Here is a 72,089-nt window from a genome sequence, read left to right as displayed (position 1 = left end):
TTCAAGACGACTTTCTTAGAGGCACCGCCTTCTCCATTCACGACATCTATTGGAACTCTTCCTTAAGTTGTCGAATGATTGTGTATGCATCGACATCATTAATCCCTTCGAGAGAGAAGAATTTTATGGATGTTCACAAAAGAATTTATGGATAATCATATCCTAAGTCGTTTGAAGTGGTAGTGAACATCGGGAATGAGATATTCTCGGACGTTTTCTTTATTTCGAATTCGAGAACGTTTCTCGGATTCCTTTCCAATCATGAAAATTTTCGTTTAATTCCTTCTGAAGGAATGAGCGAAGGTTGGAAAACTATTTTCTGATAGTCATATTTACAATACATTTAAAAGAAAAATAAAACAAAATCCTAAAACTTATTATCATTGCGAAACGTATTTTTGCCACATTATTCAATGAAAACCGTCCCCGTTTGAATAATATGGTTCCAAGATCCCATTCCTATGGAGTTAAGCGTACTTAGGCACTGCCCTTAACTCCACCCTCCTGGGTGAGTAACTCTTTACTGATCATACTCCTATGACTCTTGGTTGATGAGTAACACTTATGTGCTAAATTCATCATTTTGCCTCGAAATCCAAAACCCTTTTGCCGACTCGTTGAGAATAACCATTTAGACGCATAGACCTCTTCATAGATTCTGCTACCTTAAGCCGGATTGACCCAGTAGACTTCAAGTCTGATCTTGACTCTTCAGACGTTAGTCAAGGTCTGGAAATTTTTATGCATCATCAGCGTCCTCTTGAAGGAATGGATAATTTCTTGACTGACTAGAATATTATCTGTGATTTGCCTTCCAAGCACGTAAGCCGCCTGGAAGGGAGAGATGAGATCTGGAAGAATGACTTTGAGACGGTTAACCATGATTTTGGTAATAATTTTATAGGTTATATTTAGCAGGCTTATAGGTCTGAAGTCAGCCGGGGTTTGAGGGGTTTTTGTTTTAGGCAGAAGACAAATGTGGGTATGGTTAGACTGAGGAGGGAGGGAGGCTGAGCTAAAGAACTGTTTGACCATATCAATGATGTCGTCCTTTACCGTCTCCCAATTGGATTGGTAGAACGACGGATAACCATCCGGCCGAGGAGCTGCCTTAGGCTTAAGCGAGAAAATGGCTTTTTTGATCTCTTCAACCTCCGGGATATGGTGAGAGTCTCATTCCGAGAGGAACTAATCTGGTTAGAAAAACAATCCATAAGATTCTCCGAAAAAGTAGATTCAACTGTCGTCGAGATGTTCATTAAATGATTCGAGAAGATGGATGATATCTCAGCATCATCATTGGTCCAAGTGTTGTCATCTTTTTTGGTGGAGTGAATTTGATTTTTGCGACTGTGAGAGATAGCTCTGGCATGGAAGTACTTGGTGTTTCTATCCCCCAGATTGATATTGGCAATTCTGGATTTTTCTTTCCATAGACTCTCTTGTTGTAAAAGGAGAATTTCTATTTGGGTGAAGGTCGCTTGGGGATTTTTCTTTCCATAGACTCTCTTGTTGTAAAAGGAGAATTTCTATTTAGGTGAAGGTCGCTTGGAAGATATATGGGTCTCGGATATTCTGGATTGTGCTGGTAAGATTTTTAATGTTGGTGTCTAGATTGCCGAAGACCTCTTTGTTCTATTTCGAAAGGCGAATGGCCAGAGAATTGAGTTTAGACTGGATTTGATTAGGGAGAGAATTCCAATTCGTTTTAATGAATTAAGAACAGTAAGGATGCGACATCCACGTACGAATGAATTTGAAAGGTTTCCGGTTTAAAGAAGAGTTCCTTTTGGTCGTCAGTAAGATTGGGTTGTGATCAGATCCGAGAGTAGGAAGATGAGTGAGTTTCGAATAGGGGAAGATGGAGAGCCAAGTATAGTTGGTCAGAGCTCTATCAAGGCTCTCCTGAATAAGGTTGCCCTTAAATTATTTGTTGGACCAAGTGAAAGGGTAGCCAGAATAACCTGTCTTTGAGGCCCATTCCATTGATGGCCTGCTTGCATTTGTTCATGTATGGGCCTTGAGTTTCTGTTCCTCCTAATTTCTCTAAAGGGTGCAAAACGCAGTTAAGATCCCCAATAACCACCCAAGGGTTTTGATCGTTCGGGGTGTTATCATTCAAAATCTCCCAAGGTCTCATTTTGTTCTTACTATATGGGCACCCGTAAAAACCCGTGAGATAGAATTGATGATTATTATCCAGATGAGTGCCCTTAAAATGGATTATGTTTTGGTCTGAATGTAAAATGTCCACTTTGTAGTTATATGACCAGTAAAGAGCCAGCCCTCCGGCTTTATTAATCGGTTTAACCTCATAGTGATTGTAAATGGTCCCTAAATTAAGAATCTTGTTTAAGTTTGTGTTTATGCACTTCGTCTCAGACAAGAAAACAAACTCGGGGTTGTGCTCTTTAATCAGTCGCATTAAGTTCTTCTTGTTAGTGAAATTACCACAACCCCTAACATTCCAGGCCAGCAGTGTCAAGTCAGAAGGACTGGGGGTGTCTGTAGACTGATGAGAGTCCATAGCGCCTCCCAAGCAAAATGGGCTAAAACAAAAGCCCAAATACCAAAAGGTCACAAGAAAGCGGAAAGAAGGGACTTTACAAATTGATAAAGCCAGCACAACCAAATAAAGCTCTACAGGCACTCCTCCAGAACCTGATCTAACAGCGGAAGGAAAAACAACCCAACTAGTTCAGAAAGCACTAAAGGCATGCTCCCAGAGACTGACAAAACAACAGATGAAAGAAAACAGAGCATGATAACAAAACTAAAGAGACTGAACAAAGAATAAGAAAATAGAAAGAGACAAATAAGTAGCTACATCAAGTCACAAGATAAACATAACTTAAAGAAATCTAACAGAACAAAGCACTGAAAAACTACAAAATCTAAAAGAAAACACACAGAATAAGCTAAGCTGGAGCAGATTCTATTCAATAGGACTATACCCTCAGGGTTCAGTATCAACACACACCAGTACTAGAGCACTAAAACAAGTCCTGCTTGAGCCCACACATCTGCCAGGACTGCAACCAGCTACCAATCCACTTAGCCAAGTACAAACCTAAAAACAGACCAACAAAAAGAAACGGCACACTAGATAAACTATACCAACTAGACAGAAAGACAAGGAGTAGACTATTCTAGCTGGGCAGCATCTCCCTCAATCCCCCACATTTTTTATGATACTCAGACTTTGAGACAGCAGGTAAGAGTCATTAAGTAGCTGGCTGGTCTCATGATTGTCAATGAGCATAGCATTGGGCTCATTATCTTCTTCCCTGGTTCAGAAAAGCTGATAGAGAGAACTCTGGAGCTAACACTTCCCCTGTTACTAGTAGGATTAAAAAGGGGATGAGGTGGAGCTAGGAGAAAGGGAAGATCATGCACATCATCAGTAGGGTTAATAAGGACATTCTCCATAGGAACAGTACCTTCCTCAGATCCTTCGTCCGAAAAGTAATTGAATATAGGGCACTGGTTCAAAGGATGATCAACAATCCGACAAATCTGACAAATAGCACCTGGGAACTTGGAATAGCTAATCTTCATCTCATATTCCCCCTCTGGAAATATAGTATTAATCACTGCTAGCAGAGGGGATCTCACGTCATAGAGAAATTACACTTTGACGTTAGGATTGGTAACTAAACCAAAATTCTTAGGTCGAATCTGAATACTTTTGCCCATACATTCAAAGATTGATTCGAAATCCTTCTTATTTTGGATCGCCTGAGGAACTTTATCAACTGTGCACCACATTGGTTCGAAGAAAAGATCCTCAGTGTTGTCTGTGACGGGAAACTCCACTTCTTTTAAGACTAGCATCATACCCCTCATTATCCAGGGCCTACCAAAGTTCAAAGCATTAAGAATGAACAGGCTTTTTGGCTTGATAATGAAGGTGTTCATAGGGTTAGGCAAGGAATAATAATCACAGTCACGAAAGAAACGTGATTGGGGGGTATAAAAGTCTCTTGATGAAAGATAGACCAACATCATATGGACAACACCAACGCGCTATGAAACCAGTGTTAATCTGTTGAAGGTTTTGGTTGGAGGAAGGCTTAGTGAATTTGAGTGTGAGTTTACCGTGAATGGTGATGGTGAAGTAGGATGCCATTGTTACTCTCAAGTGGAAAAAGGAGAGAGTGTTAAGAAGAGCCGAGAGCAACAATGGTATAAATAGAGGGGAACCCATGACGAAGAAGACGCAGAGAAACGCCCAAATTAACATCTTATCTTTGCATGCAGGGAGTGTTGGGAATAGCTGCTGCCAGAAATGTCTGCTCACTGATGGAAATGGAGTCCATTCGAATACTAGTGAGAGAAAAAGAGATAGAGAGAGAGAGAGTTAGCCCTAATCCTAGAGAAAGGGATAGATAGAAGAGAGGAAGACTCGGGACCAAACAAACCAGAAACCAGAAAACCAAAAACCACCCCTCGAAACTAGCAACCGTAATACTAAACAACCAAAAAATAAGAGAGAGAAAGGGGAAAAGATGAAGATCTTACCTGTCGACGCTTGATCTTCTCTAGGTGCCTTGTGAGTTGTTGAGATATATGCCTTGAAGAGTCCCCTGACTTGATCTTTGCCCAATCATCTTCGTTCTTGCCTAGGAATCAGTTTGTTTACTGGAGAATAGTGATGATTATTTTTTGTCTTGAATGCTAAGTGGGTAGTAGTTGGGAGAGGATCAAAGCAGTATTGAGATTTGATATTCTGATTTGGTTAATTTTGAGGGATTGAGAATGATTATAGAAGGATTTGTGAGATTTGGTAAATTGGGGATCTAGGTTTAGCGAAGAAAGGAGAGAGTGATTTCCGCCTTGATGACGTCAGGCGAGAGACTCTCTCTCCTAAAAAATCGCTGGTCTTTCACTCAAATTTAGTTTGCCCCAAAATTTATCTTCCCCTTCTCCCTTTCATCTTCAAACCCTAGCCACCCAAAACTAACCCTAAATCCATTTAAACTCAGAGACAATCCAACATAATCTGGTTTTGGCAATTTGGGAACCATAAGAACCAACCACAGTGAGCTACATACATCAGGGAAGTACTCTTATCTTTACTATTAAGTTCTTGTCTTCAATCTACCTAGAGGGAAGTCTTTCTTATTGTAATTTTGCTTCATGTTGATTTTAATTTTTAGATCTAGTCAGTTAGAACCCTAGACATTCTTTACTCATGCCTTTACTAAGCAGATCCAGGTAAACCCACTATACTTATATCACTCATCGGCATAGACCAGAACCACTTCATCTTTCTATCAGACCTAGGATTTATTACCAGTCATACATACCCTTCATGGATATGTTGTTTCATTTTGGTTGATTCATCTTCATAAATCTTTATCTCGCTATCGTCTAACATCCGGATTGACCTGTAATACAACCCTCCTCCATCAAAATCAATTGTTGACCGACGGCAAGCCGGTGGCTGGCCGCTTTGTGATGTGACACGAAAATGTCACATTTGGAGGGTCTAACTTAGACTAATTAGTTATTTTTGAGTATTATAAATAATATTTTATGTGTTTTTCATGTTAGGTACCTATTTTGGAGTTAAGCGTGTAAATCGGAATAAAGGGAACGAATTGTCACTATCATTTCATGTGCCCAAAATGAGAGAAAAAGATTTCAAGCAAATCAAATTATAAGTGGAGGCAATGGCGAGTCCAATGGTGAAGAGGGAAGTCAATTCTGAGTTCGGACGAGGAAGTTGTGAAAGATAGAAGCCAAGGTCTTTTCTTGAAGACACCCCCCTTTGGTTCTAATTGTAGAGGCTAGATTAAGGCACCTCCTTGGTCTTTAATTCAAAGCCCAACATCTAAGCCCAAGTTCAAGAATACCCAAAGAAGAAGGAAGGGGTAGAGAATTTATGAGCACCCACTTTTGGACCCAAGTCAAAGTAGTCTAAAGACTTAGTCAAGTTGACTAAGTCTAGGGTTTGAATCAAGTGAGGTGACTATTCATCTTCTTCTTCAATCATCATTCAAGGAAAAGAGTTAGGGAGAGAAAGAGGCAAGAGGGTTAGGGTTCTTCATCACTAAGTAGAACTTGAGAGAGAGAAAAAAGGAGAGAAAAAGGAGGTGGCCGGCCAAGCTAGGACGGCCAACACTAGGCCGGCCTAGCCTTGGCCGGCAGCAGCTAGGGCTGTACAACAGCAGTTCGAGCTGCTCGGGAAGCCGGCAGCAGCTCTCGGGACGGACAGAGGAGGCTACAACAGCATGGCCGGAACAGCTGATGTCCAGGTAGCAGCATGTCACGGAGTAAAATGCGGCCTATCACTGTCGCCTCTTACCCGTGCGGCACTTATGCTCTAAACCGGCTCTAAGCGTATATTGCCAAGCTCTAGCCGAACACAAGTAAGCCTTTGTCTATAGTTGCCCAAGTTTCACACCTTCCTCGAGCAACCCTGTCAAGTCCCTTGGTGGCGGAATCACACAAGGAACAATATCTCAGAATACCTAAGAGCCTAGAGGAGATTCCTATACTGCTCCACACTCACACTTGGTGGAAAGGAACTCTTATTACTCAAGAACTCTTAAGTACAATCACTTATGTGCGCTCTTTGGCACGCGTCCCAAGTCACTCAAACTCTCAAGCTCACCTTACCCTTGGTTTCTTGATTCCTAACTTGGTTGGTTACAAATGAGGATGCCTCCTCCTTATATAGGACTTGGGACACACTTTACAAGGCAGATAAATACAAAAGGGACATTCTACACTCTTCCACACACTAGCTATGCCTAGATTACTCTAGAACCTTCCGGCTTACTCCAAAGCTTTCTTGGGCCTTCTAGCATGTTCTTGATTCTTCTAGAATGTTCCACCATACTCCAGAGTTCTCCAGAAGATTCCGGAAGTTTCCGGATTGTCCCGTCCTCTAGAATATTCTAGAGTCCTCCACCTAGGAAGGAAAGGGTCACATGGGCACATAGTTTGGGCTGATTCGTGGGCCCAAATTTTACCCCGTGACAAGCAGCTGCTGGTTTCAAGGATGGTAGACGCGACAGCAGCTCCGAGCAAGCATAGGACGCACGGACGGGACCTCCTTGGACGCAGCCGCGGGCACGGGAAGCTCCTTGGATGCGCACAGCTCGGCCAAGCTTCCTTTGGCCCGGATCTATGTTCTCTTGGCCGGATTTTGAATGTTTTTGGCCGGAAACTTGGCCGGATTTTCTGATTTTTCCGGCAACCTTCTTGATCCGAAACCATGGGGCTTTTACTTCTCATGTCCTTGGCTAGCTTCCCATGTGATTTGATTTGATTTTGGGCTACAAATTTCTAGAGAGAGAAAGCTAGGGTTAGCTTTAATGGAGGTTGTGTTCTAAATGGAGAAGATGATGGTGGTCGCTATGGGGAACCCAGAAAATTTCTAAGGGGAGATCGGCTGCAACTAAAAACTCATATTTTCTGACGATCTTAGCCTCGAACCATTATCGGAAAAGGGGGATTCTCTCATCATTTCCTTTCCATTTCTTATTCAATCATCGTGTTTAGCTAACTTTAGTGTGTCGATTATATGAGATGAAATGTGATGAATTCGTGATTATGCTTAATATGATTTGATGTTTTGATTATAAATTGATGTTCATTTATTTCGATTATCGTTTTGATAGTATTTTCATGTGTCTTGTCAAGCACTTCGCATAGTTAAAAGACGAAACGAAGTATTCGATGTCGATTGTAGTTTAAGTCATAATTTCATGTGTCTTGTCATGCACTTCACATAGTTACGCGACTAGACGACACTTTCGATGACTCAAGATTAACCGATTTAGACGTTTGTTTCACTAAGTATGATCTCCGGATATACGTAGTACTTAGAGACATCTACTTTAGGAGTCGAATATCGATTGTACCTCGACACATTAAATCGGACTACACATAGTCGTAGGTTTATCATTATGGATTCCCGGACTTCGACACCTCTCTCACTTATTTGTTGCCCGAATCGAGTCTTATTGTCTCCCGACTCTTGATCCTCCGACACTTCTCTCGAATCTCTCTCGCCCATTTACATTAGATTATCTAGTTAGCTTTACTTGTTTTCTTCTCTTATTACTTATTCATACTAAAACCCTCTATTTATCCTTGTTCTTTTCTTTTTAGTCTAAGTTAGCTTTTAATATCTAGACCGAGGGATAAGACCCTTCGATATCCAAACTACCTTCCTATCCTTGGATCGATCCCGGCTTTGCCGGATTACTACTTGAAACCTCCGCTTGGGTGTGCAACCTTTTCGGGTGCATCACTTTGGCCTCTCAATTAGACCAGTAATAAATAGCATCAATTTCAACTTTCCCTTCGACCCTGGACGACTCTACATTTCGAATATTAATCTCCACCTTTGTCGCGCAGTTTTTGTGCTTATCTTCCAGCTCACCTATTGTTGATTGCATTTGTCTTTTGTTATCAAATAGATTTAGCTCATTATCCAAGTTCCTTAAAATTTTCACTTCCACCCCTTTTCGCAATTCATTTGCGATCGTTTGTCGGATTAGCTGGGTTTTTATACTCAGGCTATGACGGTGATCCCATTTACCAGGTGTCTAACCTGATTCTACTTTGTAGAACTCGAGCGGATATGGTCTCTTTATATGGAGAATACTGGTGGGATAACCCGGAATCATTTTTTGGTTCCATCTTGCAGACATCTTCATTTCTTCGTGAAACTTTGGGTGTATGTTTAATCCATCTTCAATGTTACAGGAAGTTAGGTAAAAGTTTCATCTTGCAATCAACCAGAAAGACCCTCAATATCCAATTGCATATCTTTCTCAAGAAGAGCTGCCAGACTTGCAAGCTACAGAATGAAGAACGCTCTACGAACCGGAGTTATCTTATGCAATTCCTGAGTTCTGTTATATTGTTTTACTGCTTTGCTTATTGTAATTTGGTTTTTTCTACTTTGCTTATTGTAATAGACTCTTTATTTTAATGCATTGCCTTTCCAAAAAAAATTGTTAATTTGTTTTTATAACAAGAAAATAATACGACTTCAGCGATATAAGTCCAAATAATATTTAAAATAAGTCAACAAAAATAAGTCAACAAGCAGCACGAGGAGGAGGAGGGGAAGTAGAAGAACAAGATTGTTGAAACTGTCTTGAATATGAGTCGATATCTAAGCCGGTTTGCGACCTGTTGACTCGTTTATGTTAAGGCGGTTATTGATGTTAGCGGTAGCTATGTATATTTCAGGAATTAGAGACAAGTCGCTCAGGCGGTGAGTCGGTCGGATTAGAGTTTTAGTGGCTACAAAACCAAAAACCCTAGGCATATCTTAATGTCTAATTCTCTCATGAATCCCTTGTGTAACATATTTTCTGATCATAGTGAAAAATCATCACGTCGTTGTTTTCCTTGAGGTAGGTTTCACCAACCAAACAGCATCAATCTCTTATGCTTTGTGTGGTTGTTTGCTTACCTATTTCTTTTCTTGGTTTACTTGTTTTAGTCACAACAAACTGGTATGAGAGCCTATATTCTAAGGTTCGGTGATGGTGAAATATGAGATAAAAAAGTTTGTGGAAGTAATGATTTCAATCTACGAAAGATTATGATGCGAGTTGTGTTAGTTCAACAGGGTTCGCTAAAAGCGTTGGACGGGAAAGGTGCACTCGCTAGATTGTCATTAGATGAAATGAAAGAAGATCTCATGGAAAGAGCTCATAGATAGATTTTGTTGCGTTTGATCGATTAGGTCTTGCGAGAAGTAACAACTCAATTGACGTCAAGGGAATGAGATTTGTATTGATATCAAGGTATAGTATATTTCTAGTAAGGGACTAATGTGGAGGGAAAATGGGATGCTAATAGGCATCATGCTTGCATGAGTGAGGTGGACGATAGAGTTTCTATGCTGCAGGCACCTCACATTTGAGATAAGCTTTCCATGCGCAGCTAACTAATGCCCCCATACCAAGTTTTCTATGGGCAGCCACTTAATGCTCCATAACATTTTGGGAAGTTTTATAAGGCCTCTCCAATTTTGTTAAAAGGCCTCCCATGAAGCATTTTACTTGCTAAATTATCACTGAGGGAAGGCTTTTAACAAAAACGAGGGGGCCCTGTAAAATCTCTCTAACATTTTTCATATTATTGGGCACCTTGTCAAAAGGGAACAAAACTAGAAATTACGAAATCAATTATCACACCATCTCCCTTGCCTGCAATCGTTCCTAATTCATTTTCTCTCACTTCAATTCTCGCTCCTCTTTTTTTGTTTCTCTTACAAATCTGGGGTTCTTATTATACCAATTTTCAGGTTCCAACTAGTTGTTTTCTCTCAGTTTCAGTTTCTTCGCACCGATCTTCTTGTTTTTTTGTTCATTATTACCTAACAACTGATATTTTCTTGTTGATTTTGCAGAACCATGTCCGCCATTGAAGTCCATCAGTTTGCTCAAACCATTACTTGTCATGCTTGGAGTCCTGATCAAACAAGTAAATTTTATTGTTTTTTTTTTCTTTTAGAAACCCTAACTGAATTGTATCAACACTAATCATTTAATCTACTGCACTTGAGAGGAAAATTCTCATTTCTTCCACTTCATTTACAAGTCATAAAAAGTAAAAACTCTGTGTTTTTAGTATTAATTAAAGAAGTAATATTAGAATGCTATCTGGGTTTGAAGAAATTCATAACTTAATTTAGCTTCATAGATCAGATCAATATTTAAGGAGGGGTAGTTGAAATTCTGTATGTTGCCTGCCTTGCTACAAGTTTTTATCTTCCTCTTGCTAGATACTATTGCATTATTTTAATAAAAGTTCTATGTTTCTTCAAATTTTTTTACTGGCTTGCAGCTTGCTCTGAGACTGTTGTTAAGTTGTTGGTGTATTCCGTAGAAGTCTTTGCGTTACTTAACATAAGTCGTAACTCATTTTTGTTGGTCTTCCTGGTTATATATTTCTCTTACCCTCTCTTAGTTAAGTCGATAACACATTTCCTTTTATTCTCTAGTGATTGCACTATGTCCAAACAATACTGAAGTTCATATTTATAAATTCTTGGTAGACAAGTGGGAAAGGATTCACGTGCTTCAAAAGGTATGTGATATAAATGGTTAGACTAATTTACTGTCTTTGAAAATGTTCAATAAATTAAAAACTTGAGATGATTATTTCACGTAAATATGAAAATGAAAGTTAGGTTAAACATTTTTACTACTTTCCCTTCTTGCCCACGCTAATAGTTAACGTCAATGGCCATCTAAATGTTTTTGGCTTGGCCTTTCTAATCCATACATGAGAGACTTGGATGATCTTGACTTGGATCTCCTAACTCCACAGTCCACAATACCGATACCCGATACTCTCCTCTCCCTTGCATACAACGTATATGATTCTCCGTACCCTTTTGGCTGGGTTCACCATCTAGTACCTCAAACCTAGCGTACAGGAACTGTTAGTCTTAATTAATACAAAGTTGTTGTATAAATCTATAAACTCCACTAGTTAGGTAGTTAACTATTAGATTTTCTTTAATTAACTTGCTACATTGTAAGTTTTATGGAGAAAGGATGTCTTAGACTGAGAGTAGGTGTATCTATTATTAATGAATCATAAAGAGTATATATTGTCTAGGAAAAAAGTTGAAAAAGTACTCCAACCAAGGCGTATCGAAAAATTATACCCCTAGCGTACCCGATACTTATATTATATTGTACTGCGTACCGGTCCTTGTACCTCATACGGAAGTGATCCGGGTACCGGGTAACATTGGTCTGCCCAGATATTTTTCATTCAAACCAGGGTTAAAGAAGTTATTGAGGCTCCAGCCTTGAGGTCTGACTTGAGTCCTACCTTGAAGCTATTTAGTATATACCACTTAAACGACGCCATCTCTGAAAGCAAACATGTAATACTAACTAGTATGAAGCCATTTCCGCATGCCAGTATCAATTCTGATTTACTTTACATAACCAGTTTGTGTCACTACTGTTTCTTTATATTTCATTCTGATACAGCATGACCAAATCGTTTCTGGGATAGACTGGAGCATAAGATCAAACAAACTTGTTACGGTGTCACATGACAGGAATTCGTGAGTTTCATCATTTAACTGGATCTTAGAGTATTTCAAGTGGAATATAGATATTCAAATTCATAACTATGGATTTTTCTCTCTTTTATTGTCTATTTTTATCCTAGATATGTTTGGAACCAAGAAGGATCAGAATGGGTACCAACTCTTGTTATTCTTAGGCTAAATCGTGCTGCTCTTTGTGTTCAGTGGAGTCCAAAAGGTATTGTGCTTTCTGGTGTCTTTCCTAGTATCTTATTCAATTGTTTCCTGTGTATGCACTACAATTTCTCGGCTCAAAAATAGATTATTTATCTTTCTTCTTCGTCGCAAGTTGGGATATATCCCTTACAGCTTGCTAGCATATTTCAAAGTGAAAAAGATTACAGTCTTTCCTGGTATCTTATTCAACTGTTTCCTGTGTGTGGACTACAGTTTCTTGGCTCCACAATAGATTCTTTATCTGTCTCCTCTGTTGCAAGTTTAGATATGTCCCTTTGGTAGCTTGAGTTTTTCCATGCTACCATATTTGAAGTGAAAAAGGAAAATAAATTCTTTATTGTAGTTCTGATAAAGAAAAATCCTGTTATGAATAGAAATATCCCCTTACATATTTGTACGATTGATGCTTCATTTTTTGCCTTTTTCCACTTATGGTCCCCAATGTTCGAAAATACGTTTTTAAGCCTCGAGGCGGTGGGCTCCCAAAAAGCGAAGCGGTGCCTTGAAGCGTATGACTCGATGAGTAAAATACGTAGTTTTATATATATATATATATATATATATATATATATATATATATATAAAAATATATAACTTCAAAGAGTGTAAAAACGTAACATAACATAGTTCACTACCAATCTACCATAATATAAAGTCTCAAGGGCTTCACAAACTCATAACACTTAAGCAAACCAAAAAACAAAAATAAAGCCATGTTGTCCAACATCTCAACCAAAAACAAAAAAGAGTTTTTCTCTTCAACAACAATAGAAAGTAGAAACATCAATAAAGATCTAAAAATCAACAATTATAACTTAATGTCCTCCCAAAAACAAATCAAACAACTATAAAGATCGAAAATCAACAATTATAACTTAATGTCTCCCAAAAAACAAATCAAACAACTATTACTCTATTGGAAACAATCAAACAATAACTAACAACAATTAACAACTCTATTATACTTTATTAGTGTCACAATAGTGTATATTATACACTATTGTGACACTAACAGTGTATAATATACACTGTTAATACACAAGTACACTGTTACACACTGTTATGTCACATAACAGTGTATAACTTTGTAATCAACTAATCAAGTATGAAGAAGATGGAGGCTAGAGAGAAAGACAGAAAAAATCAAGAATAAGATGGAGGCTAGAGAGAGAGAGAGAAAACCGAGAGAAAGAGAATGAAGAAGATGTAGACTAGAGAGAGAGAGAGAGAAAAAAAAAAAAACAAGTACAAATCAAGAAGATTGAAAAGAGAGAGGAAATACCTGATGCGGGAGAAGACGATGGAGGCTAGAGAGAGAGAGAAAAAACCGAGAGAAAGAGAATGAAGAAGATGTAGACTAGAGAGAGAGAGAGAAAAAACAAGTACAAATCAAGAAGATTGAAAAGAGAGAGGAAATACCCGATGCGGGAGAAGACGATCGAGGCTAGAGAGAGAAAGACGAGCTGAAAAAAAAAGCCCTAGAAGTCCTCTGTTCTGATTTGAACTTAAAATTCTAAATACACCCCTATTTTTGACTCGTACTCCTTGTACGCCTCAAGGCGCACCGCCCCAAAGCGCACGCATCAGGCTCTAAAGGCGTACGAGTTGAAATTCACTTGCAATGCGTAAGTATTGACTCGGTTAAGGTACGCATCGAAGCGAAGCGCGCCTCAATACGTACGCTTCAACCGCTTTTTAAAACATTGATGGTCCCTGTGTTAGAGAGTCCATTTATGTGCTCCTGTACTTGTGTTCATGTTATAAAGATTTAAGGAGCAGAACAAATTTATACGAAGTAGGAGATGCAAAATCTTTGGAGTACACAACTAGGGGACTGGAAGATTGGCAATTTCTAGTTGTGCAATTGTGTAGGTGCATGTGTGATGATTCGTAGAATGCTCCGTGATGTTTGTTAGTTCGTGGACAGTCCAAGGCTATAATTGTTATATTGTTCTAGTTTCTAATTCTACAACCAAATGCAACTTATTCTCTTTATATTCTGCATTTTCATTTGCTTGTTGCTACGAAATGTACTTTATAAATGGAAATGAAATGATTCGCTAAGTTCTTGTAAGTTATGTATTGTGCTTTTCAGAAAACAAGTTTGCTGTCGGCAGTGGGGCTAAAACTGTCTGTATCTGCTACTATGAGCAAGAGAATAATTGGTTAGTTGAAACTTTCTCCTTCGTCTTTTACGAAGAATTCTCTGCGTAAGGGCGTTTACCATTGACTCCCTCTATGGTTTATTCAGTTTCCATATTTGTTATATCCTATGATAAACTTGGTATGTTCGGCAGAACTGTTTGCAGACATTTGCCACTCTTATTAATGACAGCTTGTTATCTGCTTATCTCTTAGATAAAGAACAGTTGCAATAAGTAACAGCTATACTGGTAAACATCCAAGGATTAGCCAATGAGATTATATAATTAATAAATCATATTCAGATGTCCTAGATGCTTTAGGCTAACACTATACCTTTTTTGCTTGAACTTGGCTATACCAGCTGTAGTTCTTTTGTCTCCTTATCTGCCGCAGATCCTTATTATGTTGTGCTATGTTCCATTACCTAGGTAGACATTAAGTTCTCATTTTTTGCTCATGTATGGAGCTTTGAAAAATATGAGTTTGAAATACATAGATCGACCAATGAACAATGTTTTTCTTCTAGTGTGTAGATTTTAGAAGTTTTTCATCATCCTTATCTTGATAAAACAATAATCCTCTTTCCCTATCTTTTTGGCATTTCACTAATGAGAGTTGGCATAGAACTTTTATCAGTTTGAGTTGTGGCTCATACAACTGTAGATATATGCAAAAGGACCATTGTCTAGTTCCAAAATTTGTTTAGGTCCATATTTAGTTCTTCCGCAATATCATGTACAAATATGCTCTTACGGATACCTAGCTTCATCGCGTCGAAATTTATGTTGGTTAACACAAAATAGGACATGGTATAATATTAAATGATGTGAACTTTCATTGCATTCCCATTCAGAAAGGTACTTTTTTTTGATGACTTATAAACGAATAATTGGATTTTCTTCAGGTGGGTTAGTAAACTTATCAGAAAGAAACACAGTTCCTCTGTAACAAGTGTTGCTTGGCATCCTAATAATGTATGTATGCTATCCTTATCCATTTTCTTCGTTCAGAGGTTGACATGCATAATGAGATAAAATAAAATGGGAACTGGAGAAACGTGAATATATAGGAAGTGATACAGTGTTTGCATTATCATGCTAATCCATAAAGAAAAAGTATATTGAACATATTGGTGAAATAGATAAATTATATAGAGCACTGACAAATACTTTTACAATCTAGAGGTTCCTATAAAGTACAGTCTGTTTCGGAAATTTGTGCTCTTATTTTCCGCTCCGTAAAGATATAAGTTTGTCTGTTTGTTATAAGTTTGGTTGAGTTGTTCTACTGATCTAATGAGAACTTTTCGAGGCTTATTTCTTTCACAGTTTCACTGCCTGTTGCAATTTTTTAATCACAAAATTGATATTTTTCGCTGAAGTCCCTTAGAATATATATATTTCTAATCATAAAATTGAGTTCGCAACACAGCAGTGAGCTTCCATTGATTGGTGCATGGGATCCAATGAATCACCCGTTTTTAGATAAAGATTCACTGCTATTGACGTGTTAGTTCTGAAGTTCGAAGCTTTTCTCTTAATTCTGCATGTTCAGTAATTAAGGGCCAGGATTGATTTGTTGATACTTGCTCTTAATTTACAGATTCTTCTAGCAACAACATCCACTGATGGAAAATGCAGAATATTCTCCACTTTCATCAAAGGTGTTGATTCAAGGTATATTTACGTTTTAAGAGTTCAGAATTTGTTTTCAGCAAACAAGTGAGCTCTGTATTGCCACGTTTTACTGAAAGCATGTCTGATGTTTCGCTAATGACCAGGGATTCAGGAACAAGCCTTCCTCCTGATGCGAAATTTGGAGAGGTTCATTATCTATACTCATTTTCCTTCTTTAGAGCAACTATCAGAGTGCATGTCGGCACCATTTTTTTTCTTGGAACAGGAGAAGAATATTGAACAACCGCAAGGGAAGAAATAAAAGCTATACCTATAAAAAGAGAACGCAAACAAACAAAAAACAAAAGATAAAATAGCAATGTTCTAATAAGGGCTTCACAATTCAACGCAAATCGTGGAGAAAGACTTGTGACTCCCACATCTTTCGTTAGCCAAAAAATATAGCAAGGATGACAAGCCAATTTAATAATGTCAAGATCCCTTGTAGCCATTTGGAATTGGCTATAGTTGTCATATATCAATTCGTAGGGGTTGTTTGGCATTGTTGGAGCTATGTATACAAGTGTAAATTTGTATGTAGTGTGACTTTGTAAGGGTATTTAAGTTTCTACTTATATTCCTTGTAAAAGGCGTAGTATAATTCGTTGTAAGTTTCAGAAGAAAATAATCAATGAAAAAGAAATTCCAGGTAGATCCAACTAAACGAGCTGAAACCAGACAAATTTTCCCAAAAACGAGTGGAATCATGAGAAGGTTGGGTCTTTATCGAGCCCAAAACCAGAAATCTAGAGAGAGAAACAAGATTTACCAATTGTAGATTCACTCCATTTGTAGCTCTGTACCATGTTGTCAGTTAAACGTTTAGAAAAAATTGAGTGACTAGGAAGAGCAGCTGGAATTTCTGTCATTGAATATTTTCTTCTAAGACTTACAATGAACTGAACTAGGTTGTTACAAGGAATATATAAGTATAGACTTAAGTGCATACGAAATACAAATTTACACATACATACATAGTTCCAACAGGCATTAATAGCGGTTAATTCCTTCTGGTTTAATTCTTTTACTTGTAAATTTTTCCTTGTATATCCTTGCACCAGCTTGACAACAGATGATCCTTCCTCCTGGATTGGATTTTTCTTGTCAGTTTACCTATTTTACATTATTATTGATATCAATAGAAGATATTCTGGATGTATTTGTTCCTGAGTCATCAGGAAGTTGGCATTCAGAAGGATGCCAATTGAAGGATATGTTGCCAGATAGTTTACTTAAGCCAGTAAACAAGGCTGTCAAACTGTTGCCACATTATACACCATATCATCTTTGTACTTTGTTTTGTTTTGTAACTCCAAACTCTGAAAAGAATTTTCCTCAAAATATTAGTTTCTTTGTCATTTGCCATGGCTTAAAAATAAAAGAAAGTATTCATAAGCTAGTGAAAACATGGTTTATATGAATCAAGCGACATGTAAGTATGTTATGATTTGTTATCCATGGGGTTGTCCAATGTTTCAGAATCCATTAGAAGGACCTCTTTAATATCAAATCTAATCATATCGGTGAATGGGCCTCTTGTGTTACTCCTTACCTTTTGCCTACGTGCTAACTGCTAAGACTTATATATTTAAGATGAAGCCAAGAACATTTCAACGATCTCATTAAGTGTTACGATAACCTAAGTTGCTCCTTTGTCGTATTTCCGATCGTCTTCAATTTTTTGAGTATATAGGTAGTCCATTTCGCCGCTTTAGTTCAGGCATTCATTAATTATAAGAACAGCACATCACGTGTTATTCAATTCTTCACACAATTCTGACTCCCGGTGCCTTACTGAGTTTTTGTTTTGTTGAATCAGCAAATTGTGCAACTTGATCTCTGTTCTAGCTGGGCATTCGGGGTGAAATGGTCTCCAAGTGGCAATACTTTGGCTTATGTAGGTCAGATATTTCTTACTTTGTAATGAGAAACTTTAAAGGGTAGCATCTTTCCTAAGCTGACCTTGTTGAGCAGGTCAGCTCGGATTGCTGACCTTTTGAAGTTTCTCTCGTGTAGTAAATATTATCAGCTATTGACTTTATACTGTTTTGTTCTCCTATTGGGGCTACACTTTTATGATTTCTTTCTAGGCATACTCTTGCGTCATAAAGTTTATCCTTAGGTCTGTTCTCGGTTCGATCAACGAGTTACTCAGGCCGGTATAATAGAACTATTGGCAGTTTACTATGATTATATTCAAAGCATTAAGGTCTTTAGGCTTTAGGAAGCCTGAACCCAAGGATTAAAAACCCAATTACAACCTAGGATCTCTGATTACTTGACAATGCTTTAGAAAAGAAGCCTGCAATCCCCTCCCAAACTAAAATTCCCTTCTTGGAAGACAAATCCACAAAAACAAAGATAGACACGAAGCCCAACTGGGAGCTCTAGACAGACCACAACCCAACTTGACGGAATGTAATGCCTAAATATCATACAGCTTCTACAGTCTGTCATTCCATGTACAAAGCCACCTAAATGATGTTCTAAAATCATTTTTAATTTTTCTGATACCATATATTTTTGCCACTGCCAGGTCACAATTCTACTATCTACTTTATTGAAGATGTTGGTCCTGCTCCTTCTGCTCAGAGTGTAGCGTTCCGGGATTTACCTCTTCGTGATGTGGGTCAGCATCCTCTTTTGTTAACCTTGGATATCTGAATATTATCATTTTCTGTTTTTGTTTCTTATCCCTTAATGCTTAGGCAATTTTGACCTTTCTCCAGATCTTGTTCGTATCTGAGAGAGCGGTAATAGGTGTTGGGTTTGACTGTAACCCAATGGTGTTTACTGCAGATGACAGTGGGTTATGGTATGAAATGTTTTCCTCTTTGGTTTATTATATGTACTCTTTAGAAAATCTTCAGTTCTTGCTTCTTGGATAGTCCAATGACCGTTTATTCACATTAAGCACACAAGTACAGAAGTATGTAACTTCAGATATTTTTGAAGATAATCTTGTGAGTCGTGAACACTTTTGTGCCATTAACTTGATATCAATATGGATAGTAGGAGTATATAAGGTAGATATGTTAAAATTACTAGCAAGTTGCAAAGCAATGATATTAATGATGTTTTGTTTCCGTAGGAGTTATGTCAAATTGCTTGATGGAAGGAAAACAGCTGCTTCAACCTCAAAATATGGTTCGCAGGTAATTTGGTGTTTTAATAAATGAAATGCTTTGTATGGTTGCTAAAACTGTTCGAAAAGTCACGTGGCTCTTAAAGAGGACCAACTGCATTGCCAAGGCATGAATCCCATTTTCCTCGATAAAAACCAACACATTATACCACCACCAAGTTGGGATTTCGAGTTGGAGATTGTTCTTTCCATGTACACGATTTGTTTGGAGTGGAAAATGTAGGAGCCTACTTTTTTCTGGAATGCTTATATTTAAACATATATAACCAATCATTTCCTAAAATATTTTGTGTATCAGTTTTAGTAGTGTTAGGGTATTTTACAGTATCACATAAAACTTGGCACAATTTTTTCCGGCTTTCCAGTTTTCTGAAGCATTTGGGAAATTCTATGGTCAATCAAAACAAGGAATGAGCAGTGACACAGTTGAACCTTCAAAAGCTCGAGGAGGTGTTCACCAGAATTGTATAAAGTATGTCTTGCTCGTTTCTTTATTATGTTGCCTGTACGTTTCCTTTCATTTTATTCTGTTTTATCATTTTCTGGGACTTTAGAAATTTGTTCCTTCTACACAGTTGTATCATACCACTGAAGAAAACAGAAAGTGGTTCAGTTACACAGTTCACCACGTCAGGTTAGTTAAAACAACAAATATTCATTTTTCCTCGCAAATCACTTTAGGAGCTAACTTATCTTTACCATGTTCTTTGCCATGTAATTCTCAAACAGGATTAGACGGGAAAGTAGTAATTTGGGACATACAAAACCAAGCAGACTTTTCTCTGTAACTTCTATTCTCCTTCTCGACCTTCCCAATGGCAATCGAGAGGTTTCTTTTTCGTCAAGCTCTCTGGCAGATATAAATGATATTCAAAGTTGTTGATTCGACCGAACAAGTTAATTATTCTGATTTTATTTCTAATTTGGATGGGTAATGTCTAAACTTTCTTCAACAATCAAAACTTTCATGGGGGCAAGTTTCACTTATTTGTAAAGAACTATGATCGCTTATTTCATGGGATGAAAATAAGAAACTACTCCAGGATTGCAGTCTTGGCATGGATGAATCTGGATTAACACTAAAATATAAGACTAGTTTTCCAAGTTTTCTTTTATAATTTGAACATTTCCGTGATAGTATAACGTGGAATGAGCAATTACAAATATCGGAATAGAAATTATAAACATTGATATTACACCTCAAACATAAGAGGCCTATGGGTTCTACACTTCTACATAAAACTATGAAGTATACAAGAGCTGCGTAGCATAAAACTTAATTCTTTTATCACCTCATGGTGGTTAATGATAAATGTTGATGGTTCATACACTGAAAATGTGGCCTCGTGTGTAGCGGTCTTCACTATTGTAGGTTTTTGAAGTGGGGAGCGAAGGTTACATCACCACAATCACTGGAAAACGTAGACAGCGCTAATGCACACTAAAAAATTCGAGAGACTCCCTAGTTCTAATCTATGATCTAAACGACTAGGAGGTTGAGTTATCATGCCGGTACTGGTTTACCATCTGAGATATCATTGATCTTTGTCATGTTTACGTAGTAGACTTTGGGATGAGGCTGTCCATAAGCTAGCAAATTTTTCTCTTCTACAAAATGTATCTAGGTTTTGGCGCTGGTCTACCAAATCTCAACCAATTGAGCCAAAATTGCCGCTTTACATTGAACTATTAGGGTTTGAGACTGGTCTTGATTTGGCTGATGAGTTGGGATTAGGGGTTTTTATAATGGAAGGGTGATGATGCATAAAATGTCGAGACGTTGACTGACGTCAAGAAGTCAAGAATATACCAGAAATCCAACGGGTCAACCCGGCTTAAGGCAGCAGAACTGCTGGACCTTGAACGCTCCCCCACCTACGCCCAGAACTGGGAGGTCGGTCAGCATCAACTAAGGGGTTCTAGCCCTGTTTCGTCTATGACATGATCAGATCAGCCCTGGAATCTCTAAAGGAATGAGAGGGGTCCACGTAAGCTAGGTCGATGCCTCATGCCCTAAACTGGGGAGGCAAAAGCGAGCCGCAGGTTTACTTACTCAATCCCGGAATCTCCCTAAAAGATCCAAGCCGGTTAAAGATCTTAAATGTTTAAGCAAAATTGGACTTCAAGAGTCTCAAAGGAGGAAACATCTCCTAGAAGATCTATCACCTCAGCAGGATATCTACGAAGTATCCTTGAACTTAAGAACTTCTATTTATCCTAGATACGAGATAAACTATGAGGGAAGTACTAACCGCGAATGATGGGAAACTTCCCTTAACGGTGGATCACAACCGCCTCATCTACACCGTCTATCATAGCCGGTCCAATTCAGCCTATAAAAGGGCCCCCCCTCGTCTTCCACAAGACAAGTTCACCTCACTGAGTTACCACAACTCGCCCCCAAAAGGTTCAATCAATATTCAATCTTTTACTGCAAGAGCAATTTGACTGTCTTGAGCGTCGGAGCGGTTTTCGAACCCTTTGCAGGTTTTCCCCCCAGGTTTACAAGGAACAGGAGCGGGAGCAAGGAGCATGAGCAAAAGTAGGAGTAGGCGGAAGGAATCTTGATCAACTTAACAGAATATTCAATCATAATGGATGTTGTCATGCAACAAGTCCCTATTTCATGACTGATTAATGGAAAGTCATCTTTCGACATTAACAAAGGGGATTCTCGAGTTCTGATAAACCTATCTCAACGGTGGATGCTGACGTTCTGTTGCGCCTTAGAAACGAGATCAATGCTCTAAGATTGAGAATATATGGGAGATAGCTGGACATCAATTATGCAATCGTATTTACAATACAGAGGCTCACAACTTAGCTATGTTGGTCTTAGCCCAACATAACTGAAGTATTATAATTTAGTCATTGCGTTGTTTAATCTAGTTATAATCGTTCCATATATGTAACGGAACTCGTGTGTATGGTTTTCTTTATGATTTTTAATATATTGCTTTTCTTCAAAAAAAAAAAATAGTCGTTTCAGTTTAATGAAAAATAATTCCTCACTGATAAGTTTTCATCAGTACAATTAGTTGCCTTTTCTGTTTAAAGAAATGTTTATTTGATCTTTTGACCTAAAGGAAATCGTGTTGGGTTATGGTATCTTCTAGTGTTCTAAGAGGAATCTCAGACATCTGATGTCTAACATTAGTATTCCCCAAGATCTCATGCATAAGCTAATAATGTTATAACTAAGTTAAACTAGTTGTATAAATACCTTTATCGCTAGTTTTCCCTCGAACCTTTCTAATTGCTTTTCAGAAGACCAAGAGCTCAAATTGTAGCTCCTCTACTTGGGACACCGAGCAATCACCTTAATCTCCCACCTTGTCGCTAGCTAGAACACCAATGGTGGTTAGATGAAGAACACCTTCTTCTTTGACTAGATAGATAGTTGGGAATTTTCTCTCTTTCTTTCTCTACTTAATGTCGTAGAGGTTGAAAGCTTCTTGAGAATTTTTCACACCTTATTCAAGTCCTAAGATACATCATATAGAAGCCTAGGTTAGAATACAACTCTAACCAAGTTTCTATAAAGTCCACTTGAATAAGATTAAGGAAACCCATGAAAATAGAAACTAGTTTCTATTTTGTTTTTCCTTAAAGATGTGGCAACCCCATGCATGCCTCCTTGGGCAGATCTGGCCGGCCCCTTAAGGGAAGCCAATCAAGCATGGTCGACCCTTCTCTAGGGTCCAAAACATCCCCTTGGAACCTCGACCCAATATCCCTCCATTCGGGCCTTTTGTACTATCTTTGCCTAAACTTCTTTTAGGCCTTTGGACATATCTTATGGGTATCACCCATGTATTTATGTCTCATCCCTCTAGTCATATCTTCCGATCAAGTTGACACTCTTTGTGTAACCCGTTGTAGGATCCGGACAAAGTTAGCCGTGGATCGTTTCGCAATTTGACGATCGTAGTTGGTTTCCAGCTAAACACTACGATCCCTAAATCATCCGGACTTGATTATCTTCTTCATCAATTGTCATATTCGACGAATTGCTTGCATTGCACCCTTGGTCGTGAGTTCCTTCCATCTTCCCTTTATTCCTCTGAATCAATAGAAGTTCCTTATTTGATTCAAACATTCCAATGCCATTCCGGATTGCCTTGAAGTTCCGTACTTCCTCAACCACAATCTGTTTCGGGACATGTCCCTCAATCGTCGGATGATTGTGTGCGCATCCATTTTCCCGAATCTCTTTTGAAGATTAATTAGGTTCCATGGTGGCCAACATAAGTCATGTTACAGAAACCGATTTCATCCGGATACTTTTGCCCTGCTTTTGTTCCTCAACCGTTGAGGTTGCAAATTCACCTCCCAATCGTGGAAGTTATCCATGTTCAATTTGTCATCTTTGAGGCTTGAACACAGGTTGAAAAGACTATCTTTGCCATTGTAAAACTACATGAAACAAAAAAAAGATTGTGCTAAGTGTTACATTCGATGTTTTGCAAAAAGGACTCTACTTTGCCACACTACCCAAGAAAACCGTCCCTGGTTAAATAATGCGATTTAGAGACCACATTTCTCAAGGAATAAGCGGACTAGGGCCTTGCCCTTAATCCCATTGATTTAGGTGAGTGAACTACTTCACAGGTCATACCTTGTGACTCTCGATTGATGGATTACATGTTGTATGTTAAATTCATCCTTTTTCCTCGAGTATCCAAAATTCTTTTACTGATCTCGTTGAGTGGAACCATTTAGACGTGTAGAACTCTGCCATAGGCCTACCCGTATTGCCCCAAGGTGGAGATGGCACCCTGTAAAGGTAGGCCCACAGTCATGAACAAAGGATCAACGAGTCTCTTAATCTGGATAGGCACTTCACTCAAAACTACTTTTAGGGACTTTTACGTTTTGTCTAGCATGCGTTTTAGTGAACTATTTAGCCTAACCATCCACGACATAAAACGTAAATAAGTAATTAATGCGCGCGAGAAAGTAAATCAAGCACATATGAATCCTAGGATGGCCCCTGACCTAGAAGATCTAATCTCCTTTGGGTGCTTCTTATTTCGCCTTTTGGTTCTCCTAGACTGCCATCTTTGAACCTCCATTGATTTCTCCCACTCGAATCAGGATTCCATACTTAAGCTTCTTCAATGAAGTCATAGACCCTAAACTCCAATTATAGGGCTCAAACGATTCGCAGATCGTATAAACTTGAAATTAAAATTATTACAAATTTGCACCCATTCGTGCTTAAAACAGGAATTGAATAAAACAAATTCTATGGCCATACTAGTTCCTGCATTCACATCACATGCAATCATATAATATTCAAGGCTAACAATTATATATGCATGATAATCTGGGAGATTCTTTTGTCGACATCTCTTTGTCACATACAAACCTTAAGTCTCTATTGCAAGAATATGACTAATGGTGCGTCTTGGTTTTGACTTTTATGATTTTCAAAATCAATTTTAAGAGAAAATGATGAACATGAAAGTCTTTCTCTAAACGAAGATGATGACTCATGGTTGCTCGATCTGTTGAAGGAGAATCAGGATTTCACAAGAATATGATTATGGATAAAATGAGAAGAAGGTGTTGACACAAAAGATAACATAACCTCGGCTTTTCGCTTCTCTGAAAGAGGGTCGAAAGTTTCTTCAAAACTAACAATGGGCTCATACGATGAAAGTGGTGTCTCTAGGGTTGGCAAAGTAAGCGACTCAGACACTAATGGTGATGTAGACTCTGATATATTATCTAAGTTCAAGATGGGCCATAGAGTTTCTAAAGGATCTCTTGATAAAGTTGTTGGTAATGCATCTTTAACTAATAACTCCACCAAGTTCAACTCATTAAACACATCTATGTCATCAAGGTGAAGTCTAACACTAAAAATATTCATTTTCACCGTTATATTTCCAAATCACAATCCTAACACACCACTTCTACAGTAGTTGACAACATTTGATGAAGCAAAAAATTGTTGTCTTAGTATCACTGGGATTTGAATGTTACAGTTATGGACCAGTTCCATGTCTAGGATAATGAAGTGAATGGATGTTCCTAGTAATATGCAAGACCTAGTGCAAAAGGTAGTGCAACATCAGGTGTGCCAGCCACCTCCGTTAGGGAGTATGAAGATTAATTTTGACGGTGAATACATAAATGGTAGGGTTATTTCCCAAATGGCCCCCAACTTTGTGACCAGCTTCCTGCCTGGCCCCCTACTTTAGCAATAGTTCCCATATGGCCCCCTTTTTCCGTTATCTTTAACGGTGCGTTACTCTCTCTCTTCCATCTCATTTTCTCTCTCTGCCAAGTCACCTATCACGGCATATCATCATCTTCCCCGGCATAAGTCGTCGGCCGGCCAAATTTCCGGCCGGCGACCTTCAATTTTTTTTTTTTTTATTCTCTCTCTAAATTTTTATTTTTTATTTTATTTCCTCTCACATCTCTCTCTCTCTAAACTCCGGCAAAGGGAAACCCCCTTCGTCGGAGTTTAGAGAGAGAGGGAGAGATGTGAGAGGAAATAAAAAAAAATAATTTTTTTTAGACAGAGATAATAAAAAAAGAAAAAATTGAAGGTCGCCGGCCGAAAATTTGACCGGCCGGTGACTTATGCCTGAGAAGATGATGATGTAACGTGATAGGTGACTTGGCAGAGAGAGAAAATGAGATGGAGGAGAGAGAATAACGGACCGTTAAAGATAACAGAAAAAGGGGGCCATATGTGAATTATTGCTAAAGTAGGGGGCCAGGCAGGAAGCTGGTCACAAAGTTGGGGGCCATTTGGGAAATAACCCTAAATGGTAGCAACTACTGTTGTAGTTTGGGGAAATCATAATAAAGAATTTGTATCGGCAGAAACTAAAAGTGTGCTAGCTTTGTGTGCGGTTGAAGCAGAGGTAAAGGCAGCTAGACCTTGCCATCGAAGTAGTGCAAATAATAAACCCGTTCCCAACTATTATTGAAGGTGATGCTTTGGTGGTGATGAACTCTTGCTCGTCGGTTGGAACGAACCCTCCTTAGAAAATAAGGTCATAGGACTGAGACTCATTTTGAATGTAACTTACTACATTGTATATCGTGTTCACTTTTTGTCCACAAAATCTAAATCGTGCGGCTCATTTACTAGCTAAAGAAGCTATCATGTTAGATATGTTTAACTCATGGGATTCTAGTCGGATCCCAAGTTGAATTGTAAGCAGTTCAACAAAAAAAAAAGTTGAATTGTAAGCCAGTTGATGTAAGATAAAACCAACAATTCTATTGATTTGATTAATGATTAATTGCAAAGGTTATCACCTTATTATTTCAGAAAAATAATCTTTCAAATAGTTGAAGAAATAGGAACATTCTGATGTTGGAGGAGATGACTTATTTGTGGAATTGAAACTCTTACAAGCAATTTTGTCAGAACAAATTACAAAAGCTAATTAAGTATTAACTATACCATTACAGTTGCATCAGTACAAATGAGCTTCTAAAAGTTAAAATTTATAAAATCACACTTAAGATCAAGCATGTTGCAAGCAATACTGACTGGATTGGCTTTGTTTAGCATTAAAAGTAGGTTCTTAGACAAAATTGATTACGAAGACTTAAGCCTTAATTGACGATTTCGCTTCAAAAAATGCGAGGAGAAAATTTTTTGAGTGAAAATTGTCATTTCAAATGCTTTAAATATATGTGTTTATTTGATTGATAAATAATTATTTATCCTTTTATGGTCAAAGTATTTTGAGCTTGTTTGTTATTTTGTTTTTAAAATACATTTTTTTACGATTGATTATACAAGGTGCCCCAACTAAAATTTGGAACCATACTTCCGAGTTCTCGGCCACGACCTGTCTACCACTTCTTCGTTTAGTGATTGAACACCCGCTTCGCAACTTTGAAGTCTCAAGTTCAACCCCGTGAAGTGGAAATTTAGGATTTATTAAATTTAAATATATCTAAAGTAAAAGTAGATTAGATGACTTTTAGGCCGCCATAGGATGGCTAAATCAGGTTGTTATAGTGCTTATTCAATTTATGAATCTTGATATATTTTTATATCCATAAATATATCTAAAAAATTGAAAAAAAATTATAAGCAACACCCAAATTTGTTTAAGGCAATGTATTTTTAACCTATGACTTGGTCAAAACTAGTTGACCAAGTATGGTTAAAGGAAATGTCCAAATTTGAGGGTTTTTATCACATATTTTTTTTTTCTTCTTCCGACAAATTACCGCGGACCTGTTATTCCCGGGCGGCGACTTTAATATTTTTTCTCTTCCATTTTTCTCCTTCTTTCTTCTTTCTTCTTTCTTCTTTCTTCTTACTTCTCATATTCTCATTTCTTTTCTCTAAACATCCCGACGAAGGGGTTCCCTTCGTCGGAGAGCTATACAGAGAGTAGTGAGAGAAGAAACATGATAAAAGGAAGAAAGAGAAAAAAAGAAGGAAGAGAAAAAAAGAAGGAAGAGAAAGAAGAAAAAGAAAAAAGTATTTTTTTAATTTAATTCGCCGCCTAGCAATTTCTGTCAACGACTTAATGGTGTTAATTGTGCCGTTAGGTCAAACATTAGTTAAGGCGTTGCTTCCTTTGCATACATTGTCTTTAGCCATTCTAAGAATTGCCTTTAGTAAGTTTGGTTTTAATAACTTAGGCGGTTATCGTATTTATCTCATCTTCATGTTGGATCGATGCCTTGTAACGACTAATCTAGATCGTTGTCGACTTGTGTAGAAAAAAAAGTTTGGCCATTACTTATAAAACCCCCTAAAAGAACTTTGGAAAATGAAAAGAAAAAAAAAGAAAGTAAAAGAAAGAGGTAGGTAGAAGACCAGTCAACTCCACAAAAATTAGATAATATAAATATTTTGATTACGAGGAAAACGCGTTTTCTAGATATCGAAGTCAAAGTTCTTCCTTCCTTGTTTTTCTTTTTGTCAAAACAAACAATGAACCAACAAACCAAATCGAAAACAACTAGAGAGAGAGAGACAGAATAAAAAGAAGTAGAAGAAAAGATTCAATGAACACCAAAAACTAATAAATAGCAAGAAACAATGAAAGATTTTATCTTTTTGAAGGTTTAATCAAATGGACCAATCTTCAACAACGAAAACTGCTGCTGCTGCTACTACTACTACTACCTCATCCTGTTCAAGTTCATCTTCTCTTTCCACTACTCTTTCTAACTCAATCCAAGCTTTAGGTCGAGGTTTTGATGTTACTTCAGATATACGATTGCTTTATTGTAAAGGAGCACCTGGTTCTCGTCTTATTCAAATCGATGAAATTCATACTAGGGATCTTGTGATTCCTGAAACTGGTATAATTTTGCCCAATGTTTCAGTTGATATTGATTGTTCTAGGGGAAAGAGTTTCAGAGATTCTACCCCTGTTCGTTCTTTTCATGAGGTAATTCATCTTTTTTACTCAATGTGTTTGTATGTGCTTTTTTTTTTCTTTTCTCAGATTTAATCGTTTTCTTGATTAAGAAAGTTTCTTATATAAATGATCAAATTTGATTTGCTTGATTTCATCTGTTTATGGTCATTTGTGGTTATTTGATGCATGTGTGATGATGTACTTGGTAGGCTGACCTAACTAACTTTAATCTTCACAAAAGAATCAGTCCAATAGAGACCATTTATTTTGGTCAAAATCTATCTACTCAACTTTAATGGAACAAATCCTTCATTTTAATGAAATTATAATCTTCTTTAAAATTCGAAGTATTCAGAAATAGATAGTTGATTATTAGTATGGATTTGTTGCCAATAGTAAGTTTAGAACTATTGGTGCAGAGATATGGGTAATTGATATATGTATTGTTTGAACTCAGTTTAGCTTAGAAGCAATTCACTTTTGATTCTGTGATGCTATAATTAGGGGTTGCGGATGTGAGTCGCCAAGTAGTAAATAAAACCTAGAAATTACGGTTTGAAAGAAGTCAAAGGACTAGGTAGTGACTCTAAGCAATCTCTTTTGACTCAGGGATAGCATGTAAAATTCTTGCGTGACAATAGTTAGATTTCAGATAGAGAACAAGTGGAGTTTTTCTGCCGCATCTTGTTTCTGTTAATAGTTTGATGCTCTAGGGTAGAAGGGTCACAAACATACAAGACCTTGTTTCAACCACTACAGGACTTGGTCATTTAGGATATGAAAAACTTTGTAGAGGCCAATCTTTCATAAAATGAAGCTCCTTTGTCTTGGAGTCTTTGCTAGATACATCCAATGGCGCAATCACATAATGCAAGTAGTTTTAGAAATGTCAAAAGTTAGGGATGTGGTAAATGGATAAAGTAGATTCGTGAATGCAATTAGTCGCCGGCCATAATCTAACAATTGAAACATTCATAGACAACTTCTCCTCAAATATTGTATGCAAAATTAAGCAAAAGAGTGCTTAACCGACAGACCTGAAGTTGTTGAGAACGTGAAACGTTTAACAGGCCGGAGTTGGAGTCATTTGTCCAACAAGTTAAGATCTGTAATCAGCATGAGCAGACAACATCTGCTTGAGAGTGGAAGGCAGGGGTGAAGAAGCAGATAAATAAATAGATAATACAAAGCATAGTGCCGGAAATAATAGTTTTCCTGACATTTGCAATGAGAACGATAAATTTGTACAAAAATGGACTCTAATGAAGAGACACCACATCTCTTTTATGCTTTCTTTTAAATGATAATGAATATATGTAACATAGTAAAACTGTGGAACAGATGGTATTGGTAACCTGGGGATACTAATCTGGTCATTTTAAATGATAAATGAATATATGAAGAGCACACTGTTGCCGGATATAGTCAAGCAAGGGTTCACTTATGGTTGAATATTAGTCCTATGCGTATCAATATAATATATTCTTGCTGGATTGGAGTGACATCTCTTACTAGGCTTCTTGTTTCTCTATGTACTGATCTCGATCAAACATAGCAATGGCATCTACGCAATTGCAGCAGTGCTACAACTGAGTAACTGAAAAGTAGTGCTCCCTTTTGGGTTCACTTATGGTTGAATATTAGTCGTACGCATATCAGAATAATATGTTCTTGCTAGAATGGAGTTACATGTCTTTCTATGCTTTCTGTTTTGCTTACTGATCTCGATAAGCATCAATGCCGTGTACGCAGTTGCAGGATTACTACAATAGAGTAACTCAAAAGTAGTACTCCCTTTCGGGCAAGAGCCTTTTATAGATCAAGGAGGATTCAGCCAATTTCGTCTGTTTGCTTGAGCAGTTCTAAGCTTTTTTTCGTTTGAATGTGAAATGCATAACTGGGTACAATTGTGTTTTCTTATTAGTTTTTGCCATTCAAGAGAGGGGAAGCTATCATGATACTAAAGACTATGTCCTGCTCCAGCATTTTATTTGCTAGGCATTTTAAGATTTTGGTTTTTTGTGACTTATAAGCAAGATTTCTAGCTGTTACAGCCAGAAGTTATCATAATATGCACCTTTCACTGATTTAGGAAACTGATAATGATAGAGTTGCAGCACCCACATTATGTGCCATGAGCATTAGGTTGACCAGTTCATATTTTCTTTTTCTTCTTTGTTTTGAAGCAATAATTTGTTTGTCGTTAGTTATATCACTCTTGTGTAAAAGAAAACTAAACGGACCTAGTTACTAAGTTCCATAATAGATAACATGTTCACTGATTTCCTTAATTTTAGAGAAATAGATTATGTCATCAGTCGTGCACTAAGTACTTCATGAGTATAGATAATAGCTAGCACGGGTTGACCGTTGACTTAGCCAACTCTTGTTTCATGTGTGCATTATGTCATTAGACATTTAGACTACTTCGGTTTTAGATTGTAGATATTAGTGACTAATCTTTGAGATGGAACGTTACAGATGGCTGATTTCTTTAATTCGAATTCGGGAATTTCTGGAGACACACCCCTTGGAAGCTTTAATTCTATGTTTAATTTCACCGGTTCCTGGCCAGTTGATGCAGCAGCTACAAAAACCCTTACCATGGATGGATATTTCATCCCTCTATTTAAGGTTAAACTGGCGAAATCTTCTTTAGTTTTGGAAGAAGAAATCAAGTGTGCTATGTCTAACTCTTGGGATCCCCCTTCCTTGGCCAGGTAAAAATGCAAAAACTTCTTTTGATACAGAAAAAATTGCATGTATAGCATGCTCCAGTTTGTAATAGGTCTTTCATCTCTTCCAAAGCAGGAGTCATCTGGTAACTGACTACTGAGGATGTGCGTGGGTAATCTGTTTTAGTACTTAGTTTCCACTGGGGTATGCCATTAAAATGTGAAATTTCACGATTGTTGCTGGTGTTAATTACATTTCCTATTACATATTTTGCACTGTTCCAATTCCGAAGGTTCACCAAGTATTTGCTTTGGTTCCCTTATTAGTCAGCCAGAAACACATGAACTGCATTTCTCTTTTGCATTTACTCGCATTCATTGCATGAAAAGAAGAGCTTAAAATGTGCTAATTTTCTTATAACTGACACACATATACTAATCCTGGAATCCTGCACTTTAGTGTCGCCCTATCACTGGTGGAAACTCTCAACTAACACGTATTTATTGAAGATTTAGCTATAGTCACCATTTGGGGTAGCATTTGCATGGGACCTCTCTTAGGTGTTATAGTAGATTGGCAAGGTGGCCGTATCTCCCATGGATATCTGAACTTGTATCCTTTTTCTTTCTAGGCTTTACAAATGTTACATCATAGTCGGAACTTATAAGTTACAAGTCCTGTCAAAATATGTAATTTAGTCACATTTAGAGGTAGACACCATCAATATCTAGCAATGCAGATATAATTCTGGCCTCATGGAGGTACTGAGGCATTAGCCTCAAAATGCTATATGTTTTGCACACATTGGAATCCCCTCGATCAATTTTATTGCTTTCAATCACTTAAAAATGTCGAGTAATTTTGAACGCCTAGGAAAGTAACCAAAAGCAACAGCCAAATAATCTTAAGTTTTAGGCTATAAGCCCCTCTGCTCTTTCAAATTCTGGACACCGTCACATATCTGACTATGGGCCCATGCTTTTCTCGTTCAGCTTTATCGAAAACTATGGCACTCATATCATTACCTCTGCAACAATTGGTGGTAGAGACGTAGTTTATGTCAAGCAGCATCAATCGTCTCCATTGTCAGCGTCAGACATTGAAAACTACGTGAAAGACATTGGAGATAAAAGATTTTTGGACTTGGAAACCCATTCAACTGGTGATCCTTTCAAATATGATGATAAGGTTGGTCTTATATGCTGTACTCTTTTTTTCAATTACTTTGAGGTATAATTAATTGAATATTTTACTCGCGCTGATAATTTCCCGATATCTTTAAATCTATAGGTTATGGATCCATATCTTTCCAACAAGAAAGAAGTACATCCTCAGCAGTCTAGTGTTCCTTATTTAAGCGGAAAGGAGGTAAGTAGCAGTAGCTTGACCATGCATCTTATCTCAGGACAACAATTATCTTGACTTTATTATTAAACTTGGCTCAAAAAATATGGATTCATTTCAGAGTTCTTTTGGCCCGTCACTTTTTCTCTATCTGCTCATAACTGATACAGTGCTTATTTGTATAATGGTTTTCTGTTTTCCAAGTGTGAAAAAGGTTGTAGGTTGTAAATATACAACTCTTAATGTTGCAGGACGTTACAGTTATTTTTAGAAGAAGAGGAGGGGATGAGCTTGTTCAAAGCCACGCCAACTGGGTAGAAACTGTATATTCAGCGCCTGATGTGATCAACATGACATTTTCGCCTATCGTCTCCTTGCTGAAGGAATCGGCTGGAACTAACCATCTGGCCCGTGCAATTGATTTATATCTAAAATGTAAAATCTATTTTTTGTGTACTTCAGGATAAATCACTAGTATGTCATTGTAGAAAGTAGAAGTCTCCTATGTGTTGATATTAAATTTCAATACTAGAATACATTTTCTCTTGCTCCTCATTCTGCCATTACATGTTCATTGTTATTTGTTCTTTCATCAGACAAACCATCAATAGAGGAGCTACAATATTTCTTGGAATTTCAAATTCCACGGGTCTGGGCCCCAGAGCAAAGTAATCTACCTGGATATCAAAAAAGAGAACCTGTCTGCCAATCTCTTCAATTCAGCTTAATGGGTCCTAAGCTTTATGTTAGCTCAAATCAGGTACTTATCATTTCCCTGTGATTCTTATATAGAGTGTAGGTTTCAGAATTATCATGAATATAACTCTTTCAACATTTAGCAGAAATGGAAACTAGTTTTCTTGCTTCAAAAGTGAATGGCTCTAATTTTCGTTGGAGAATTTTACACTCTTCAAAGAAACACAACACCATTATTTTTTCTCTTACATGGTTCGGAACCTGATTGTTGTTTTACTTGATTTTATTTCTACCACTAGTAATGGAAGGTGGTCATTGTTTTTCTTTTTCAATTTTAATTGATTTGAGTCCGATTCTGGAATATTTGTTTTTCTCTCAGACAAGTTAGTATGACTCGTCTGGATGTCCAATTCAGGCTGATTTCGAGCCAATTGAAGTAGACATAAAATAATTCTGAATCTACTGTTGTGCCCCTGACAAATAACAAGTGAGATGCTGACAATTTAGATCCACCCAAGTCAGTTTCAACATAAAAAACAAAGAAGAACCTAGCTTTTACCTTTCCATTTATAGTCATTAGGCTCTAATAAGTCGAGGTAGTTTGGTTGCAGATAACAGTTGGTCGTAAGCCTGTCACAGGGCTCAGGCTGTGTCTAGAAGGAAGCAAACAAAACCGTCTCGCTATCTATATACAACATCTTGTAGCACTTCCGAAGATCCTTCAACCCCATTGGGACTCGCACGTGGCAATTGGTGCACCCAAATGGCATGGCCCAGAAGAACAAGATAGCCGATGGTTCGAGCCAATCAAATGGAAGAACTTCTCCCACGTAAGCACAGCGCCGATAGAGCACAATGAAACTTACATCGGAGATCTCTCTGGGGTTCATATTGTAACCGGAGCTCAATTAGGCGTTTGGGAATTCGGCGCCAAAAGCGTTTTACATTTGAAACTTCTCTTTTCTAAGGTACCAGGATGTACAATAAGGAGATCTGTGTGGGATCACAACCCCACCAACACATCTCTGCTCAATAGTGGATCTTCTTCATCTTCTTCGAATGAGAAAAACTTGAATGATAAGAAGACTGATAATTCAAATCAAACGGGAAAACTTACAAAGATAATTGATTCGACAGAGATGCTAAAAGGACCACAAGATATCCCAGGGCATTGGTTAGTGACAGGAGCAAAGCTTGGAGTTGAGAAAGGGAGGATTCTGCTTCGTGTGAAATACTCGCTCTTGAACTACTGAATAATAACAGAGAGAGGTGTTGTTCTTTAGTACATTTACAGAGGCATCTTGACTTTAGTGTCAAGATCAATTCTTTTCACAGGTAATAACTGTTGTTTTGTTATGTAAATTCATTTGTCTTCATTTTAGAAGTTAGGTTATTAGGGGAAACCAGGAAAGGTGTAGAGTTCAAATTTTCTTTTTTATCAAGTTATGGTGATCTTGAGCATGCTAATCTGTTATATTTCTTTAGGGTCTGTTTGGTTAGTCTGATGGAGATTTCTAAGGGATAAGAAAATAGAATAAATCAAAATCTGTTGTTTGGTTGGTAGTAGAATATGCACTCCCACCTTCATTCTGCAGTGTTCACCTAAGGAATTCTCTCCCTCTCCCTTCTCGGCTGGGGCACCCAAATGCCCCAGCCCAGCCTGGGAGTGCTCCAACCCGGTAGCCGGGGATGGGGGCACCCAGCCCCCAATATACCCGTTGGGAGTTCCAAACAGCTAGTTGGGAACTCCCAACAGGTAATTTGGGGTCCTGTCCCCCACCCCAAATTACCATCTTTTTGTTTTATTTTATAAATCTCTTTTGATTTATTTATTTTTAAAATGATGATTGTTTTAAATCTTTTCTTTTTCCATTCTTTCTCCATTTTTTTTTTTTATCTTTTCATAATTTTCTATCTGTGGAATAATATCAAATTTTGTATTTGAATCTAATAATTTATAGTCGAAAATTGAAACACAACCCCCACACGCGTACACCATGCACGTACATAATTTAGATTTGGGAGCTCCTGTCTGGAGCACGACGTTGGAATTGAGAAAAATTTCAAGGCTCCCAAAATTGGGAACTCGAGCCCCACGTTGGACTTACCCTTAAGGGCATTTCCAAAGTATAGGGGTTACGGCTCCCAAATTTGAGGAGTCCTTCGGGCTGGGAACCCCGCCCTCTCTCTATTTTTTTTCATAAAATCTTTTCGAAATTCCCTATCTATAGAATAATATCAAATTTAAATTTTATAATTGAAATTAACAATTTATAGCTCAACATTGAAATCAAAAGTCCATACACATACATCACACACACATACATGATTTAGATTTGGGAGCTTCTGTTAGAATTCCGACGTTGGAGTTGAAAAAAATCAGGGGTTCCCAAAATTTAAGGACTCCTAAAATTGGGAGTCTGAGCCCTCACATTGGATTCGCCCCTATTTAGCACAATTCAATGGATAATCAGATACATAAATTAGGGTTGTTAGTTTTAGTGCTGGTCAAAACTTTCTGCTTAGGATGGAAACCTCCATCATCATGATACATAAGAAAATAAATCTGCTCTTTGCATTTTTATCTTCATTAGATATCCTCAATCATCATATTTATGGTTTATTTTGGATTCGTTTATCTTAAAAAAATCGGTTTTTACGACCTCTCCGTAGAGTCGTGGTAGTTCACACATACATTAGGTACCGTGCTATACATACCTTTTTCTTAGAAGAATTTTTATGTTTTCGGATTAAGTAAGAGCATTACGCTTAACCTCGCCAATTCAGGCGACACTAATTTCATCATAGGGATGAGTAAGAGATCAAGATTTCTTTTAGTGTTACTATTGAGTTAGGATATGACTTCAATTTCCCTTTGAACGTTGATTGTGGGATCTTTATTTACTTACATAGGGTTTTACCATGCCTTATTTACTTACAAATTTAGCTCTCTCGTTTACCTTTGTTCTTTACGGATCCACTAGGAGACGTAGGATTTGACATATTTGTGACTTGTGTCTCCATGTCGCCACTTAGTATGTTGGTGAAATTCTCTAGACGTACCTTATCTAATGCCAACAACTGGTTTGGTGAACTGCGACCACTAGCTTTCCCCATAAATAAATATTCTTTGTGAAGTGTGCAACTACTTTTCCTACTTCCTTTCTCTAGAGTAATGAATCATGAAGGCATTTAGGATTACATTGTCGATGCAGACATGCACGTTTGTCTTTGAGGATTTTCGTGATACAGTAACCCTTAACGATTATAACATCTCTGTTGATTCGTATTTGAGATTAAAGACATATTTACACTCTTTCATATGTACAACCAAGCTTTTATAATGGCCGTGACTTCGGGGAGTAAAGAAAAATCTATGGGTATAAAGAATTAGTCAATAAAAATTGATTTAGAGGGCATATTCTTCTTTCAATTCAAAAATTGACTTCACCAAACATTGCCCCCCTGATCTTCATCTTCTCTTTCATTCTCTCTTTTGTGCTCTCTCCCGTTTTCTCTCTCTCACTATCTCTTTCGCTCTCACTGACTTGCCGTTCTCACTCAAGATCTATTTCTTTCTTTCTTTGTAGATCACTCTCATCTTTCTCTTTGTAGACATATCTCTCAGTAGATTAGTTTATCCTTTTCTTTCTCTGTCTCTTACAGTATGTATATATCTCTCTGTGGAGATCACAGAGTTCGTGGCCACGAAACGTTTTGTAGCCACGAAATGGTCAGGGCCACAAAACGTTTTGTGTCGACGAAAATGTCTATGATTGTTATTATGTACCGTATATTTCAAGGAACATTATTTCTGTGTTCGTACTAGACAAAGAGGGATATCATGTAATAATAAAGAACAAATGTTGTTCTTTATACAAAGATGAGATGTTCTATACCAATGCTAGACTACACAATGGTCTTTATGTTATGAACATAGAAGACGAAATCCTGAACATAGACACGAAACGGCTTCGTACTCACGATTCTAACCAAAGCTATCTCTGGCATTGTCGTTTAGGCCACATTAACATGAAACGCATGCAGAAATTTCATGCAAATGGACTTCTGGGATCGTGTGATTTAGAATCATACGATACATGTGAACCATGCTTAGTGGGAAAAATGACACGATCATCCTTCAAGGGAAAAGGTGATCGAGTGAGTGAACCATTAGGGCTGATGATACATACAGATGTATGCGGACCTATGAGTACACTCGCGAGAGATAACTACGGCTACTTCATAACGTTCACCGATAACTTCACTAGATATGGATACGTATATCTTATGAAGCATAAATCGGAATCGTTTGAACTGTTCAAACAATTTCAGAACGAAGTAGAGAATCAACTTGCAAGAAGATAAAAGTCATTCGATCGGATCGAGGTGGCGAATATTTAAGTCAAGAGTTTGAGGATCATCTTAGGAGTTGCAGAATAGTATCCCAACTCACTCCACCAGGAACACCTCAGATGAACGGTGTGCCCGAAAGGAGAAAGCGAACCTTAATGGACATGGTTCGATCGATGATGAACTTAGCCGATCTTCCTAACACTTTCTGCGGTTATGCTCTAGAAACGACTGCTTTTACACTAAATTGAGCTCCGTCAAAAGCTGTAGAAAAGACGCCATATGAGTTATGGACTGGAAAGGTTCCAAAGTTGTCTTTTCTCTAAGTTTAGGGTTGCGATGTTTATGTAAAACGTTTACAAGGAGATAAACTAGCACCAAGATCAGACAAGTGTCTTTTTGTTGGATATCCGAAAGAGACAAAGGGGTATTACTTCTACAATCCATCAGAGAACAAAGTGTTTGTTACTTGATGCACCCGAAAATGTTGCACACCCAAGCGGAGGTATCAAGTAGTAATCCGGCAAAGCCAGGATCGATCCAAGGATAGAAAGGTAGTTCGAATGTCGAAAGGTCTTGTCCGTCGGTTTTAGCATTACTAGCTAACTTAGACAAAAATGGAAAGGACAAAGGTAAATGGGCGGGGGGGGGGGGGGGTTTAAAGATTGGTTTATAAGGAATAAAGAAAACAAATAAAACTAACTAAACAATATATGTAAAACGGGCGAGAGAGATTCGAGAGAAGTGTCGGAGGAACAAGAGTCAGGAGGCAACAAGAGTCGGGAGACAAATAAGTGAGAGAGGTGTCGAACCGAGAATCCGATAATGATAAACCTACGACTACGTGTAGTCCGATCTAATGTTTTAAGGTATAATCGATGTTCGACTCCTAAAGTAGATGTCTCTAAGTACTACGTATATCCGGAGATCATACTTAGTCAAACAAACGTCTAAATCGGTTGATCCCGAGTCAACGAAAGTGTTGTCTAGTCGCCTAACTATGTGAAGTGCATGACAAAACACATGAAATTATGACTTAGACTACGATCGATATCGAATACTTCGTTTCGTCTATTAACTATAAGAAGTGCTTGACAAGACACATGAAAATACGATCAAAACGATAATCGAAATAAATGAACATCAATTTATAATCAAAACATCAAATCATATTAAACATAATCACGAATTCATCACATTTCATCTCATATAATCGACACACTAAAGTTAGCTAAATATGGTGATTGAATAAGAAATGGAAAGAAAATGATTAGAGAATCCCCCTTTTTCGATGTGGCTCGAGGCTAAGATCGTCGGAAAATATGAGTTTTTAGTTGCAGCCGATCTCCCCTTAGCAATTTTTTGGGTTCCCCATAACGACCACCATCATCTTCTCCATTTAGAACTCAACCTCCATTAAAGCTAACCCTAGCTTTCTCTCTCTAGAAATTTCTTGTCCAAAATCAAATCAAACTACATGGGAAGCTAGCCAAGATGATGGGGAGCAAAAGCCCTAAGGTTTCGAACCAAGAAGGTTGCCGGAAAACTCATATAAGTCCGGCCAAAGGATGCTCAAAATCCGGCCAAAACACTTAGATCCAGGCTAAAGGCTTCAGGCCCGAGTTATACCGTGCTGCCATCCGCGTCCCATGAGCAGACCCGTGCCAAGAAGCTTCTGCAGACGCGTCCCTAGTGCCGGATCTGCTCTGTCCCGATCTGTTGCTGCTGCCCGAGCTGATCTGCACGGACTGGAAGCTTCCATAAGCTCGGCCTGCTGTTGTTCCGGCCTGCTGTCCCGTGCTCCTTGAATCTTCCCGAGCTGCTGGCTGCTGCTCCCGAGCTGCTGCTCGTGTTGCAGCCCGAGCAACAGCTAGGCCGACCTAGTGTGCTGGCCGGATCCTCCTTCTTGCTCTCTTTTTTTCTCTCTCTCTCAAGCTTTCAAACTCAAGAACAAACCCTAAAAACCCCTAGCCTCCTTCTCTCTCCCTTCCTTCCCAAGCTAGAAGATGATGAATAGTAAACTCTAACTTGTGTTTACTACTCAAACCTTAGGTCAAGACTTAGTCAATTTCTTTAGACTTTGTTGACTTGGATCCATAAAGAGAGGGTGCTCATATAATTCTTCCTTGTCATTCTTCCTTGGGCTCTTGGGTTTTGATTTAGAAACCAAGAGAGTGCCTCCATCCTTGTCTCTACATCTTCAAATTCTCACAAAGGACTTGAATACCCTCGGACTTCTTTCTTTCATATCTTCCCCGTTCGAACTCCGAATTGAATACCGTTTTCACCGTTGGACTCGTCATTGACTATACTTGTCATTTGATTTTCTTGAAGTCTTTTTCTCTCATTTTCGGCACATGAACTGATAGTGATAATTCGCTCCTTTTATTCCAAAGCACACGCTTAACTCCAAAATAAGTACCTAACATGAAAAACGCATAAAATATTATTGATAACACTCGAGAAGGACTAATTAGTCTAAGTTAGGCTCTTCAAATGTGACATTTTCGTGTCACATCATTGCTCGTGATGGTGTCTTCCTTGAAAAAAAGTTTCTTTCCAAGAAGACAAGTGGGAGAAATATAGAAATCGAAGAAATTCGTTATGAGCAACAAACTGACACTGTTGTACCGGTGTCAGAAGTCGCGATTCCTAACTATTCTGAGCCAATAGAAAAGGAAACGGAGGAAGAGATGGTAGATCTCGGATATCCTCCTGCGCAAAGCGACTTGGATTCGCAAGAGAACCCTCAAGGAGTTGAGAGTGTCTCACCTGTTGTTCAAGCCCCACGTAGGTCTGTAAGGCTAATTGAATTATCTCAACGACAAGATATCTTGTTGATAGAAGATAATGAACCCAACACCTACGAAGAAGCTCTAACGAGCCCAGACTCCGAAAAATGGCTGGAAGCCATGAAATCCGAAATGGAATCCATGTCTGAAAATCAAGTTTGGAACTTGGTTGATTTGCCTGATAGAGTAGAACCCATTGGTTTAAAATGGATTTTCAAGATGAAAACAGACAAGGATGGAAACGTGAGCGTTTTCAATGCTAGACTCGTGGCAAAAGGTTACAAACAAGTCCAAGGAATAGACTATAAAGAAACCTTTTCCCCGGTTGCAATGCTTAAATCCATCAGGATTATTCTAGAAATTGCAGCTCATTATGATTATGAGATATGGCAAATGGATGTCAAAATCGCCTTCCTGAATGGGAATCTGGAAGAGGATGTGTACATGACACAACCTGAAGGTTTTGAGGAATCCAAAAATGTTGGAAAAGTTTGCAAGCTTCAAAGGTTCATCTATGGTTTGAAGCAAGCAAGTAGGAGCTAGACGGGTTGCCGCCGAATTATTTTACTGCTCGAATTCCATATAGGGATTAGTTTTCGGAATGAATTAGAATAGAGATGGTTACCCGAAGTTTGCCATATTCCATTTGAATGGAGACAGTTTGAGTTATAAATTCATTTTATTGGGTTTGTTATACGGTTTGTCATCTTATGAAGACTCTGAAATTTAAAATAAAGTTTATGGGAAGTTGGTTGGTTGGATTGTATATATTTCAGGTGTTCGGTGAAACGTCTCAATGAACTCTATAGTGTCGATAGGTCATACTTAGTATAGTTCATTCATTTTATGCATTCTTTGTAACACCCCTATTTTCTTATTTATATCAAATTAGGTGGAAATAACAAAACTACAGGCCAATTTGGGTTTTGGCCTAATATAAAGAGTAAGTTTGTGTGGGCTTGAGTATCATAAAATAGAAGTGGGTTAGAAGGAAAAATAGAGTTGCTTGAGGTGATTATATAAAAAGGGTGTAGAGCTCTTTTTTGTAGATCTAGAACAAAACTTAGAGAGAGAAAGAGAAATGGTATTCTTTGGAGAAGATTTTGATGAACAAATTGAAGAAATCCATGTATTGTTTATAATATAGTTGGTATATCTTCTTAATCTTCAACAAGCCACTCCTTAGTAAAGGAAGAATGAATAAAGAAGAAAAGAGGTAGAGATGGAGTTCTTTAAAGAGAGAAAGAGGCATGATTGTGGTCTTGATGTCATCTAAGGCAAAAAGGGGTAGATTTAATATCTCCTAATTCTTTTGTAGGCTTTTCAATTTATTACATCATAGGTTTAGTATTGTTAATCACATAAGTTCTATAAAGACTGATTGAATGATTTAGATATTAGTTCTATCTTGAATTCCATAAAACATCTATAGGGGATAATTTTTCGGTGTAGATTAAAATTGAATTTGGTATTGATTGATGATGAATCTCGGTGTGTATCTTATATGGCTGGAACTGCATGTTTGTCTACTTTCTAGTGGTTCAAACGGTGAATTAATTGGAGTTCCGAGTGAGGAATTATAGTAGTTTTCGTACGAGGTGTCAGAACAATGCCTACTGTATTTTGGTCTAGATTAAAATTAAATCTGGTATATATTGATAATGAATCTCGGTGTCTAACATATATGGTTGGAAAGGTCTGTTTGTCTAGTGGTTCAAACGGTGAGTTAATTGGAGTTCCGAGCGAATAGTTATAGTAGTTTTCGTACGAGGTGGCAGAACAGTCGCTACTGTATTTCGGTCTAGATTAAAATTAAATCTGGTATTGATTGATAATGAATCTCGGTGTGTATCTTGTATAGTTGGAAATGTCTATTTTGTCTACTTTCCTCCCTGTTGCAGCAATGACGAAGAAGAAACTCCTTCGTCCTCCATTAAGGGAAAAGATGAAATGGTTCCCTCTGTCATCTTCTTCAGCTCCGATCTGAGTTGAAGGAATATGCTTTACAGAGATAAATAAAGAAAAATGGGGGGAAGAGAGAAGAAGAAGGGAGAGAGAGAAAGAGAAAGAAGGTGAGAGATGAAGGTGGTGGCCGGGATTTGTGATGGGATGAGGTTTGACTTTTGAGGAAGATGAAGGTTAAGGGGCAAGAGACAAATTAGTTAGTTTTTGGATCAAAAAATAAATATGACCCCTAAATCAATCATAGTTGACGGAGTCTTTATTCCCTAAAGATTTTTCTTTATTCCTCAAAGCCGCGGCCTATTTAAATGGCCGTTCAAACATCGTTGACGGTGTAGATTAAAAAGATGAGGTGGGATTTTGAGGGTCTAGATTTGTCATGTTGTTGACATTCTCTCATTGAGTGGGTTAACAAATCTTCATTTTTGTAGGGAGGTAATAGATCTAGTGATTTAGATTTGTAGAAAAATACAACGAACGACCGGATTTGTCTTTCGACTTGTCCCAGTCAGCAAAAACTTTGCGTTTTAATAGATTCTTCCAAGTAAAATGGCATAAATGGTAGGGATGTTTTAGAGGCTCCTCACATTAATGTCAGACCCGCCTGGTGACTCATTTGAGTGTGGTAAATTTATTTTGACCGTTTCGTTCACCCGCGCTCTCTAAATTAGTGAATTTGAGCTGATTTTTTTAAGGAAATTTGGTCAAAATCTACCAATTTTAACTGTATTTAGCAGTGGTGGTGGAGTTCAATCAATTTTGTGAACTAAAATCGGTTCGATCACACTAATTGTTTTTATCGAATCGATTCAAACTTATCGTACAACCTTTTCGACAAAGACTTCACCAAAACAACCAAATTTAAAGTTCACCATAGTTAAGACTCACCGACTTCAACCAAATTCAAATAAAAACTTTCGATTTTTAAAACTAACCAATTTCATCAAAAACTCTAATTTAGAGACGAGTTTAGAGAGACAAACAGAGGCTTTAGAGCTCACCTTAATTTATAAGGCCTAAAAAAATTATTGCCCAGAGAATCGAACTAGGGAAAAATAAAATTTATGCTTTTAAAATTTTGGCGATTCGAAACTTAAGATAATGAAAAATTCCTTTTGGAATCAGTGTACTCAAATCGATTTTAGACCCAAATCCGTTCGAATCCACCGATTTTGAGTCAAACAAGACAACGAGAGCACCTCTTTGACGCTTTTAAACTTTTTCTAAAAATCATGGGGCTTCTAACCGGGAGGCTCCTCCAATAACACATATGTAAGAGGTGCCTTCAAAAACTCCAATAAATGGAAAGCAAATGCTTACAGTGGCATTGGATACCAATTGATGCCCTAACTCTAGATTCTTATATTGGACCAGGTTGGGATGCTTTGAGTTGAAACTCGAAGATACTCATTCCTTATTTTTTGTTGAAAGAAGATACATCATTCTTGATACACCAACTAAATGGTTGTCCAAGTGGTTGATAGTGTTGACAAAATTCCAAAACTATGAAGGTCCCAGTTTCAATTTATCACTAAATGTCTCGTAGACAAAATGTCGTGTAGACATTTCGAGACATTTCGTGGAGGACATTCGTGGACAAAATGTCTCGTAGACATTTCGAGACATTTTAAGACATTTCGAGACATTTGTCTGTAGACAAAATGTCTTTATAGACATTTTAAGACATTTCGAGACATTTGTCTGTAGACAAAAGAATTGACAATGCTTCAAAGATTCCAGTACTAGAGTCAGTTTGTTTTCAGCTTTCGTAGATGGAAAATTTAATAAAATCGAAGAGTTCATCTCACATCTGACAAGGAGAGCTGCAAGCTCTGATTTTCCATGGCCAGAAAGGTGCGACTTCTTGTGTAGGTAATTTTGGGTATGTTTGTCATATCTTGAGTTCTTTTCCTAGTTAAAACTAAAGGGCATGTTATATCATCAGATATCTACTCTAGACCCTCCATTTAGAGGTTTGCATCAAAAGTTCGAAAGTTAGAATTGAGAACTCATTTTCGCCGTGTTTCGTAAGAGAATAACGAACTGGTCGAGAGCTGTGGAATCTTATTCCTAATTCAATTGTGTGGTCTATTTGGAAGTTTAGGAATTCCTGTACCTTTAAGGAGTCTGCTAGGCCCACTAGGATTGAAATCGAAGATGTTCCAAGATTTCTGTTTCATTGGTCTAGGACCCTGCCTTGAGCTAGCAGTTCCATTTTTTTGGATTTCATCCTGAACTGGAAGGAGATTGTGTCGTAACATGTTCCTCACAACCTCTTTCCAATTCCTTTGTATTCTTTTTCTTTCTCACTAAAGATTTATTCGGACGTGTTAAAAAAAAAAAGACTGGTCGAGATGGATAATAATCTACTAAAATCGTGAATTGTTCAATTTTGTAACTCTGAACTGTTAAACAATGTCCAGTATGTTGCATTATAATAACTAGATCCTTATACAAGGATGACTCTAACTAATATATTCTTAGTGCAGACGACAACTTCAATCATTGTGGATGATCCCCTCAACCAAGCACAAGCTTCTCGCATAATGTCTATTTTATTACGGAGGCCCCTATGTCACAAAGCTAATCAGGTATTTGCATTTATATTATTGTTTCACCCAAAAAGCTGGGAGGTCACTTATTGGTTTTTAAAGAGCAATTCTCTCCACCCTAGAGAATGTAATGGACTACAAAACGTTCCTTGGTCGATCAGTTTACGATTCATTTTATAGTTTCACATGAAATTAATTTTGAACTCTCGTATGTAAATGGGTCTGTCGTACGAGTAATTAGATAAAAAGTTAGTTTGATGGCAAGAAATAACAATGCATTTTGGCCATGTAATTGTCTTGATTGTTGATGTGGGAGAAAAAAAGCAGTGATAACGAAATAAGGTCCGTTAATTTTGTCTGAATTGCTTGATTTTCATTAGAATTTTACTTCGTATAACCCTGCATCTCTTTATATGGATGTAAACTGATTCTTTTTATTTGGAGTTGAAATTTAAGGGATCACGATCCGTTTATCCCGGTCCATTTGTTGGTCTCAGACACCGAAAGCTTTATCAGAACTCAAGTGTGAAAGTTCACCTAAGTTGTAGTCTCTGTTGCAGTTATTCATTGGTTTACTGCTTCAACCGGAATTGGAAATTTAGTTTGCATTTGAAAGATTTAGGATAATTTTTTTTAATACAATTTTGGATAATTTTCATGACATCTTTGTAGATTTTCTTCTCGACTTGGCTGCAAATTTTCAAATATCCGGATCTGTGTTTTCAAGTTTCATAGTTGGAATGTCTTATATCGTAATTGATTAGTTACTTTTTATGAGAAATCATCTAACTTTTAACAATGAGAACCTAGATGGTTTTTTGATATTTGCATAGATCGATAAGATTTACAGCTGGGCTCGCATCTTTATCAGTTCAAATGCTTAAATGTGCAGGCCTTTTTTGAAAATGTTTTAATACTTCACGAGTTCTCTTCCTATATAAATTATATTAACATAATAGGATTTACAAATGAGATCGCATCTTAATCAGTTATCTCATGTAGTAAAATAATCTCGATAGTCATTCCGCATTCATAAAATACTCTTGCTGAGAATTTTATAACCATGAGTTATTGCCAAAGACACCCCATCTGGAGATTTATGGAAAGAGGTTGCAAGTTTTCTACTGATAAGTTTCCATACACCTTAATCATTCTAGTTTTATTCACAATAGGAAGAATAAACTGACTCATTCTACTGATACTGTGTATAGTTCAATTATAATTGCTCTTATTGTTGAAGAATGCTCATATTTTTCCTCAACATACCTGGATCTGAACAGTGTTTGTAGAACATTTTATTCACCCACATACTTCAATCGTTTATTATAGTCCCTTCAGACCAACACAAGTTTATCGACAAAATATCTCTACTAATACGGAGACACATAGGATTCGTAGCTTATCCAGGTATTTGCTCTCACGTCTTTCAGAAGTAACCAAGAAATCAAGTATAAACAGAAGTGGGACTTCAGTTTATTGATTTTCAAGGTGCAATTCTCTCCTATGACATAAAATGTAGTGGACTATAAAAGACTCATTAGATAACTTTTATATGATTGGTTTTAATGCTCTTGAGTGTTTTTAGAGTGGGACCAAACCAGTCCCTCGAGGTGTTGGTGGATTCTGCTTGCAGGTACTCAAGCAAAAATCAATATTGATGGCAAGAGATAATCAAAACAAAGGTTAGTTAATTTTTTTCTGGATTGCTTGGTTTATTTCACAATTTTACATCAGTGAGATACCATACCGGTAGCATCACGGTGTAAGTATTATTTGTCTACATGGTAAACCACATTGTTCCATCAATATTTTCGGGAAGGAATATACATTTGTTGGTTATGCCTAAGAAATGGAAGTTTAATGTGGTATACCACATTGTTCAATCAATATTTTCTAGAAGGATTATACATTTGTCGGTTGTGGATGCCTAAGAATTGGATCTTAAATGTGTTACATCACCTTGTTCTGTTAATATTTTCGACAAGGATTACACATTTGCCAGTTGTGATGCCTAAGAAATTGAATTTTATTGTGGTATACCACATAGTTACATTTTGTATTTTTGGGGAGGAATAAAAATTTGTCGGTTTAGATACCTAAAAAATAGTACTTTAATGTGGTATACCACAATATTCCATCATATTTTGGGGAAGGAGTATACATTTGTCGTTCGTGGTTCCTAAGAAATTGAATTTTAATGTGGTATACTACATTGTTCCATCTGTATTTTTTGAAAGGCTTACACATTTGTTGGTACTCAATTTTGATACCTAAAAAATGAACCTGTGGTATACCACATTGTTCCAAAAATATTTTCGTGAAAGCTCATACATTTGTCGGTTGTGATGCCTACAAAATGGAACTATAATGTGGTATCCACATTGTTCCATCAATATTTCCGGGAAGGATTATTCATGTCGGTTGTGATGCCTAAGAAAGTGGAACTTTAAATGTGGTATATATTGTTCCATCGATATTTTCTAGAAAATTATATTTTTGCCGACTGCAAAGCGTAAGAAGTTGAACTTTGATGTGGCATACCCCATTGTTCCAAAAATATTCTCGGGAAGGATTTTACATTTGTCAGTTGTGATGCCTAAGATATGGAACTTTAATGTGGTAGACCACTTTGTTCCATCGATATTCGAGAGAAGGATTATACATTTGCCGGTTGCGATCCTTCCAAAATGGAATTTAATGTGGTATACCATATATTTTCATCAATAATTGAGGGAAGGATTATACATTTGTGGGTTGTGATGCCTAAGAAATGGAACTTTAATGTGGTATACCGCATTGTTCTATCAATCTTTTCAGGAAAGATTATACATTTGTCAGTTGTGATACTTGAAAAGTGGAACGTTAATGTGGTATATGATAAACTTCCATCAATATTTTCAGGAAGGATTATACATTTGTCGGTTGTCATGCTTGAGAAATGGAACTTTAATGTGGTATACTATATATTTAGGTCAATAATCGAGGGAAGGATCATATATTTGTCGGTTGTGATGCCTAAGGAATTGAACTTTAATGTGGTATACCACATTGTTCCATCTATTTTGTCGCAAGTATTATACATTTGTCCGAATATAATCCTCAAGAAATGGAACTTTAATGTGTATACCATATGTTACAATCAATAATCGAGGGAAGGATTATACACTTGTGGGTGGGGATACTTAAGAATAGGAATGTTGGATACCATATTGTTCCATGAACAATCGAGGGAAAGATTATATATATTTTTTTAGAAAGATGATATTTTTGTCGAGGATGATGCTTAAGAAATTCAACTTTAATGTGATATATCATATTGTTTCATCAATAATCGAGGGAAGTATTATACACTTGTCTTAAGCGATGCTTAAGAAATGGAACTATGATATTGTACGCCATATTTATCCATCAATAGTCGAAGAAGGATTATACGTTTGTCGATAGTGATGCTTAAGACATGAAACTTTGAAAATGTTTTAATACCTCACAAGTTATCTTCCTATATAAATTATATCAACATTATAGGATTTACAGTTGAGCTCGCATCTTAATAAATTATCTCTACTAGTAAAATAATATTAATAGTCATCCGTCATTCATCAAATACTCCGGCCAAGTATTTTGTAACCATGGGATCTTGTTTAATCTTTGTTTTCTTAATTCATGCCATTGCCTGAGATCGTCAGGAGATTTTTCGAAAGGGATTGCAAGTTTCCTTTTCTACTAATCAGTTTCCATATTTGATTAATAAAGTATGGGAGTTAGAAGTCAGAGCTAGCATTATTCACAATAGGAAGAATAAACTGACTCATTCTACTGATACTGTCTGAGTGTCTGTAGTTCAATTATAGTTGCTCTTATTGTTGAAGAATGCTCATATTATGCTTTAAGATACCTGGACCTGAACAGTGTTAGCTGAATAATTTATTCACCCACATACTTCAATAGTTTATAATCGTCCCTTCAGACCAACACAAGTTTATCGCCAAATATCTCTTGTAATACTAAGACACCTAGGATTCGTAGCTTATCCAGGTATTTGCTTAAATTTCTTTCACGTCTTCGAGAAGTAACAAGGAAACCAAACTATAAACAGAAGTGGGACTTCAGTTTATTGATTTTTAAGGTGCAATTCTGTCTTATGACTTCGTGGATAATTTTTATATGATTGGTTTTAATGCTCTTGAGTGTGTTGAAAGTGGGAAAAAACCAATACCTTGAAGTGTAGGTCGATTCTGCTTACAGTTACTCAAGCAAAAATCATTTTTGATGACAAGAGATAATTTAAACAAAGGTTAGCTAATTGTCTCTGGATTGCTTGATTTATTTCACAATTTTACTTTGTAAAAACCTCTTGGTCACGAATACATCTCTCTCGATCACGGGTTTAACAAGAGTTTGTTTCGTACGACTTGAAGATACTTCTAGGTGGGAACCGAAAAATCCATATTGATTAATTGAAAGTCTGCAGTAGACTTATCTTAAAGAGATGTTAAGTCCATTTTTTCTATTTTTGGTTGTGAAAGATGGTTTCTTATTAGTTATTATTTAGATTTGTACTTATTATGTTAGGGTTCACACCCAACATAGTGTTTGAGGCCGAGGGTATGGTTTTGCAAGTTATCTAGTGGAACATAATATTGTGGGCTATATGGTGCATGCCCTTGTTTTTTCAAATGTATGTGCTATATATATTAGTATTTTGGGTTTCAAGTCAAGCTTTTCATTGGTCATATTCTTCTATTAATAACTGCATGGGCTATTATATAAGTGAGATACCGTACCGACAACATCACGGTGTAAGTTGTATTTGTCTACATGGTGCTATATATAGTGTATCCATGTGCTTGTTAATTTCAGTAGTTAAAAACATTTGAGGAATCTGAAGAGAACCAATTTGTACAATAGTTTTACAAGAACATCTGTGAGGGATTTGCATCTTGAAATCGGAATAGAACTGGAGATTAGTTTCGTTGCTCAACTGATCTGATTTGCAAATACAATTTTCGCTTCAATCATTTACAATGATCATTCCAGACAAGGAGAAGCTTAGCGCCTAATATCTCTTCTATAATGGAGAGTCAGCGAGCTTATCCATTTTTTTTGTATTAGTCTTCAAGAAGGATTCACTGAATCAAGTTCTCCCAGGCATGGGAAATCAATTTTTGGTATTCATGAAACAATTAATCTCTTATATTAGAGAAGAAATTGGACTGTAGTATAAAAGGCATGAATAAACTACCATAGAATTTATTTCGATTTTATTGTTGTCTCGTGTTTCTAAATTGAGATAATGACATCGAAACAAAATTTGGACCTTGAGATGTATTGATTTCTTTTTAGGTAATGAAGCAAAATTTTGTTTTATTCTTAATGGCGGGAGAAAATCATGTCGGCATGGCCTTTCTTCTCTCATTTCTCTCATTTCTCTCACTTCTTGTCTTCTTCCTCTTACTTGTTATATCATTATATTATAGAAGTTTTCGATATTACCTTATGCAAGTACATATATTCTATTTCTGCACCAATAATTAACGGAAGGATTCCACAACCCTGCGTATTGTTGCTTAAGACATTGTGTATACGTCTTGTTTTACCCAATAATTGATATTTTTTTCTTATTTACGCTATTGGACCTTCTTCATTATAGTGGAAAGGATTATACATTTATCCGAAGTGATGCTTAAGAAACTTTAATGTGTTATATGGTATATTGTTCCATTATTATTCGAAGGAGAATTATACATTTGTCCGTTGTGATGCTTAAGAATTGAAACTTTAATGTGGTATACCACATTGTTCCTTCAAAAAACGAGAGAAAGATTATTCGTTTGTTGGTTGTGATGCTTGAGAAATGAAACCTTAATGTGGTATACGACATTGTTCCATCAATATTTTCAGGAAGGAATATATATTTAATCAATATTTTGAGAAGGATAATACATTTGTCGGTTGTGATGCCTAAGAAATGGATCTTAAATGTGGTATATCACATTGTTCTATCAATACTTTTGCGAAGGATTACACATTTGTCGGTTGTGATGCCTAAGAAATGGAACTTTAATGTGGAATACCACATTATTCCATCAATTATTTCGAGAAGGATTATACATTTGTTTGTTGTGATGCCTAAGAAATGGAGCTTTTATGTGGTATACCACATTGTTCCATCTGTTTTTTTTTTTGGGAAGGAATAAAACATTTGTCGGTTTTGATACCTAAGAAATGAAAATTTAACGTGGTATACCACATTGTTCCATATATATTTTCGGGAAAGCCTATACATTTGTAGGTTGTGATGCCTACGAAATGGATTTCGGCAAGGATTATACAATTGACGGTACTGATGCTTAAACAGGATTAAGCCAATTTAGTTTGCACTTGAAAAGTTCAAAAGAATTGACAAGGCTGCAAAGCTTCCTGTACTAGAGTCATTTTGTTTTCAGCTTTCGTAGATGGAAATTTTAATAAAATCGAAGAGTTCATCTCACATCTGACAAGGAGAGTGCTCTGATTTTCCATGGCCAGAAAGGTGAGACTTCTTGTGTAGGTAATTTTGGGTATGTTTGTCATATCTTGAGTTCATTTCCTTGTTAAAAATAAAGGGCATGATATATCTTCAGATATCTATTCTCAACTCTTCAATAAGAGGTTTGCATCAAAACTTCGAAAGTTTGAATTGGAAATTCTTTTTTCACCGTGTTTTGTAAGAGAAAAACAACATGGTCGAGATGGGTAATAATCTACTAGAATCGCGTGAATTGTTCAATTTTGCAACTCTAACTGTTAAACAATGTTCAGTATATTGCATTATGATAACTAGATCCTTCTACAAGGATGACTCTAACTAATATATTCTTAGTGTAGACGAAAATTTCAATCATTGTCGATGGTCCCCTCAAACAAGCACAAGCTTCTCGCATAATGTCTATTTTATTACAGAGACCCCATGTCACGAAGCTAATCAGGTATCTGCATTTATATTACTATTTCACCCAAAGCTGGGAGGTAACTTATTGGTTTTTAAATAGCAATTCTCTCCACTAGTAGAGGATGTAATGGACGACAAAACGTTCCTTGGGCGACCAGCTTACGATTCATTTTATTGTTCCACATGAAATTAAGTTTGAACTCTCGTATGTAAATGGGTTTGTCGAACTGAGTAATTAGATAAAAAATTAGTTTGATGGCAAGAAATAACCATGCATTTTGGCCATGTAATTGTTTTGTTTGTTGATGTGGGAGAAAAAAAGCAGTGATTATGAAATAAGTCCGTTAATTTTGTCTGAATTGCTTGATTTTCGTTAGAATTTTACTTCGTATAACCCTGCATCTCTTTATACAGATGTAAACTAGATGCTTTTTATTTGGAGTTGAAATTTAAGGGATCACGATCCGTTTGTCCCGGTCCATCTGTTGGTCTCAGACACTGAAAGCTTTATCAGAACTCAGGTGTAAAAGTTCACCTAAGTTGTAGTCTATGTCGCAATTGTTCATTGGTTTACTGCTTTAACCGGAATTGGCAATTTAGTTTGCACTTGAAAGATTTAGGATAATTTTTTTTAATACAATTTAGGATAATGTTCATGACATCTTAGTAGATTTTCTTCTCGACTTGGCTGCAAATTTTCAAATATTCAGATATGTGTCCATTCAAGACGGTTTGAAGTTGGTGTCTTAGATTGGTTAGCTCGTCTATGGGAAATAGAGAAAAATGAATATTGGGGTTACATTACGAATTGTGGAACAGAAGGTAATCTTCATGGTATCCTGGTTGGGTTAGTACCATTGCTGACTCTTATTTTCCTAACAACAATTTTAATGTGTCGCTATGCCTGATCAGTGCTTGAAAAGACAGCAGTAAGAGAGTTCATTTTTCCTGTATGCATATCCCAGAAGGTAGTAACTTAGTGACTTAGCACAAGAGTTATTTGATCAACACTGAGACATAAGTCGAGCACACCATTTATGCACAATATAATTTTCTTCTTTCAATGATGTGATTTTTTCATTATCGTTTCATACATTGATGTGGAATGTAAATCTGGCTGTATAGGAGAGAAGTTCATCCAGATGGAGTTTTATATGCATCACGAGATTCACATTATTCTGTCTTTAAAGCTGCACGAATGTACAGAACGGGATGTGTAAAACTTGATACTTTGTTCTCTCCGGGGAAATCGATTGTGTAGATTTCAAAGCCAAACTACTTCTTAACAAGAACAAGCCAGCCATCATTAATGTCAACATAGGTATGACGGTATTACTGTTTAACTCCCATCTTGCTTCCATGGGAAAGAATAGATAGAAGGCTACTACTGGTGCTCAACCTAATGTTATTAAACTTGTGCAGGAACAACTGTTAAAGGAGCAGTTGATGATCTTGATCTTGTTATTGAAACACTTAAGCAATGCGATTTCTCAAAAGATAGGTTCTACATTCATTGTGATGGGGCTCTCTTTGGGCTCATGATGCGATTTCTCAACTCGTTTGCTCATGTTTTCCCTGATCTTATCAGGGGTGGTTATCAATCTAAGCGGGTTTCCTGTTTTCTCAGTTTTTGGGTGAGAGTCATGGAGGCGGAGTGCTAGAGGGTTTAAGTTAGCTACAAATACTGATATCTTTGAAAAATCTCTGTAATCGTGTTCTTCATACATAGTGAAAATCATGGCGCCATTGAGCCATGGTACTCGTCTCACCAACCGGACCACGTATACCTCTTGTTCTTTGTGGGTGTTTACTTTCATTAGTGCTTTTTTTGTTTGCCAGTTCTTCGTCATAACAGTTATTATTAGCAACAAACCCAATTTTGTGATTGAGAAATCTGATTATGATATTTAAAGTTTGATCTTAACTAGTAGTTTAACCCCGTCTGTAGTAGATAACCAAGGAGCAACGATCTTTGCTTCTTTCGACATGTATCTAGAATCCACAAGCTCTGTGACCCTGACAAACAAAGTTTAGATGTGCCGCGAAGACAATTTTTTCGCAATCATAAAAGAATCCTGGAAACATGTTTTTTATAACTGGTGCATGGGATTTGTGGATTCGGATCGTAAACCTTATGGATTGCTTGTTAGCTTAACAAAATTTTATAACTGGTGCACGGGATTTCTGGATTCGAATCATAACTTTACGTACGGCAAGTTAGTTTATAGAAATGTTTGTTTTTTTGTTTCATGTTCTTTTAAAGCTTGATATGTCCTTAACTTCTATCCTGTTTTCGTCTTGCTTATATTGTTCTTTCTAATGAACAGGCACCTAAAGTTTCATTCAAGAAGCCAATTGGCAGTGTAAGTGTCTCAGGTCACAAGTTTGTCAGTTGTCCACTGCAATGCGGTGTTCAATTAACAAGATTATCTCACATCAATGTTCTCTCAAGAAATGTCGAATACCTAGCTTCTCGAGACGCCACAATCATGGGAAGTCCAAATGGTCATGCTCCAATCTTCCTTTGGTACACACTAAACCGAAAAGGATATCGAGGGTTCCAAAAAGAAGTCCAAAAATGTCTTAGAAATGCTCACTATTTGAAAGATCGTCTTCAAGCTGAAGGAGTCAGAGCAATGCTTAACGAGCTTAGCAGTACTGTTGTGTTCGAAAGACCAGAAGATGAAGAGTTCATTCGTCGTTGACAACCAGCTTGTCAAGGAAACATTGCTCATATTGTTGTTATGCCGAGTGTCAATATTGAGAAACTAGATGATTTCTTGAACGAATTGGTTGAGAAACGTGTTGGAATTGGAGCCGATTTCAGATCGGTTCAAGTCGTCAAACTCAGAAACGAAGCAAACCATTGCATTCGTCTCGTCGAGCTCTTAAGTTTAGAGCCAAGAATCACTCAAATCCGATTCCGAATGAATGAGATATTCAAGTTTGAAGTTTGGACGGAAAATGGTTAAGTTAGGGACCAAACGGCAATAAGGAAATGTTGGTTTGAGGGCCATTTGCGCAAGGAGCGCTGGTTCAGATCTAACGACGCTTGTTGAGTCCGCGTAGATCCAACGGATGGCGTTAAGCCTGTGTCGGGCATGGGGTGGGACATCTCCCGAACTCCATCTAACGGCCACCAAGATTAAGCTGGTTGGCAATTTTGGACGCGCCTAAGAAGATTTAACGGAGGGTGTTCCTCCCGAGCTTTTGAGCAAGATCTAACGGTTCAAATCTCAACAGACAGGATCTGTTGCTAAAGAAGTGACCCGTCGCTTTACTTTCTCAATAGATGAGTCCCTTAACCAACGGAAGTGTGCCAAATGCATGTGTCTATTTGAAACCTATTTATAGGACCCAAATGAACTCCAAATTTCAGTCCGTCTTTTCCAGAGCATCAAGCATTATTAGAAGTTCATTTTAGAGAGTTTAAGAAAACCATTTGATAGAGTATTCAAGGAGTTTCATAAGAAGGAAGTTCGATCAATTCGCATTAAGTCAGAGGTTAGTATACTTTCAAGTTCGACTACTTTCTGATTCGAAGTACCATTGAATCGAAAAGTAGTCGTTGTATCCTAGGAGACAAACGCTGGTAATTGTTTAATACTATACAGGACGTCAATTGTCTTAAGAAAAAAGGAATACCTCACCTTGATTAAAAATCTTCTTCTTCTAATATTCTGATTTTTCTTTTTCTTTTTAGTCTATTTGATTTCTTAATCAAAGACATTCTGATTTTTTAAAATCAGAAGTTTGTTGACTTTTAAGTACTAAATCGGTAAACAAAGAAGGAATACAATTCCTCTTTCCAATCTTAAATCGATAGTGAGATTCGACTACGAATCATTTGTTCTGGATAACTGATGGGTAATGAAAATGTCCCATCTGAGTCGTTTAATTTAACCGAGTTAGTTCGTTTTGAGTCTTTATTATAATAAAATTGTTGGTTTTCTTGATTAGGTGGCTTTTGCAGAGTTAAGTGTGAAAACGGTTAAAAATGAGAAAAAGATGCATGAAGGGTATTTTTGTCATTTGGAGTCAAGGACATTCTGGTAATTTGGTCAAGGTCAGTGCATGGTTAGAAATTAGAGTCCAATACGAGTCCGTAGGAGAAAACGAAAGTCAATTCGGAGTCCGGATGAGTGAAATATGCAAAGGCAAAGCTGAAGTCAAATAATGTGGCTGGTGGGATCATTTCGGTCACCATTCTGGCTGGTGGGACACAACAAGGTGACGTGGCACGTCCTTAATCATGGAGCATCAGTATTCGGTATACCCGCTGAACATTGAAGTTCCATCCCAAATGCCCAACGGACAGAATTCGCATGGTCCTTTCTGCTCTACTTTTAAGCCCTCCGAAATTACCTTCTAGCCCCTCCTTTTGTCCTTCCTTAATTTTCAGCCTATAACTAATTGACAAGTGGCCATCTTTTCACCACAACTTCCACCAGAAATTCCAGATTTGCCCTCAATTGTACTAGTTGATTCCTTAGCCAATGTTTATCTATTTCTTGGAGATAAAGTAATAAAACCTTTCCATTTTTACCCTTTTCATCCTTATCACTTAAAACCCTAGCTTCCATTCTTTTCTTTTACTACCCATTTCACCATAATTTCTTTCCAATTTCTTTTCTTATCTTCCTTTCCAATCTCTTTCTTCTTTTCTAATTTCTTCATCTCTTCTTTAAAATCTCTTGATCTATTTCTCTTCTACATTTCTCTTCTATCTTCTCAACTAAAAAGCTATTATTTGTAGTTTTGGGTAATATTCTTGGAAACATTTGGAGCTAATATTGGACATCAACATGGAGGCACAAAGAGCTATGGATCTAAATCCCATTTGGTGATTTCTTTTCATTATCTTTTGTAATTCCATTTACTTTAGAATTTCAATGAATATTACTTTAGATTCCATGAGTAGCTAATCTTTATTTAGGGTTTATGATGAAACGTATTATGGATCTCTTTAAGATATGTGATTTGATTAATTAAACCTTTTGATTGTACTTTAATGTCTTTATTACATGAATATGAAATGCTTTTATCAAAAATACCTCCCGAAATTTATATAGTTCATTATATTAAATTTTGAGTTATAAAGATAGAGGCTTAGTTGATTAATTATATGAGTTAAAAAGTGAACTAATATGGTGGATTCTAAATCCTAAATTTCTTTCTCATCTTACTCCCTTCCTATTTAGTTTGTCATTGTTTTATTATTTTCAAAACCAATCAAATCAAGGAAAGGAGTTTTAATTTAAGATTTAGATAAAATTACTTGTCCCTTAGAACAAATTCCCGATTTACAAACTTTACTATAACTTGATCCCTACACTTGAGGAATAAACCTATTTTAGGCTTATCATAGTAACCAGTTTCACCAGTGATTCGGTTATAGACTCGCTGAGTCAACTTGTTGAATCGGTACACCGAAACCAACAATCTTAAGACAATTGAATTTACATCGGTATAGAGAATTAAGTTTCTGTGTGAGACAGAAATAGAGATGGCAACAACTGGTGAAGCCACAATGAAAAGTGTTGGTCCTGCCTTTGTCGAAAAACAAGAGAAGTTTAAGGGCATCGATTTTAAGTGATAAGCACAAAAGATGATGTCTTGTCTAACCACTCTAGGGTTGGCAAAATATCTGACTGAAGACAAACCGGTCCTTCGAGAAGATGGAGATATCCAATATACTTGGCCATAGAAGCCTGGAAGCATAGTATTTTTCATGTAAAAATTATATTTTGAATTCGTCGGATGATGGCCTTTATAATGTGTATTGTGTGATTGATAATGCAAAGGAATTATGGAACACACTACACAATAAATATAAAGCCGAAACTGCAGGAGTGAAGAAATTTATCGTTGGAAGGTTTCTGGACTTTAAAATGGTTGACTCTAAACCAGTCATAACCCAAGATCAAGAATTCCAAATAACTCTCTAGGAATTAATGGCCGAAACATTGGTAACAAATGAAGCCTTTCAAGTCCGAGCAATAATTGAAAAATTGCCTCCGGGTTGGAAAGACTTCAAGAATAACCTTCGTCATAAAAGTAAACGTCATCGAAGGGGGACCAATTGTTTCCCACCTAATGTCGAGGCCTACAAACTTTTGTCTGAAACAAATCCAACAAATGTTTGCACGTATGACTCGCGAGCGAACCAATACTTAGTCTAACCAGACTATATTTGGTCTCTCTAGGACAAATAAGTCCTGCTAGCTCGAATGGATTGAGCCAACACTTAGTCCAGCTAGACTATATTTGATCTCTCTAGGACAAATAAGTCCCGCTAGCTCGAATGGATTGAGCCAACACTTAGTCCAGCTAGACTATATTTGGTTTCTCTAGGGCAACTAAAGTCCCGCTAAATGGTTTGGCCAACACTTAGTCCAGCTAGACTATATTTTGTCTCTTTAGGACAATTAAAGTCCCTCTAAATGGACTGAGCCAACACTTAGTCCAGCTAGACTATATTTGGTCTCTATAGGGCAATTAAAGTCCCGCTATATGGATTGAGCCAACACTTAGTCCAGCTAGACTATATTTGGTCTCTCTAGGATAACTAAAGTCCTGCTAAACTTTAAATAGCTAGGCATCTAATACTGCCATAATACCTAAGGAACGAGCCGACACTTAGCCATCTAGACTACTTTAAGCAAATTCAAGGCCCATATTCCATAAATAGCAAAACATGGATTTCAACAAATATATTATTTCATAAAGATTCAAGCATCAAAATCTTGCTAAAACCGTGCAAAGGAAAAAAATATGGAAAGCATGGGAAGAACATATGAAAATATGGGAAAAACAAGCAAAGAATATGAAGAACAAAGGTAAAAACCAAAAACCTTACCTTAAATATCCAAAGCAAGCAAAATCCCTCCACAAGTTGCTCCAAATCCTCACAAGTTGCTCCAAGTCCTCACAACACAAGTGAGGGAGTGAGGGCTTCACTCCTTTATATAACGGTTGAACTACAAAAGGAGTGGATCATACCAACTCACATGGCACATCACCATGTAGTACTATTACACCCGCAAAATTTACTTTGTCATAAATGTGTCATATAGTTGTTGAGACCCAAAAAAAAAATCGTTTGTTGTCTATTTAATTATATGTCACTTGAGCACATTTAATTACACACATAATAGATGTACACATATACACACATGTATATAAATGTTTACACACACTTGTATGTAAATGTTTACACACACATGTATATATATACACACACACACATACACACACACACACATATATATATATATATATATATATATATATATATATATATAAGTGAAGGAGTTGAAGGAGATGTCTTTCGACCCAGATGGCAATGCGAGCAATATGTCGGCTAGGACAATTGATGAAGAAGATCATCAAGTCCGATTGATTTAGGGGTCGTAGCGTTTAGCTAGAAACCAACTACGATCGTCGAATTACGAAGTAATTCATGGCTAACTTCGATCGGATCCTACATCGGGTTACACATAAGAATGGGTATTTAATCGGATGATATAACTAGTGGGAGTGTGATATAACATTGGGAATGTCCCATAAACATATCTCACAGGCCTAAATAGAATTTTAGCTTTGACGGATAGTGGAGATATCTATGATGTTGGTAGATCCATTGGCTCTGACGATATGAGGGGTTCAATTTTAGCTTTCCACTTATCTGTATCCAGTAATGGGGTGGAATCCAGTAAAGCATTCACCTCATTGATACTTTCATCCTCATTAAAGTCTAAGCCAAAATGAGCCAACAATGTTTCCAAAGGATCATTAGTTAGGGTTTTAGGTAAAGAATCCTGAGCTAACATCTCTATCAAATTTAACTCATCGAAATCGTTAATATCATCAGGATGAAGTACAACATTGAAGATATTCATCTCTACAGTCATGTTTCCAAAAGACAATCTCAAAAGTCCACTCCCACAGTATATTACGGCATTGGAGGTGGCTAAGAATGGACGTCCTAAAATGACAGGAATTTGACTTTGGGTATCATGAACTGGTTCAGTAGCTAGGATGATGAAATCCACAAGGAAGATGAATTCACTAACTTTTATCAGCAATCTTCTACTACACCACGGGGTCGCCTAACGGACTGATCTGCCAATTGAAGAACTACAGATGTGGCTTTGATTTCTCCTAAACCTAACTGTAGGTACACAGAATATGGAAGAAGATTGACACTAGCACCTAGATCTAACAAAGCTCGTTCTATCTTATGGTCTCCTATGGTGCAAGGTAGTGTAGGACTTCCTGGATCTTTCTACTTAGGTGGTAGGTTATGTTGGATGATTGAACTCACCTTCTCAGTCAAGAAGACTTTCTTATGCACATTCATCTGACGCTTCCTAGTACATAGATCTTTAAGGAATTTAGCGTAAGCTGGGACTTGTTTAATCGCATCTAGTAATGGAATATTAATACTAACTTGTTTGAACAATTCCATTATCTCCTCAAACTGAGATTTCTTCTAGGGACATAGGACTCAGGTTCCACAGGTGGGTTTTCAGGCTCAAGGGTCTTCTCAGGCTCTCCCCTAGGGATGTTGGTTGATAAGGAGGAGGGTTTAGGATCTGATTCACTATCTTCAGGCACTCCTACCTAGTCAACTACCCTACCACTTCTAAGGGTGGTTATAGCATTAGCTTGATCCATCGACTGTTTATTCTTCGGATTAGGCTCTGGTTGACTAGGAAACATACCCTTTTCCCTATGTCTAAGGGCTTCTGAAAGTTGACCTACCTGGGTTTCTAAACTAGTTATGGACTGGGTAGTCTTTTGCATAAACTCTATTTGGATTTTAGCTAGTTTATTCATGGTCTCCTCTAGAGATTCCTTATTCTGCGAAGTGTATTGGGTACTAGTTTGAGCTTGATTTTGAACATAAGGATTCCTAGGAGCATTGAAACCAGGTGGGTTTATAGAACTGCTAAGCTGACTTTGGTTTTGACCTTGATATTGATTTTTGGACCATGAGAAATTAGGGTGATTTCTCCATCCCGGATTGTAAGTGTTCGAGTAAGGGTCAAACTTCTGACGATTTTTTGGCCTAAAGTTTTGATAAAGAGCATTAGCTTGTTCTCTGTCATCGGAACCACAGAATAGGAGACACTTGTGCCCTGTATGAGATGGGTCTCCACAGACGGAGCACATATGTGAAATGGGTTCATTTCCAACACTCATGGCTTGAGTGGGATCTTCCCTGAATGTTTTAGGTTGACCAAGCTCTAGGGCTTCTATCCTTTTGGATAGGGTGGACAGTTTTAGTTCTGAATCATCTACTCTATAGACGCCACCCCGATTTGGAGTAGGATTTGTCCTAGTGGGGGGTCCTCTAGAAGTTTCCCATTGCTGGGATTTCTCAGTTAGATCTTCTAGAAACGCCATGCACTCATCGCCAGGCTTATGGGTAAAGCTACCACCACAGAATGCCCCAACCCTGGATGTGGTGGGGTAGTTTAGTCCGTCATAAAGAATCTAGACTAACCTCATTTGATCGAACCCATGGTGAGGACATTGAAGTACAAGTTCTTTAAATCTCTCAAGATATTTATAGAGAGATTCTCCTTCTTGTTGCATTAAAATATTAAGACTTTGCTTTAAAAAGGTAGTTTTATGCTTAGGGAAGAATTTTAGAAGGAACGAACTGCTTAATTCTTCCCATGTAATAATGGACTGAGGTTGTAAGGCGTATAACCATGATTTTGCTTTCTCTTTCAAAGAGAAAGGGAACAACCTAAGTCTCAGGACTTCAGCAGACATATTTTGGAAGTTCATGGTCCCACAGATTTCCTCGAAATCCCTAATATGGTGGTAGGGATTCTCGTTCTCAACCCCACGGAAGATAGGAAACATTTGGATTATGCTTGGCTTTAACTCGAAGTGAGTTGTGACCTGAGGCAACCTTATACATGATGGCTGACCAGTCCTAGTGGGGTTGACGTAATCTTTGAGTGTCATAGGTTGGGTTCCTTCCCGTTCTTGGTTCAGATTCTCACCCATAGTGTCACTCACAGAAGGTTTCTCTAGAAGACTTAAATGGGTTTCTCTACTAATGAAACGACCTCTCTGATCACGATATTCATCGGGCATAAACTAGAGACCAATGACCATGGAAACAAATAGACTATTTTTTTTTCTTCGAAAACCATAGAATCACTACGAAGTTCCTAAGGAAACAAACACAATCAAGCTGACTCTACCAAGCAACCTAAACAGAATCTAGCAACAAGTTATTAGATATAGATTTAGTGAATGGCTTGTCAGATTTGCCTAATAATCTAGACAGCTCCTATTTCGCCACAACACTTGAACTCTGATTGTTAAGGTTACTCGATCAGAGTAGACGGTACACAATTCTCTAGGAAGACAGTCAACGATGAACGTTGTAACAACCGTCTTTCTTTGGCAAACGTTTCCTCTTCTCGAGTCGGTCTTTTTGACAAGAATTGCTCACACGCTTTCCTCTGAGAATGCCCAGTAAAAATCGAGTTCCCGAGTTGTTTATGAAGGTCCTATGAGCTCGATACCCTAGGGTCACTGTCTAAATCAGATTTTAATTATTAACGAGGCTTAGGATCGTGAATGTTGTTTCCTAAATGGGCAAGAGAACGGTGATGAAATCCGAACTCCTATCTTGTAATTGGGTTTTGTGCCCTTACTAAAATGCTTACACTAAACAGTTCGGCAAAACAATGAGGCAAACAAATTCACACAATTACCCACTTACAGGAGATTCGTGGGTGATCAGAAAAATTACCTCCCGTTCTAGACGGGCGATGACCTTTGCAGACGACCCGGACCACTATTCCCTTAAGTGTTCGAATCCGAGGCTTTTTTTTATATATATATTAGAAAAATTCCTTTTGAGTCCTTCTTCTTGTTGCACCTCCTCTTTTGATCCTCAGTATTCTGCACACCAAAGAAAACTGAGAAGCAAGTCAAAGAATTCAAAAAGCAAAAAAAATAGAAACAAGATTAGAACAAATCCGCTATTAGTCCCCGGCAGCGGCGCCAAAAACTTGATATGTCCAAAAAGGTACCCCCGCAAGTATACCGGTGTCAAGTAGTAAAACCTGATAAAACTAGGATCGAATCCTCAGGGACTAAGTATAATCTATTCTAAAACTTTTATCTATGGTGATTCCTCTTTTAAAGATTGTTTTTAAAGTGAAATAACTAAAATAGAAACGATAAAAAGTTGATAATCGGGAAACTTATAAGAAGGAAGAATCTAGGATTTCAGGATCCACTTTAGCAAATATGACATCTAACTTATGCAATTCAGATCTTCTTCTTATATAACTCAAGGAAGAATAACCAACCTCGGATGATTTTTACTTTTTAGAACACTTACTTTAAAATTTTCAATTTCGATACATAAAATCACGGGTACTCTAACTATTAGATATCAAATGTAAGCATGAAACATTAAAGACCCGAAGCCTAAATATGAAACATCAAACATAAGTATAACTAATGAAAGGGGTTATCATGAAAGATACGCGAAGAAATCAAAGTATTTAAGTACTTAAAAGTGATTAAGTCAGAAAATCAAATAAAACTAAAGCTTAACCTTAACCCTAGATCGGGAAAGTTAGTTACTCATGATGGATGAGAGCATAATAATGATTAAAGAGAAGAAAAATAATAACATTAAAGAAAGAAAAAGAATCGGAGAAGAAAACACCTTTTTTCACGAAATTTTACTTTGTGCAGCCAAACAGACCCTTAGGGAAAATAGTTTTCTCATCTTCTCGGAAAATACTTCTCTGTAGGAAAATTATTTTCCTCAACTGGTTTTTCTCTCTCTCTACTGTTTTCTCTTTCTTTCTCACTCTAACCTTTCTCTTTCTCTCTCTATTACAATACTATAACTCTCTCTTTCTCTCTCTAACAGTAACAACAAAGAAAGAAGCAGAAAAGATGATTGTAATGGATTTTATTAATAATTCAATCTCTTTCTCTCTCTACAAAACAGTAGCCTCTCTCTCTCTCTCTCTCTAATTCTTTCAATCTAAACCTCTCTCTCTCTCACAAAGAGAAGAATAAAGAAGAAGAAGAAGAAGAAGAGACAAAAATAACTCTTGAACTTTACCTCTCTCTCTCTAGCTCTCGGTTTTTGCTTCAATGGAGGGATGCCTCTATCTCTCGGTTTCTTCTCCTTTTATAGGGTGGTTAAGTCGGTTCTTCCTTTTTCTCTTGGTTGCTAAATCCATCGAGTCAACTCTTTCCTTTTTCCAGTGGTCGGTATTAAGCTTTTTTTTGTAATTTTCGATTTTTATGAAACAGATGAGAGAAAGAAGATGATGGCAGTTTAAAGCTCGGTGTACTTCTGCTGTAACCGAATGTAGCCCGCTCTCTTTCCGGTCCATTCGATTATTTCCTGGATGCGCGCCACGTGTCCCTCTTGATTCTTGGTCCATTGAAATTGACCTGAACTTTGACTCGCTCTATTTTACTCATCCGGACTCCGATTTGACTTCCATTTTCGCCTACGGGTTCGTCTTGGACTCTACTTTCCATCCAAGCACTAATCTTGACCATGAAATCAGAATCACAAAATGACCAAAATACCCCTAGTCTGCATTTTCTCCGACTTTTATCCGTTTTGCACACATAACTCTAAAAAAGGTACCTGAGTAGAAAACAGAGTAATTCATGAGAGTAACTGCCCTAGATAGACTAACTTGTCCAAATTAAGAGACTCAGATGGGACATTTTTATGTCTCATCAGTAACCCTTGTAGGATCCGATCTATGTTTGTCGCGGATTACCGAAGTTATTCGACGATCGTAGTTAGCTTCTAGCTAAGCGTTACGGCCCTTAATTGGACCGGACTAATGATCTTCTGAGTAAGGTCATCAGAATCCTATTCGCCAAATCGTACGCATCGACATCTTGGTCGATGGACATTCCTCCGGAAGGATACCATTCCTTCTGATCGAGGAAATATATCCTTCAGTTACTCGGTCAAAACGGGGAATATGTTTGTTTCAACTGAAATATGTTCTTGATTTGTTGAAAGAAACTAGCATGCTTGATTGTCAGCCGATAAGTACACTCATGGAACAAAATCATGGGATGGAAGAGCTTCCTGATGAAGTACCAGCTGACAAAAGGGAAATATCAAAGGCTAGTTGGTCGTTTGATTTATTTATCTCACACTAGGTCTGATATTGCATATGCAGTTAGTGTTGTTAGCCGGTTCATGCACAATCCTAGTGAAGTTCATATGGAGGCAGTTGTAAGAATCTTAAGATATTTAAAATCAGCTCCAGGAAAGAGTCTTATGTTTTCTAACCATGGACACGCGAAGATTATAGGATATACAGACTCGGATTGGGGTGGCAAAGGTGAAAGAAGACGTTCTACTTCGTTATTTCACATTTGTTGGTAGTAACTTAGTCACTTGGAAGAGTAAGAAACAAAAGGTCGTATCTATGTCAAGTGCAGAAGCTGAGTACAAGGCAATGACTAAAGGTATATGTGAGATGTTATAGCTGAAAATACTTATGGGGGAGCTTGGCTTTCCCCCGGACAAAGCTATACAATTATATTGTGATAACCAGGCTGCTGCTAATATTGCAGACAATCCAGTGCAACATGATCGAACTAAACATGTTGAAATTGATCGAAATTTCATATATGAGAAGATAGAGGAAAAAATTATTGAAATTCCTTATGTTAAGTAAACTGAACAACTAGCTGATATTCTAACGAAGGCGTTACCCAGTAAAAGTTTCACTGATTCACTTGTCAAGCTGGGCATTGGTGATATCTATGCACCACCTTGAGGGGGAGTGTTGGCGTGAATCATGGAAACGTGAATCACCCAATATTATCATATAGGAAATAATATTATCTGTAAATATATAGTTACCAGTGTTAGGAAATTGTAACATATACCTAATCTGTATTTCTATTCCTGTCTATCATGTAACATTATATATACTCCTTATATGAGATGAATAAAGTATCATTCAAAATCAATCTTGCTCTATTAAACAGTATGTCTATAATTAGTAGAATGTGAGTTTGTGGACTAATTGGGCTCTATAATGTCTATCATTGTCTGACTTTTCTTCAAATTTTGGAGTTTATGGAGTGATTTACAAATTGTAACAATATACATTATACATGTGGAAGTCTCTCTCTATATATAATTACTAGATCTGACCCATGCCTCCTGCCCGGATAAATCCATTGAGCACTTTACGTGTGTGTTCCTGAATACGTGGTGTTGGTAAAGTTTCAAAAAATGTAGAGTGGTTGGGAGAGAAAATCAGGATACATAATTATGCGAGAAAAATCAGTGATAAAGGATAGAAAGAAAGAGAAAAAAAATGGTCTAGTAACAATACTCCTTTGAACCTTAATTTTTAATTTAAATACACAACAAACTTTTTTTTTTTAATAACGGTAAATTTTTTGTTTTGTCTCATTATTCTTGCCACTCTCATTATAACTCGTTGGATAACATTGAGATTATTTCAAATTGAGTAAATCTAAATGTTTAATGTTAGAGGTCATTTATTAAATACGCAACTAATTTTTTTTAATAACGAATTTTTTTTGTTTTGTCTAATTATTCTTGCCACTCTCAATATAAGGCAATGGATTACATTGGGATTATTACAAATTGAGCGAACCTGAATGTACTGTTAGAGGTTATCTATTTTGAAGAGACAGAGTAAAAGGTTTCTGTAGGGAGCGATTAAGCGAGGGAAAAATGAGATGGAGACATTTATTATGTCCCAGTCAGCAAAAAAAGTTTTGTAATTTGTTCCATAGATAAAGATATATAATAATATATTAACCGATGAAATCCGTCTGGCCCTGATGACATCCCACTATGAGCTAGGTTCTGGTTGACCGACAAGTCTCCATTCACAATTTTTCGGCATAGGTTCCTACACATTTCGAGACTTTCATTAGACAATTAACATTTTAGCGATGCATTTGAGTTTTGCATGAGAAAAATGTTAGAAATTCAAAAATGTTGGTTTATTAAATAGGGAAAACGACTATTTGAGTTCAAAATATTATCATAATAACTAAAAAAACCATCATTTTTTTCTATTAACTAAAAGTTGTCATAATAATATTGGGAATGATACATAAGGATTTAAATAATATGACTAATTGTCAGTCAGGTCATTTTCTATTATTTTATTTCCCAAAATACCCTTAACCTTAAAACTCTCTTTCTCCCCGAAAAAATCGAGAACTAGGGTTTATTCTTCTTCTCCTTCTGCACTTCGTCATTTTGGCGGAGATGAGTTTGTCGGCGGTCGAACCATATTTCCCTGATCTGGTTTGTCAACTTGACAACGTTCAAGGCATGGTTGATGCACTCTCTTCCATTGGATGGAAACTTCATCAGGTCTGCCATTTCTCAATAGTTTGGTATTGGGGTGAAATGATCTTCAGTTCTCAATAGTTTTGAATGCAAGATTCAAACTCGTTATGGTTCAAAACAAGATTCTTCATCAAAATCTCCATTACAAGGTATTCTGGCTTTTGAAACAACTCGATTAATGTCTCATTTGATCTCTCTATAAATCTCTATCTGATGATGAAATAATGAAGCTTCGTAATGAGGTAATGAAATCTGAAGGACTTTTATATTTGAATTCTAAAGATGAATCTTCACTTTTCAAATTGGCTGTGCTGAAAGAATCAAAGATCTTGATCGTATTGTTATTGCTGTTTCTAGGTTAGAGAAATTTTTTATTGATCCTGGATTAAACAAATTTGATTATGTTTATGCCGATTTGAAATTTGGGTTAATTGGTTTAGGTAATTGCATCTAAAGAGATTGATAAAACCATTGAGAAATTAGAGAAATTTATTACAACTACATCTTGTTTGTATTCTGGGTTAGAAACCCTAAATGAAATGGAAGTGTCCGAAAGGAAATTATCCTGGCAGAGAAGTCATGTTCGTCATCTAAGAGAGATTTCTCTATGGAATCAAACATTTGATAAGATAGTTGGAATAATGGCAAGAATGGTTTGTACTGTTTATGCTCGAATCTCTGTCGTTTTTGGTCCTTATAGTGTTATTCCTACAATCACAGCTCGACGTGTTCGATATTCATCACAACCTCCAGACTTCCAATCAGAGAAACTACCATCTAAAGAAATGATATCGAAATCAGGACCGATTTCAATACCAACCAAAGATGGGTTGGTTAGGTTTCGGAGTCGAGAATCGAAAGATTCAAAAACTTCAAGTTCAGAGAACAATGTTGGACTTGGAATGGGGTTTAAAGAGAACCCATATATTGGGTTTCTTGGTATAGGAAAACCTAGTAGTAGATTAGCACAACAAGCACACCCATCAACAGTTGGAGGTTCAGTGTTATCGTCGTTAAGATATGCAAATGTGATAATACTAATGGAGAGATACTTGAAATCACCGTCTTCAATTAGCGAATACTATCGAAAAGATATATACCAGGTGTTGCATGTTAACCTAAAAACTTCGGTAATGTCGAAATTGAAGAATTTAGTGAGAAAAGAAGGTCAAACAGATTGGTGGGACGATGATTCTTTAGCAGAAGCTTTGAGAGATGGGTTAAGGGTGATATTGGGTTGGCTTGCTCCTTTTGCTCATAATATATACAGTGAGATGGCAACCTGAGAGAAACTTCGAAGGACAGAATTTCGATGTGAAATCGACATTGTTATTGATACAAACTTTGCATTTTGTTGATAGAGAAAAGACAGAAGCTGCCATTTACTGAGATTTTGGTGGGGTTGAGTTGCATTTGTAGGTATGAAATTCATCATTTGAGTTCATCTGGTGAGTGATCAATTTTGTATACTTCTTATTCTTCTTTTTGGAGAGATTAAAGAAAGTTAATATTACACTGTTTTTTTTTTTTTTTTTTTTTTACTTTTTTGGGTTGTTTTTTGTTAGGGAATAGATTAAAGAATAGCAACTCTTTAAACATATATGTAACTTTGTACATAATTCATCATGATTTTCTTCTCTCACTAATTCTTCATTTACTTTAGTTTTCGAATCTCTCTCTTAATCTAAGACTAAGGGGGAATATCTAACAAAGGGTCTTTCCAAACTCATAATTTGGTTCTTGGGCATAAACAAGGTGCTTTTTGCTGGGGTACTAGAAATTATTTTCGCCATGAAAACCAGTTGGTTAGTTCTTTTTTTCGTCTCTCTGCTCTCACCTCTCTCTCAAAATCGTACGAACTTTTAGATTACAAATGTAGGAATGTGTTTTTTATAGCTTCGCACTGTATTTGAGGTCGTAAATTATTTGCTAGATATGCAACTCAAGATTATATTCTGCAAAGCTTTCAAATGATGTTTGCAGTCTAGATTTTGCAAACACAATTTGCAGTTTACATTATACAAACACATGTTTGCAGTTTACATTATGCAAACACACGTTTGCAGTTTACATTATGCAAACACGTTTGCAGTTTACATTATGCAAACACGTTTGCATAACAGATTTTTGCAAACACGTTTGCATAACAGATTTTTGCAAACACGTTTGCATAACAGATTTTTGCAAACACGTTTGCATAACAGATTGTTGCAACCACGTTTGCATAACAGATTGTTGCAAACACGTTTGCAGAAAAACGTAAAGGAAAAAACGCCGTTTTTTCTGGGATTTTTTTTTTGAAAAAAAGTATTGAAAGTGGATCTTGTTAGAAAGCTAATGAAAAATCATTTCTAAATATATAATTTTTATAAAAATCCGACATATCAAACAAAAGTTATATCGATTTAAAGTTTAAAGAAAAATAAAAGAATTTAGTTACACAAAATGACAAAAAAGGGTATTTTTGTATTTGCACACTTTTTGACCTGAATAATAATTTTCAGATGTTTTGTGCTTTTCTACTCATTTTCAATATTATTTTGACCTTTCTAGAAATTACCCCTATTAAATATTTTTTTGTCAAGGATGGGCCTTAATATATTTTTTTATCACAAGACTGTCACCCACCAACCGTTATTTAGGGAGATGTTACGGACAACGTGTAGAGGTGGGAAAACGGTCCGGGAACCCGATATCCGGCCCAATCCGCCCGGACCGTTTACTCTCGAAACCGATTGCTACTCGAGCCAGGTATACCTGGCCCGATGGCTCGGGCTATATGGGTCGGGACTCGGACAGGAGCTCATATTTGAGACCCGGCCCGAAATACCCGTCCGTGAAGATCCACCCGTTAGCTACCCGAAGGCTGCTACCCAAACACCCTTTTCATACCATATCACCAACCCAAGTTTATATGATCCAAAGGTGTGGGATTAAAGAGCTTGAATTACTTAAAATTTTAGCTTTTACCAAGCATTGTTTTGGGAGATATAACTTCCCTCTTGCTTCTTTTATCCTTATCCCAACAATGTGGGACTAATAGATGAAGCTTAACATGTCTTCCAAAGCAAATGAGGAGGTTATATATAACCTATCTCCTTGCTTCTTTTATTTCTAACTTAAAGGTGTGGGACTAAAAGCTGAAGTTTGCTTAAAGTTTGTTTTGTGATGTTGGCCTTCTTTCATTCTACAACACCACCTCCAAAGAAGACTCCAAGAACTCTTTCATGGTTTTCTAACAGAAAGAACTCCATCTCATGCCCATAAACATTAATCATCTTCACTCACCATTCTTCCAAGCTTCCAGAGTCAGAGCTATATTATGGTTTCTCAAGTCTCAACGACTATTGAATCTATCCATAGATACAGTGTTCCGTGCTTCGAGTTACTTCCATCGATTTGTCTCTATCAACAACTATAATATGAAACAGGAAGCCGCATTCATGGAGCTACTTGCTGTTGTATGTTTATATATTGTGGCAAAGTTTGGTGAAGTCTCTATCCCTACTTTGCATGAACTCCAGATGGAGGATCTGAGCAATTCATTTGAAGTGAGTAGAATTCAAGAGATGGAACTTACTGTATTGAAGGCATTGGAGTGGAGAGTCGGCTGTGTTACGAGTTACCCTTATCTGGAGTTGTTGATCCACCAACTTGATTCTTCTCTTCGATACGATTATCACCAATGCACCATAAGTCACCGAGTTGCTTCTGTGCACTCTACTAGATTCAAAGTTCACCGAGTTCCGGCCATCCACAATCACACTAGCAGCACTCAGATGCAGTCTAGAGGAAATATTTCCATCAAAACTTGAAGCATATCTCTCTGATATCACCAGTTTCATCCCGCAAGATCAAATGGGGGAAGTTGTCAACTGTTATAATATTATGGAAGAACAAGTAGCTGATCCAAATTACACTTTAATAGCTCGTGGGAGCTCTTACTTACCTTCTAGTCCTGTAACTGTTATGGCAATGGAGGTAACTGATACATACAATTCTCATGTTGGTCTCTGTAACTTAATCAAGGTATCTGATCCAATATCAAACACAAAAAAGAGAAAGAGGGAAGACAATCAAGATTGATCTTGGACTGAACGACCATTCATCTCATTGTTGTTATTGATATATTTGCAAATGTTGATTTGTTTATAAATGATAAATGTAAGTTTTCATCAAAAAAAAAAAAATATGGTACTACTAAGTTAATGAAAGCCTTGTACTGAAAACCAAGAGATTATATAACTTATTCAATTGTTTCAATATCGTTAATATGTGGTACTAAAGAATTGCAAGGGTGTTAAATTTTGAAATGCAAGCCTTCTTTTTTAAAGCAAAGTTTGCTTTCTTTATCTTCAACACCATCAATGTGGCAATAAAGAGTTAGTGAAAATTAAAATCTAAGTAAGGAGAAGTAACATTCTACATAGTCCCACATCATTGGGTGAAAAGAAAAAGAGGTTAGAGAATGGTTATTTATACCAGCCTTAGTCTAACCCATTAATTGTACATGCATTTAATTTACAAGTTAAAACTTTGTAATTTATAAGGTAAAACTTGTTAATAAAGAGGCAATATTAATATTTTAATTAATCAAAATTTTTATAAATAATCCGAACCCGTCCGGCCCGTGACCGCCGTGGCCCGTTTGGGCTTGCGGGCACGGGCGGGCTGCGGGCATGAGATTGGGGTTAAATGTCCGGCCCGATCCGCGCAACGTTTAATGGTGGGCTACAACTTCTGTTACCCGATCCGCCCGAGCCCGTAAAAAAGAAGCCCGTGGTCGCCCGAATCCCACCCCTAAC

The 72,089-nt window shown here is 37.2% G+C and overlaps 2 protein-coding genes and 3 pseudogenes across 3 annotated transcripts; all 5 read left to right on the top strand.

Annotated features, from left to right (window-relative positions):
• The first annotated feature begins 10,095 nt into the window (after nucleotides 1-10,095).
• Nucleotides 10,096-20,335, top strand: LOC147557295 (actin-related protein 2/3 complex subunit 1A-like). The gene is made up of 16 exons (XM_086658231.1): nucleotides 10,096-10,282; nucleotides 10,388-10,461; nucleotides 10,982-11,067; nucleotides 11,988-12,064; nucleotides 12,172-12,266; nucleotides 14,361-14,430; nucleotides 15,315-15,384; nucleotides 16,013-16,086; nucleotides 16,191-16,233; nucleotides 17,906-17,987; nucleotides 18,623-18,711; nucleotides 18,816-18,901; nucleotides 19,178-19,241; nucleotides 19,597-19,703; nucleotides 19,807-19,865; nucleotides 19,961-20,335. The coding sequence occupies exons 2-16, from the start codon at nucleotides 10,392-10,394 to the stop codon at nucleotides 20,017-20,019; spliced, it is 1,131 nt and encodes a 376-aa protein (XP_086514357.1). The 5' UTR covers nucleotides 10,096-10,282; nucleotides 10,388-10,391; the 3' UTR covers nucleotides 20,020-20,335.
• Nucleotides 20,336-27,998: 7,663 nt separating this feature from the next.
• On the top strand, nucleotides 27,999-34,875 carry LOC147557294 (MAC/Perforin domain-containing protein). Its single transcript, XM_086658230.1, has 7 exons — nucleotides 27,999-28,623; nucleotides 31,075-31,313; nucleotides 32,262-32,457; nucleotides 32,560-32,637; nucleotides 32,865-33,048; nucleotides 33,210-33,373; nucleotides 33,921-34,875. The coding sequence occupies exons 1-7, from the start codon at nucleotides 28,303-28,305 to the stop codon at nucleotides 34,560-34,562; spliced, it is 1,824 nt and encodes a 607-aa protein (XP_086514356.1). The 5' UTR covers nucleotides 27,999-28,302; the 3' UTR covers nucleotides 34,563-34,875.
• Nucleotides 34,876-40,847: 5,972 nt separating this feature from the next.
• Nucleotides 40,848-53,669, top strand: LOC147557293 (serine decarboxylase-like; annotated as a pseudogene). The gene is made up of 4 exons (XR_015234133.1): nucleotides 40,848-40,960; nucleotides 52,570-52,746; nucleotides 53,025-53,220; nucleotides 53,322-53,669. The product of XR_015234133.1 is annotated as a serine decarboxylase-like (transcript).
• A 333-nt stretch (nucleotides 53,670-54,002) lies between these two features.
• Nucleotides 54,003-54,604, top strand: LOC147557292 (serine decarboxylase pseudogene; annotated as a pseudogene).
• Nucleotides 54,605-64,988: 10,384 nt separating this feature from the next.
• On the top strand, nucleotides 64,989-68,816 carry LOC147557291 (protein PSK SIMULATOR 1-like; annotated as a pseudogene).
• Nucleotides 68,817-72,089: the final 3,273 nt, after the last annotated feature.

This window comes from Eschscholzia californica, unplaced genomic scaffold (genome assembly GCF_041429995.1).
Source record: "Eschscholzia californica isolate CP2 unplaced genomic scaffold, dmEscCali1.0.p SCAF_2, whole genome shotgun sequence".
Classification (NCBI taxonomy): Eukaryota; Viridiplantae; Streptophyta; class Magnoliopsida; order Ranunculales; family Papaveraceae; genus Eschscholzia; species Eschscholzia californica.
Note: the sequence above shows the minus strand (reverse complement) of the source record. Positions and strands in the feature narration are given on the sequence as shown.

Excerpts from the sequence above, each read along its gene's own strand:
- LOC147557295 (XM_086658231.1), top strand. The coding sequence starts at position 10,392 with ATGTCCGCCATTGAAGTCCATCAGTTTGCTCAAACCATTACTTGTCAT. Across the intron at positions 12,065-12,171 it reads GTGTCACATGACAGGAATTC|ATATGTTTGGAACCAAGAAG; the intron begins GTGAGTTTCATC and ends TTTTTATCCTAG. Across the intron at positions 19,866-19,960 it reads TACACAGTTCACCACGTCAG|GATTAGACGGGAAAGTAGTA; the intron begins GTTAGTTAAAAC and ends ATTCTCAAACAG.
- LOC147557294 (XM_086658230.1), top strand. The coding sequence starts at position 28,303 with ATGGACCAATCTTCAACAACGAAAACTGCTGCTGCTGCTACTACTACT. Across the intron at positions 32,638-32,864 it reads CTTATTTAAGCGGAAAGGAG|GACGTTACAGTTATTTTTAG; the intron begins GTAAGTAGCAGT and ends TTAATGTTGCAG. Across the intron at positions 33,374-33,920 it reads TTTATGTTAGCTCAAATCAG|ATAACAGTTGGTCGTAAGCC; the intron begins GTACTTATCATT and ends GTTTGGTTGCAG.